The 72,089-nt window shown below is 44.2% G+C and overlaps 1 protein-coding gene across 1 annotated transcript; it reads left to right on the plus strand.

Annotated features, from left to right (window-relative positions):
• The first annotated feature begins 7,983 nt into the window (after window positions 1–7,983).
• Window positions 7,984–40,937, plus strand: LOC124959437 (receptor-type tyrosine-protein phosphatase eta-like). The gene is given in 20 exon segments (XM_047517896.1): window positions 7,984–8,065; window positions 8,276–8,524; window positions 10,879–11,136; window positions 12,041–12,322; window positions 14,150–14,440; window positions 18,859–18,990; window positions 22,440–22,492; window positions 22,494–22,651; window positions 22,761–22,885; window positions 23,929–24,016; window positions 25,248–25,289; window positions 25,780–25,788; window positions 25,890–25,977; window positions 27,471–27,561; window positions 29,323–29,396; window positions 29,498–29,632; window positions 33,139–33,258; window positions 37,851–38,011; window positions 38,591–38,726; window positions 40,779–40,937. Coding segments are annotated over 20 exon segments (2,733 nt in total).
• The last annotated feature ends 31,152 nt before the right edge of the window (window positions 40,938–72,089 follow it).

Here is a 72,089-nt window from a genome sequence, read left to right on the forward strand (position 1 = left end):
AGGGGTGTTTTGGTATATAGTGTTTTCATGTAGAGCTGGGGGAATTTAGAATTTTAAGGTAAATGTGACGAGTGAGATCCTGCCACTTAGTTGTGGAGTGAGAAGAATCCAGGGTTCAGAGTGGATCACTGATGTCACTACTGCAGCTTTGGCTGAATAGGGATGGCATGAGGAGCAGCGGTAACAGTTGCTTTTTCTTAAGGGCCTGGAGGAGATCCTTGTGACTGGAACCACAGTTCCTGGAGGGGTGGAGGTTCCCAGAGAGGGTTTGCCTCTTCAGCAGAAGGGAAGGGGGTTGTGGAACAGGAACCCATCTCTGAGGGAGGGAGCCAGCAGCAAGGCCGGAAGTCTCACAGCAGAAAGGAGAAGAGTCTCCCTGCTGTGTGGTGCTGGGTGTTCTTGGACACCTTGGCTGTGTGATGGACTTTCCCCCACACCTGGGGTGTCTGGGTGGTCAAAACCTTTGGCAGAACTGAGGATGCCACTGCGTTCTTCCCTGGGTGTCCTTGTTGGGGTTACCTTGTTCCTCAGTGATTGCTCCTGTTGTCCAGCTGTGGGGGTCAGCAGAAGCATTGACTGAGTGACTTTGCAGGGGAGAAGCAATAAAAGGGCAAGTTACTGGTGCTTGGCCAGATCTGCACCCCAGGAGAGGAGGGACTGGGGACACTTGGTGAGAGAGAGTGAGACTGAGACCTGGGCTTTGGTTCTGGTGCTGCCTCCTTGGCTGGGTGTCCTTGTACAAGTCCTTCGCTGTCCCTGGGTCTCAGTGATCTCCTCTGTATTTGAGTTGTTCTGTTTAATACTTGAGGAAAAGAATGCGTGGGAGAGTATGAATTTCAGTTATCCATTGTTTTTGTTAGTAGGATCTGAGCCTCAGCCATGCTGTCTGTAACGGTGGGGACAGAAGGACCTTTCAGGGTTGCTGTGAAGGGTTAAAGATGACGACGGTGATAGTGGCCGCTGGAATAGGTTGTTGGGTTTCATCCCCACTCCCAGGAGCCAGGCGGGATCATCATTTCCGTTCACAGATACAGACACTGAGGAACAGAGGTCAAACTTGCAGCCTGCCCATCACGCAGCCAGGGCTGGCGCATGAGGTCCTTCAGTGCGTCGGATTCTAGGTCCATCTCTTAGCCTGACTCCACAACTCCGCTGAGAAGAGGGATGCAGAGCTCCCAGCTCAGCAGCTGGCATGTGGCTGGTGCTTAGTAAACCTGGGGCACTTTATTACCCTCTGGCTGCCCCTGGCTCTGAGCTCCCTCAGAGCTTTGGGCAGGCTCTTCTGCTCAGCACGTGCTTTTCCAGTTCAGGGTGATTCTTCTCTTTCTTCTGTCTGCCCAGATCCACCTCGAAAGACTTCCTTATTTTTCAACGCCTCTTCCTCCTCCTCCTCCTCCTCCCTCACAGTGACTGAACTTGATTATACAGTCACCTACCGACCGTTATGTTTTTACAAAATTGAGGTGAAATGTACATAGCATAGGAGGAAACATTTGAACTCAGCAGCCTTTAGTACATCGGCAGTAGTGTGTGACCGCCGCTTCATCTAGTCCCACACACATCACCCACAGGAAAACCTGAACCCTAAACTCATGAGCAACCACTCATGTCCCTGTCCTCCTAGCCCAGGTGACCACCAGCCTGCTTTCCACGCCCGTGAAGCTCCCTGTTCTGGATGCTGCGTGTACGTGAACTGCAATGCTCCGGGCTTCCGCCGAGTCTTCCAGGTTCGTCCTGGTGCAGTGTGAGCCAGCCCTTCACTCCGTGGTGGTTGAATCATAGTCGGTTGTATGGATGTACCACATTTTATCCTCTGTTGATACCGGTTGGGTTGTTTCTGCCTTTTGACTCTTGCAAATTCTGCTGCCCTAACACCTGCAGTCTCTTACGTGAGCACTGCTCCCTGGTTCAGTCTGGGTTCCGGGACTGCTGGTGCCCCCTCAGCCCTAGCCAGAGGGCAGGCTGTTGATAACCCTCTGATCCGGGGGTCTGGGGCTGAGAGGCTCAGAGGGAGATATGCCCCTGGCATAGAGCTTGTCCCAGCACATTTTATCTGGTTTAATTTCCACCAGAGGGAAGTAGAGAGTGGGAAGGCATGGTCTTATCTCCAGCCTGAAGCCTCTCTTTCCCATTCTTCTCATCTGTTCCCTGGTCCTTGGGGCCGGTTCATGGCTGCTGTGTGATTTTGGGTTATGTACCCTGAACCCCAGCGTCCTTATCTCTAAAGCGGGGATTTATAACTGCTGCTGTACAGGAGTCCCAGGGAGGAGGCTGTGGAGTCCTCACTTATTTCTCTTCCAGGATTGGGAGAGGCTGGGGTGGAGAGCCATTGTGGAAGGTCATTCACAAGGGGAGTTATTTCTTTGGAGTCCTTCACTCGTGGGGAAGGAGCTGAGGTTGTTCTTGTCACCATGTCTAGCCGCCACTGGTAAAAAATTGTCCGGCAAAACTTTATTTTTCTGCTCAGCACGTGAATCTGTGGAAACTGGTCTCCTCCCATCTCATGCTGAGGCACAACAGGGCTTTGACTTAATTTGAGAAAAAGGAGCTCTCTAAAGTGGTCTTCATGAAGTACCCACCGTGCCAGGTGTCATGCAGGCGTCTTTCCAAGTGTCTTTTTACCTGTGGTTAATGGAAAAGACTGGGGGTCTGGCCGATGACTCGGATCCTGGCTCTGCCTCTCCCTGACCAGCTCTGTGGTCCTGGACAAGGGGCATGCTGAACTCTCTTTGTGGGATTAGTTTTTGGAGGGTGGAGGTTCACAAGGAGCACACTGATGTCATCTTTTGAAATGAGCTTTTAAGTTGTCCCAAACTCCTAGCATATTTACATGCACTTGGGAGGCACGTAGTTTGTGGCTAAGCCCAGGGGTTCTGGAGTTGTGTGCCTGGGTTCAGATCCAGGCCCTGCAGCTCTTCAGCTCATTAGTGACCTGTGCCTTACCTTTTGGCCTGTTTGGAGGATGAGATGGATATTTGGAAGCACTTATACAGTGCCCAGCATGTGGAACACATAGCAAGTACAGATTCAAAGCTGTGATTTTAATCTCCTGGAAACCTGCCTTTTCCTTCAAGGTGTAACAGGTGAGCTCTGCGCTCTCTTGACGGTTGTCCCATGTAGCGACCGCGACCATCAGCTTATTGATGTGAATCAGGCCTCTGACTTAAGGGCCAGATCACCGACACACGTGGACATTGCCTTCGTGCAGCCCTCCTTGGACTTCCCCTGTCAGATGGCGCCAACCCAGGAGGCACCATTCACCTGCTGTCCTCCCAGTGACACAGAGGCTGTCTGCTGTAGCTCTGGCACTTTAGCGGAGTACTTGGCCCATGCAGGTGCTTGAGAATTGCCAGTGGTTTTCTACGTGTGTTCCTTATTTTCAGATACGACTCGTTCCCCTGGAAACAGCTTGAGGGCAGGATCTAGATCCGTCATGATTTTAGGTGATACTCTCATGGGTGGATGGGTTCCAGGAGAGGCGATGCACGTAGACGCACATGCAGAAGAGGTGCCGCTGGGAGGGGCTGGCACGTGCCACCCTAGGGTGTTGAGGTTTTGTGGCTTCATACTTTACAACTCCTGGGCAGAGTATGTTTACCCCCCTGTGCTGCTTGCCCAGCCACGGACTCCTCATTTTCTCCCCCACTCCCGGGGTCCATGGCAGACTATTGGATGGGTGCGTTGTGTGGACTGCAGGGCAGGGGTGGAGGCCGGGAGACGGGCTGAGCAGGTTAGGCCTGAGAGGATGAGGTCGCAGCTGGAGTGGAGTGTCGGGGTGGGAGTTTGAGAATGGGGGACCGTGGGGGAAGCTTCCCCTGCCTGTTGGGCTCGTTCTTTCTTTGCAGTGGCACTCGTTGAGTGCCTACTGTGTGCCCCATAGTCTCTCATGAAGCATGCGTTGTAGTTGGAGGAGATGAGATATGCTGGGGCAGAGGGGCATTAATTTCTGTGACTGGTTGGAAAAGAACTTGCTGAAGAGGTGACAGTTTTGGCCATGCCTTGAGGAGGAAGGTCCGGGGCAGAAAGCTTGTGGAGGTAATAAATCCCTAAGGCGCTAAGGGGAAACCAGCTTCGAGAATATGAGGGACACTGAGACCAGAGGGGCTGGTGATTAAAAGGTGGAATTTTATTCTAAGTGTGGTGGGAAGTTAGAGGACTTTTTTCCCCTTTTGATTATTTTCTTTTTCCTGAGCACCATACTTTGAACAATGCAGTTCACCAAAAAGATATGTTTATGAAACAATGGGACAGACAGCCTTGAATTATTTTAGACTTTGAAAGGATGGAGAAATAATTAATGGATCACAATGAATATCCTTGAGGATCACCCCCCCCCCCCCCGCGCCCCAACCTGCTGGGGATCTGAAGATTGCGGATTTAGCAGCTAAATCTTTAAGGTCCTTTCTCTTTCAAATGTTCATTCTACCCAAAGCTGCTTGCCATATGATTAAAAAAAAATATTACTGCCACCTACTGATAGAAGGTGAATTTTTGTACAATGAACATCTCCAAACCAGTGAATTTCTTCTGGTACACCTGGCTTTGCACACTGCATTTTGTGACCTGGAAATGGTTCTGGGGATGTGCTGATCCTGGTTTCCTTTTTATCTGGTCCTAGCAAGTGCCTCAGTTCACCAAGAAGGGGCAAGAGAGAGGCGCTGGCTTGGTGAGCCGCTCCAGTGCTGACTGTGGGAGAAACACTGGGTAGCAACAGCTGCCCTGTTAATCTTTGTAATTAACCCCTGGTTTCTCCTAGTCCCCATATTTAATGTCCCAAGACACCAGAGCCCTGGTCAGCAAGCCTTAGCTTAATGCGTGTACCACCCCCACCCCATTATTAAATCCTCAACTGCTCTATTTCTGATTTGCATTTTCCATGTCTGAATGAATCTGCTGACTTCCGTTTTCTTTTTCTGTTACAGATTGTGTGTGCAGGTGATGGTGAGTACCATTTTCCTCTGTTCTTGTGTTGTTCGCTACTGCCCTCTAATGGACACAGAGCAACATTACCAGTAAGAGTGAAAAATCACAGAAAATATTAATTTGTTAAAACCCTCTAACTGCAGATTTTCTTTAGGAGTAGGGTAAGGGTGGAAAAGGCAAATAAAAGGAAAAAAAAATCAAACAGATCAAACAGTTGTACAGTCCTGACTATAGAAGTTTATATTTTCTAAGTTGGATGCTGTGGTATGTGCCTCTAGTCCCAGCTACTTGGGAGGCTGAGGCAGGAGGATCACTTGAGCTGAGGGGTTTAAGGCCAACTTGGGCAACATAGCAAGATTTTTGTCTTAAGAAAAATATATATCGTATGACTTCTTTTTGCCATCTTAATGCCCAGGGATGACTTAACTTACTTGAAATTATAATGCAGTATTTTTATGTTTTATGTGCCATTATTACATAAGTATTTTCTTTCGTTGATACCTTGCTATGTTTTAAAAAAAGCGATATTCTGGGATAACCTTCAAGAATCAGAGAGAGCTTCCTGTGTGTTTTGCTTTCACATGGAGGACTGTACTGGGCATGTGGTTCAGTGTAGTGAGTTAGTTACCATGTGCTCGATCCTGCATTTTATCCCCAGCACCTAAGAAAACCAAACAAAAAGCCAGTATCATGTGGAAGGCTGAGCTTCAGTTGCTGACCAATTGTTGATCATTCTTTGGTCATAGTTAAATGAGAAAAATTAGAATATAATGGTAAGGTGGTTTTTTTTTTTTTCTTTCTTTTTTCTTTTGACATTGGGGATTGAACCTAAGGGTACTTAACCACTGAGTCACATCCCCAGCCCATTTTATTTTTTATTTTGAGATAGGGTCTTGCTGAATTGCCTAGGGCCTTGCTAAATTTCTGAGGCTGGCCTTGAACTTGTGATCCTCCTGCCTCAGCTTCCTGAATACTGGGATTGCAGGTGTGTGCCACCATGCCTGACAATAACAAATTTTTTTTTTTTTTTTTTTTTTTATGGTGCTGGGGATTGAACTCAGGACCTTGTACTTGCAAGGCAAGCACTCTACCAACTGAGGTATCTCCCCAGCCCCAGTAACAAATTTTTAATGAAGATAAATATGTTTTGTTGAAAGTACTATTCATTCTGGGATCATGACCTTACTAATTTTTTGGTCATAAAACATTTCTATAAGAAATATGATAATACTTTAAAACAGGATATCTTTGGGGAAAAAACCAAAAATTGGTAACTTTTGTTTGCCCCTAAAATTTTCTTTTTCCTTAGGAAAGATCCCAAAGTCTGTGAGCCATAGAGATAAGATAATGAGGTTGTTCTCAGAGTGCTGTATAAAGGGGGCAGATCTTGCTGAAACCTTCTAATAAAGCAAATGTCCCGGCCCGCGGGACATCAACATGGGACCGCAAACCTGAGAGAGAAGGAATGAAGGGACAAGAGACGCAGGGAGAGGCAGCAAGACAGGAATTCTGATCAAGCTGCAAATTTTTATTGTTCACACAGGGGTATTTATACTGAGGGAAGGAGGGGTGTGACAAGGTGCAGGCTGGTTGGCTGTGTTCTTCTGCTGGGTTCCTGATAGGGTGCAAATTCGCGCCGGCCGGGAGGTGAGGTTCGCGCCGGCGGGAAGGTGAAGTTTGCGCCGGCGGGAAGGGAGGGGCGCTGCTGCTTATTGTAAAGATCAGAATGTTCTCAGAATAAGAACTTCTTGGTCCCTGACAAGCAAATCTCAGTTAATAACAGTGATTATGCAGAGCGTGTGCAAACAGTGGGGAGAGTTCTGAGCTTGGCATGTCTCCTGTTAATCATTTTGGTAAATAAGCTGGTAGGTCCCTTGTGCAGCCCTGAGCTGCTAGTGCAAGAGAAGACACCACGTGTAGACTCTTAACTCCACAACGGACAGTAGAGCATTAGCCAGGACTCAATTGCAGGACGCAGAAGCAATGAGCTATTTTAAGCCAAGAGAAATTTATGCTGGGGATTGAGGGTTTCCAGAATCACTGGAAGGGCTCCTCTGTTGGTTTGCTAGGGTTGCCGTAATGAGTACAACAGAAGTTAGTTTTCTTATCCTTCAAGATAAGTTTTCTTACCCTTCTTGATTTACAAGAAGTGGCTTTCTTCTGTAGCTTCTCAGCTTGCAGGTGATTATCTTCTCCCTGTGCCTTCCTGTGATGGTCCTTCAGACTGTGTGTCTGTGTGCTCATCTTGTCTTCTTATGAGGACGCCAGTCTTCCCAGGAGAGGCCCACCCTCATGACTTCTTTAACTTAACAACCTCTCAACAGAGTCTGTCTGCAAATACAGTACTGAGGTGCAGGAGAGGCACCTTCTGAAGTGCTGGGGTTAGGACTTACTGGGGGTCACAATTCAGACCATAGTAGCCCCCAGAACTGATTTCCAGGTTAAGGCTGCAGAACTGAGCCTCCTGGAGAGTCCCCCCTTAAAATGGAGAGCAGAGTGAGGATCCAGGAAGCCTCTGTGGCAGCAGCTGACTCCAGGAGTTGTGATCCTGGGATCAGGAGGCTGTAGTCACCACCCCAGAGCTGGTTCTAGAGTCAGGCAACCTGAGCGCCAGCCATCACACCCACATTCCAGCTATAGCAAGGATCCCCAGCAGAACATAGAACTTCACCCCTGAGGGTTTTACTTGCTGCTAGAAGTCACACAGTACTTCTCACATTGAATTGTCTGGAGCTTAGCTCCATTTGGCTGCAAGGGAGGCTGGGAACTGTAGTGTTTAATCCCTGTAGTCATGCACACAGCTAAAAATCTGGGGATGTGTTTCAAAGGAGAAGGTGAGGGCACGGGGGATGTATTCTGTGGGTCAGCAGCAGGCTCTGTAAACAGAGGTCCTGAGAGGCTTGGGAGCACGTTCATCATCAAGCAGGCAGCAGTGGCCAGGAGTCCCCCAGAGCTGGAGCCCGTGTTCCTGGGGGCTCTAGCCTCCTCTGGTTTCCTGGGAATGGCTTTGTGCAAGTTAACCACACAGCGCCTGCACCCGTGTGGCCAAGTGCTCGCTCCATGGCCAGAAACCTGGGTTTCTGTGGAGCTCGTGTTGTAGCTGATGGGCCAAAGAGGAGCCAACGGGAGATGGGGCGTCCGGGTATGCTTTTAACCTCAGTGCAAGTTATTTTGTGAGAGTTGCTCACCCCCGTTTTCTGGATGCAGATTCTTTTTTTTTTTTTTTTTTTTTTGCGGTACTGGGGATTTGAACCCAGGGCCTTGTGCTTGTGAGGCAAGCACTCTACCAACTGAGCTATATCCCCAACCCGGGTGCAGATTCTTAATCTGATCATTCTCTCTCTTCCCACAGCCCCTGGTCCAGTTTCTGACTTTCGAGTGACGAATGTCAGCACCAGGGAAATCGGCTTAGCCTGGAGCAGCAATGACTCAGAGTCCTTTAGGATTCTTACTAAAGGGGCTGGAGAACTTGGGAATGACACAACCAACCAAAGTATCACCATTGGTGGCTTACACCCTGGAACCAGTTATCATTTTGAAATATTTCCTCAAGGACCAAATGGGACTGAAGGGACACCCCAGACAGTTGATGGTAGAACTGGTAAGCAAGTGAGCCGTGCTTTCTGTCAAACAGTCATGTTTCTTAAAGGAAATGTGTATGATTTATAGATGTCATGTTTTCCACATATTGCTTTTCTTTTTATTAAGAAAAATCTTAAGTTTTCATGACACTTTTGCATATCTGTGATTTTTTTATTTTTTATTTTTGTGGTGCTGGGGATCGAACCCAGGGCCTTGAGCTATCTCCCCAGCCTGCATATCCATGATTTAAAAAGCAGACAAACAAACAAAAAACCCATATGTAATCTATCAAATGATACAACTGAGGTCATTTTATGCGTGTGATTTTGTAATCTGCCTTTTCCCACTTAACAGTTTGTCGTAAATATTTTCCTATCAGCGTAAGTGTTTCTACAGGATAATTTTGACAACTGCCTTGTATTCTGTTGTTTAAATGTTGGGACTGGTAGGTAATAATGGCTGATGGGTGTGTGTGTATGTGTGTGTGTGTGTGTGTGTGTGTGTGTGTGTTTTGGTACTGGGGATTGAACTCAGGGGCACTCAGCCACTGAGCCACATCCCCAGGCCTATTTCGTATTTTATTTAAAGACAGGGTCTCACTGAGGTGCTTAGCACCTCGCTATGTTGCTGAGGCTGGCTTTGAACTTGCAATCCTCCTGCCTCTGCCTCCTGAACCACTGGGATTACAGGCATGCACTACTGCGCCTGGCCCTTTGTGTATTTTGGTAACTACAATTTTATTGGAACACAACTATGCTCATTTGTTTGTGTACTCTCTACATCTTTTTTTATGCTAGAAGTAGTAATGACAGAGAATTTATGGCTTCTAAAACCTAAATTTTATGCTCTCAACCTGGCAGAGAAAGTTTTCTGAGTCTGGACTAGAAAAATATTCTCAAAGTGTGGTCCAGGAGTCTCTAACAGTGTTTTAGTTAGTTTTTTTTTTTTTTTTTTTTTTTTTTTTTTCCTGCTGTGACCAAAAGACCTGACAAGAACAATTTTAAGGCAGTAATGTTTATTTGGGGCTCATGGTTTCAGAGGTCCCGGTCCATAGATGGCCGACTCCATTCTTTGGGGCCTTAAGTGAGGCAGATGTCATGGCAGAAGGGTGAGACTGAGGAAATCAGCTCAGGATATCACAAGGATTCAGAGTTTAACTTTCAATATAAAACCCAATATAAACCTGTGACCTTCACCCCTCCTCTAGCCACATGCTACCCATGTGAGTCACCACCTAGTTAATTCCTGATAGGGGATTTTAATTCTGATGTCATTTTCATATGTATTCTTACAGTCAGAAAAATTCCTTACTTTAATTTATAATACAATAAATATTGGTAAATATAACCTATAGAAACAAAAATTCTCTGAGGCCCTTAATAACTCATAAGAAGGAAAGTGGTCTGGAGACCCACATGCTTTAAGAACTGTTGTTCTAGATGTGTTTGTTGTAAGTTAACCATTACCCCACTGTGGTTGGGCACCTCCACTGTTATTTCAGAAGGAACTTTGTGACATGGTTTTGTTAGTTTTGATATAATTGATATTGATGGAACAATTTTATGAAAGTAGTTTAAACAAATCGTTGAATTATTCCTAGGTTGTTTGGAGAAACTTTTGGGAATTCCTTGCTCATTCTTGTTTTTTTATTCTTTTTAGATAGGCTTGACAGAGTATATTTTGACATATTATACATACAAGTTCCACTGGTAGTGTAATCATATATGAACATAGAAAAGTTATGTCCAATTCATTCTTTTGTCTTTCCTGTTCCCATCCCCCATCCCTTCCCTTCATTCCCCTTTGTCTAATCCAATGAACCTCCACCTATCCCTCCCCCGTTTATCGAGTGTCAGTATCCACATGTCAGAGAGAACATTTGGCCTTTGGTTTTTGGGATTGGCTTATTTCACTTGGCGTGATAGCCTCCAGTTCTATCCCTTTACTGGCAAATGCCATAATTTCATTCTTCTTTATGGTTTCTTTATTGTGTATTTATACCACATTTCCTTTATCAATTCATCTGTTGTAGGGCACCTAGGTTGGTTCCATAGCTTAGCACACATAGGATTATCAGCTCAGCTTAAGGAACCAAACATAATTTCCACTCCAGAAGACCCCTTGAAGGGGTCATTTTATGACAAAATCAAAAGACCAGAGAGCTGGTAATAAGAACTGGTAAGTTCATCTGTGTCATGAAAGTGCCAGGATTTTTGAAGGAACTTTTTGTGTATTTCTTCCCCTGGTTTTGGAGTTTGCCCTTTGAAAACTAATTAGAGTTTGATGACAGAGGAGCGAGTTGAAAAGAAGTTGAAAGGAAGCAGGTCATCACGATGGTCCTGTTTTCTTCTTCTCTTCCTTTCCTCCGATCAGACCCTAGTGCCGTGTTTGGCATCCGCGTGGTCCACGTCACCACCACCGAGATGCGACTGGAGTGGCAGAATACAGATGGTGCTTCCGCGTATGTCTCCAACTTGGTGGTACAGTCTGAGAGCGGCTCCCGCGAGGTGAACAGCTCTGAGGAAGCAGCCACCCTGCAGGGCCTCATCCCGGGCACCTTATACAACATCACCATCTCTCCAGAAGCCAGCCAGGTCCGGGGACAGCCCAGCTCCGTTGTCCAGTACACACGTAAGTCTCTTAGGATGCCCTTCTGGGTGAGATTCTCCCTGCCTTTCACTTGGGGGCAGCACTGGTTGAATGATGGGATCAGGGTCCCTTGTGTTTCTGGGTTCCAGGGTGACCTTGAAGCGGAGTACATCAGCTTTGGCAGAGGTTCTGCTGTCCTTGTCGGGCACTGGTGTTGAAACCACGTGAACTTGGAATTGTCTTTGTTTATTTTGTGTGATACTGAGGATTGAACCCAGGGCCTCACACATGCTAGGCAAGCACTGAGCTGTATTCCCAACTCCTTTTATTTTGAGACAGGGTCTCTTTAAATTGCCCAGACTTGCCTCAAACTTGAGAGCCTCCTACTTCAGTCCCTGGGATTACAGGTGTGCGCCACCTCACCTGGCTTTAGAGACAAAGTGATTTATTCCATGGGAGTGGAGGACATAACTGTTCCATTCATTCCATGGGAATATATATACTGGAGGAGAGTCACCTTATCACGCTGGCACTGGAAGATCTTGCTCGGATGAGGAGCTTTGCTTGCAGAGAGGGAGGTGTTTTGCTAATATGCAAACCCAACAGACAGTAGCAGTGTTGGTTTATAATATACTTTCTGTATATTTTCCCTCTTTCATCAGTCAGATTTAAAAAACAGATTAGAAATCATACCTTAAAAATATATTTCCGATATGCCCTGAAGTATTAGAAGAAATCCGAAAAACTTTAACTCTTTTTAGATTTGATCTGTATAATTATTTCCTGAGAATCTTTCTGGGAAAGTCTTCTGTCCTTTGAGCCAGCAAATATTAGTTTTATTCATTCTTTTCAAAAGAAACCAGGCTATTTTTGCATGTAGTAAGTAAGATAGTCCTAGAATGCAAATTAGCCTCTGCTTTTCTCTAAATTTTTTTTTAAATTCCAGGGCCAAGCAGTGTGGCCAACATTGTCATAAACACCAGCACCACAGTGGCAACCTTAAGTTGGCAGAACCCTGATGCAGCCTCGCCCACATACTCCTACCGCCTTCTTATTGAGAAGGCTGAAAATTCCAGCAACGCAACTCAGGTGTTCAGGACGGATGTCGGGGTCACTAACGCCACAGTCATGGAGTTGATACCTGGTTCACTGTACAGAGTGGAGATCTTTACACAAGTGGGGAATGTCACCGAGTCTCTGATGCCCAGCTGGGAGTCTTTCTGTACAGGTGAGCAGCCCCAGGTGCCCGTGGACCCCCTCCTGTGTGGTGCTGATCTTGCAGGTGGTCCTCAGGTCGTCCTCTCCGCTCTGTAGTTCATTAGGTCATAGATTGCTGGCCAAGACATCCTTTTGTCATGGTGCCCTGGCCCTTTCTTCATTCAACAGATGTCTGCTGAGCACTTGTGTGCCAGATGGATAAGGCCCTGGAACTTGTGTTCTAGCTGGGAAGACAAATAATAAAGATAAAAAAGCACATTGTTTGGTGATAATTACTGCTAAGGAGAGGAGAAAAAAACAGAAGGGAAACATGAGACGTTTGTCTAGTGTGTCCAGGAAAGGCTCAATGAAAGGTGATTCTGAGCAGAGAGCCCAGAGAATCAAAGGAGCCAGCCACGTGGCTGTCAGGGTGTCTGAACATCACAGATGGAGGAGCAACTGGGCAAAGGCCATGAGGCTAGAGGGAGCCTCTGTCCTGGAGAAAGAGCAGGAGGCCAGTGGCAGGAGTGGACCCACAAGAGCGGCCAGGTGATTGGTCAGGGCACAGACCACATCCAGCGTTGCAGTTCCTGGTCTGGTTTTTCCACTGAAAAAGATGAAAAGGATATTGCTCAACATTTTCTCCCTTCTTGATCTTTACAACTCAGAAGGTGTGATAGAGAAGAGCCCATACTGAGCTGAGGTGTGTTGAGAGCCTCCCAGGGAAGGGGTTGAGGCAGTTTTGATGAGTGCTCCTGCTTACAGTTGATGGTGGTGCACCTGTCACCTCGGCACCTGAACCACCTCATTCCCTGTCCCCTTAGCTCCTGCATGCTCCCTTCCTTAGACCACACCATTCAAGAGGTTGGAATCTCATTGGACCAGCCGCTCCAGTGTGTGTTAGAGATGGACCTTTGGCCTCTGACCTTTCCTGTGGGGTGGTTACAGAAGCCCTTCAGCTTTGAGTTCCCTGCCAATGTGGGCACCATCCCATCTGGTTTGGTCTCTGATCTTTGGCATTTGGGTGGCTCCCATTGCTGATGCCTGTGGTAGCTATAATTATTGCAGCCTGTAGCAAGAGAAAAAGTTGATATGAGTATTTATGGCAGATGGGACATGAGCTGTTGAATTGGGTGCACTGGGTGGGTTACCTTTCAGGCCTCAGGTGGCAATGTGGGAACTGCACCAGGTGACTGGTGAGAGCTTTCCTTGCCTTAGAAATCTGTGGCGTTAGTGACAACAGTCTCCTCCAGTATGTGGGCAGTTTCCCGTTGATTTCAGTTCAGTGTTGCCCTCAGGAACTACTGGTCCTCAGACAGAGACAGATACCACTCCATTTTCAAGGCAAAGATGCTGATGCCATTTGGCCTGGATCACTCAGCATGCTGTGTGTGTGGAAAGTGCCCCAAGCTTCCATTTAGAAAACCTGGGATCCAGTTTTGGGTCTGCCAATCCCCAGCTGTGTCTTCTGCAGAGACTCACCTGGCTAAGCTGCAGCTGATTGAGTTGCTAAAGGGGACAGTATGAACCCTACCTTCCCCCTCAAGAATTGTCAGGAGGGCCCCTGATGGGGTGTAGAGGTGAAGAGGTTGCTGCCACTCACAGGCTGGCACTTCTCACGGAGCCTGCCTCCCTTCCAGGCGTCCTGCTCAGAGACCTACTCCCAGTGTTTCCTCTCATCCTAGGCAGTTCTGCAGTGGCGACTCAGAGCAGGCGGGGACTGACCCAAGGCTGCACAATCTTGTCTTGTCCAACTCAGGGTCAGGCCTGTCTGCTCATCGTGGCTGGGCCTTCTGCTCTGCATGTTTGCAAAAGCAAAAGTTCCAGAATCTCACAAGGCACTGTGCTTGCTTCGCAGAGCCTGCACCGGTGACCTCCTTCCACTGTGAGATGGTCTTCAAAGAGCCAGCCTTGGTTCTGAAATGGGCCTGCCCTCCTGGCACCAACGAAGGCTTCGAGCTAGGGGTCAGCAGTGGAGCCTGGGACAATGTGACACTGCTGGAGAGCTGCTCCCCCGAGAACGGCACTGAGTACAGGACGGAAGTCACGTATTTGAATTTTTCTACCTCGTACAACTTCAGCATCACCACGCTGTCCTGTGGAAAGATGGCTGTCCCCACCCAGAACACCTGCGTCACTGGCATCACAGGTGGGCTCCCTGGCAGGAGGTGGACCCAGTGGGTCTGCAAGTGTAACCTGGAAATCCATTTCTTAAAAATTTCCCCTAAATATGTATTTTTATTGGCATTGCCCATTCTATAGAAATCCGTCTGGAATAGCAGAAAAGAGGGTCTCCTTTTTTTATGTCCTAGGAGGTTCTGTTGCTTTGTAGAATAATACATGGCCATGTTTTCTTTTAAGTAGGGAGTTCTTTTCCTGCATTAAAAAGACATTTCTATAGAAATTCTCACAAAGTAGACAGTAGGATGAAATTCACGTGCCCAGCTGAACATGCGTCAGCTCTTGGCCAATCTCATTTACCTGTGGGGATCTCCCTCTCCCCCCAACTTCCTTGGGTAGGATTACTTTGAAACCAGTTCTGATTCTTATGTACTTTTATTTGTAAATATTTCACTAGGCATTACTTCAAGTTAGGAACTCCTCTTTTCTTTATTTCAGACACAGCTAACTTAATATTAAAAATGGAACAAGATCTTTAAAAGACCATTATCAGATATTTGGTCAAGATTTATATTTCCCTGGCATCTGTGTTAACAAACTCCAGAGCTGCTGTGGGAAACAGATTACTTCCTGTGCAGGGGATCCTCCTAGTTAATCTTTTCAGACCTGGTCTATTCTCTGTGTGTGGGTATATGTGCGTGGGGAAAAGTCGAGTTTTATAAATCTCTGCTTCATTTCATCTGTTCTTGTTTCTGCATGTCTTTGCCAGAGTTATGTCTTTGAATGACCTGGTAGGGCTCCTTCTTTGTGCTTTTCAACTCCTGGATATTTGTTCTTTAGGGCATAAGAATGTTCCTAACCATCTAAAGATTAGTGGTTGTAATAGCATGGGGGAGAAAAGGCTCTTACTTTGGAGAGCTGCCTTCTAAAGTGGTTGAGGAATTCTACGGACAGAGCCTTGGAGTTAGGCAGATCTGGGTTGGATCCCAAGTTCTGCCATTTATCAGTTGTGTGATCTCAGAAAAGCTATTTAACATCTCTGAGCCTTGTTTTTCTTTGTTGTGAAAGGGGAAATAATACTTATTTTCTAGGACTGTTGTACAAATCAGATGAGTACTGAAGACCACTTTAGAGTTGCCATGTGGGGCTGGTTAGGTTGTGCACTACACAATTCCTGGGAACACTATGTATGTAGACTGTGAATGCAGGGGGCTCTGAAGTTTTGTAGTACACACCTGCTCTGGACCCTAGGTCATGCCCCTTTGGGTTTCTGTGGCACTCTAGTACATAATAGAAGCCATGAACATTTTGATGGCTTTTTCATAGTTCTGTTTAGTGATATCATTTCAGTGTGTATAAACTACTAAAGATCAGCAGCCATGCCTGATTCAGTTTCCAGGGCTGAGCACAGTGCTTGTGTGGAGCACAGGAGAGCATCAGAATTAGTTGTTGAAACCGAACACAGTGGGACAGGGTGGATAATGACCGCGTATCATTTAGTCCAGCGATTCTCTCATTCTAATCTGCAGCTGCCTTGTTATAGATGAATTTTTATATATAAATGCAGCATGTGTTACATAAAGTGGAGTTGCATTTTCTCTGCGTTTGGAGGTGTTGGGTGGGGTAGATCCAGGAGAACTGGAGTGATAGTCTTTGCCAACATTCACTGGTTGCTTACTGTGTGCCAGGGTTGGGGAAGGGACTTGATGCAGTTAAGAAACACTGTGGTAAATAAGGTCGGCAGGGACCCTGCCGAGTTCAGAATTCAGGTAGAGACTGAGAGGAAAGGACTTCTGGGTTCAGTGGTGGGGGAGCTGGAGTCCTGTGCCAGTCTGAGGGCAGAGAGTTGGGGACCCTCTCTGGCCAATTGCTGATGGAAGGTATGGGGGTCTGTTTGGAAACTGCTGTTGGAACAGTTGACAGGCACGGGAACAGCGCCTCCAAGTGGTTGCTGCTGTCGGTTACATGAGAGGTTTCCAAAACTGGTAGCATAGAGCTGCTGGTCCACTAGAAGTACAATGGGAGCCTCATGTATCATTCAGAATTTTCTAGAAGCCACATCAAAAATTTAAAAAGGAAGAGCTAAAAGTAATAGCATTTAATTTAACTTGTATATTAAAAATATCTTGCCGGGCATCGTGGCACACGCCTGTAATCCCAGTGGCTCAGGAGGCTGAGACAAGAGGATTGCAGGTTCAAAGCCAGCCCCAGCAATTTAGTGAGACTGTAAGCAAACTAACAAGACCCTGTCTCAAAAAAAAAAAAAAAAATAAGGGCTGGGATGTGGCTCAGAGGTCGAGTGCCCTTGAGTTCAACCCCTGGTACCAAAATAAAAAATTAAAAAAAAAAAAAAGAAAAGAAAAATCATTTCAACATATAATCTGTTTACAGTATTAATGAGACATTTTGCCTTTGGGGTGCTAAGTCTGATATCCAGGCTCTTTTGTGCTTGTAGCACATCTGCATTCGCACTTGTCACATTTCTTGTGCTCCCATTGCTGTCTGTGGCCGGCGGCTGCCGTCTTGGGCAGTGCCAGTTTAGAGAATTATATTGTGGATTGTTTTGGAGTTCAGTTCTTTCAGTCTCCCTGAATCTTTGTATAATAATGAAAACAGCCCAAACCATATGTGGGAGACAAATTAAGTGGAGAGGGATCAACTTTAATTCAGCATTTCTTTTTCCTGAGCCAGTTTGGAGCCTGGCTTGGAAAGAGAAGGTGTGGAATTATGAAGGTCACCTGTGGGACGTTCCATTGTGGGCTTTTCTGCTTTCTGGAAAAAGGGTTGGTTCAGTTTTTCTAGGTGGCATTTCAGATCAACTCCACCAAAAATGGGGACTGTAGCGTGAAGGCCGTGGAGCAGGAGTGCAGCCAGGTCTCAGGAGAGCGTGTGTCCTCTCCCCGTCTCATCTTTGATTCTTCTCTGGGCGCCGGCCTGGTCTTTGTTCTGAGCTGGTGCTGATCCCGCCCCATCCCTGGGTGCGCAGATGTCTGTACAACCTCCTCATCCACACTTCAGCCTTGTACCCAGTGCTTTCTCTCACTGTCCGTCCACCTGTGTCTCTGGAAGAGGAACCTGGCCCAGCTCAAGTCAGAAGGTCTGTGTGTGGGGAGATGGGGAGGCAGGTTATCTTCAGAGGAGGGTGCTGGCTTCTCATGCCATTGCTTGTTGCCTTTGCTGCACGACTTTTCTGTCCATCTGTTGCCGTCCCGCTTGCCTGATTTTGCTTTGGTTATTGTCTGTGCTTTTGGTGTCGTATCTGAGGAACCATTGTCAAGACCAATATCAAGGAGCTTTTCCCTTATGTTTACTTGTAGGAATGTTGCATTTTCAGTTGTGAAGCTGAAGTCTAGAGCTCATGTACAGTTTATTTTGTGCATGGCATAAGATAGGAGTCCAGTTTCATTCTTTCCTATGTAGCTATCCAGTTTTCCCAACTATTTATGAAGAGACTCTCTTGTCCCCATGGTGTATCTCGGCACTCTTGTTGAAGACCAGTTGGTTGCATATGTGTGGGTTTAATTGTACATTCTCAATTCTGTTTCATGGAGCTATGTGTATCTTTATGCCTCTACTATACTAGTAATTGCTGTGGCTTTGTAGTATATTTTGAGGCCTCCAGTTTGGCTCTCCTTTCTCATGATTACTTTGGTTATTCTCTTATCTTTTATAGGCTTATATGAGTTTTGGTATTTTTTTTTCTATTTCTGTAAAAAAATGCCATTGGGATTTTGATAGGGATTATATCGAATCTGTAGACTTCTTTGAGTACTCTGGACATTTTAATAATATGAATTCTCCCATTCCATGAAGATGGGATGTCTTCCTATTTATCTGTGTCTTTCATTTCTTTTAGCAATGTTGGGTAGTTTTCAGTGTACCGTTCTCAGCCTCCTTGGTTGTATGCTAATTATACCTCAACAAATCTGTTTAAAAATAAAAGAAAATAAAAGTATATGTTGTTTAGATATAGCAACAAAACCAAATAAGGTTGCTGGGAGCCCGCCCTGGAAATGTGGTTAGACACACTGAAGGGTTATTGTGATTAAGGCAACTCCAGGATCCACAGTCTCTGCATGTCACTGATTTTCTTTCCTGCCTCTCTCTCCCTTCTGGATCTTATTTGCACCACCTGGCATACAGCTGCCAGAGCATGGATAGATCTTGGGGAGGGCATTCAAGCACATTCTTCACCTATTACTTTGGAACTGGAGATTGAACCCAGTGGTGTTTTACCATTGGGCTACATCTCCCCTTCTTTTTTAATTCTTTTTTTTTTTTTTTTTTTAATTTTGAGACAGGGTCTTGCTAAGTTGCTGAGACTGGCCTTGAACTTGTGATCCTTCTGCCTTAGGCTGCCCTGTTGCTGGGATTGTAGGCGTTTTGTTCGTTCTTTGGTTTTATGTGTCAGGTGATCATGTTTTGTTTTGATTTGTTTTCTTTCAGACCCCCCTCCTCCAGATGGATCCCCTAATATTACATCTGTCAGTCATAATTCAGTAAAGGTCAAGTTCAGTAGGTTTGAAGCCAGTCACGGACCCATCAAAGCCTACGCTGTCATTCTCACCACTGGGGAAGGTAAGGAGGAGCCGCCGCGGGTCAAATGGTGTGCGGGATCTGCCGCGACCACTGAGGCCTATTAGTGACACAGACACGTGCCTCACTTCACACTGCAGCCCCTTTTTTGGCCCTCAGAGAGGGGGAGTTGGCTCCTGGCCTGGTGATCTTGGTCTGGGGTCAACACATATCGCGTTCCCCTGCCCGCAGAGAAACACGAAACCGGATCGGGGCAAGTTCTTTATTTTCTGCTAGCAGTTACTTCTGGCTGGCCGGCGGCCGGCGGCTCTTGCAAGCACCTTACATTACATACAACAACCAATCAGCTTATAGATCACGAGGAGAAAGCATGGACAGTAATGGAGCATAATAGTGTGGATATAGCAAGCATGCAGTGTCCACGAGGACCCATGGCCAATCACATTAACTTCCTCAAATAACGCCACTTGTTGGACAGAGAATTAGTCTGCTGGAGGTACCTGGTTTTGTTCTCAGCACTTCCTTGGCACCTTGCCAGGCGCCATCTTGGCCACGCCGAAGGGCTGGGGGTCCGCGGTACCCCGACAGCTCCCCCTTTTTTATTTATTAAAAGAATGCTGGCTCGGGATTGTGCCTGTCTTAGGCGGAGTGGTCAACCATCGTCATTACCCGTCATCGGATAACTGCAGAGCATGCTACAGCTCCTGTCTTAGGTCGGTACGAAGTTACCTTCTTCCTTACCCGTCATTGACTACCGATCCAGCATGCTCAGCCAGACTTGAGGAGAGCTGCCAGCCTCTAAGGCCATCATGGCTTGATGGAAAATGATGCGATCTCTGGCATGAACTTGGCGTATACGCATGATAAAGCATGTGAGGAAGATAATTGCAATGATCATTAACACACACAATGCTCCCATTCCTGCCCATTGCTTTACAAAACTGAAGGAAGAGGATAACCAATTTTGCATTTCAGATATAGGGGCTATATTAACTCTAGTAGAATTGAGGCTAACAATTTGTGATCTAAGAATGGCAGTAAGATTATCAAATTTATAAGACCAATTGACACGTAGCTGAGTAGTTATGATTTTAGACAAATTTGCTGCATAACTAAGATTATGATAAGCTACAGGTGTAATGCACAGTCCCGGCAGATGATAAATACACCCCACGCTTAACAGTTCTTGTAAAAGGTCCATCTGTTCTTGAAGTAAGTCCACTCGCTGGTTTACAAGAAGAATCCCTGCTTTTAGGTGTTGATCCACTGCTTGCTGAGTGGATAAAGCAGTAGCAGTCTGTTGAACCACATTATTGAGTGTAGCTGCAGACTGTACTGACGCAGTTAAGGCTACAGCTGCTGCATGGGCTGCTGCCGCTGATGCAACTACGGCGGTAATGACTGCCGTGGTGATTCCAAAGTCCCTCTTATTTCTGGAAAGCAATACTGGCAATTCATCATCTGTAACAGAGACTGGGACTGGTAGGAAGGTAGGAACACACATTAAGTCTGCCAGCAGGAACCTAGAAGCATTTTAACATTGAGAGATAGCACGAATCTGAAGTACAATTGAGAGAAGCAGTTGTTTTGTTACATAGTTGAACTGTTCCTCCTAAGAGACTAAAAAGAGGTTGTAAGTTAGTTTATTCCGTGGAAACACACAAACTGAGCCGCAGCTCCAGTAAAGCACCGGGTTACCCTTATTACCCAGAGTTAAAAAACCCCAAACAAAGAGACAAAGAGAAAGTTTATCTTTAGGGGACCTGAAGGTCTCCTCTATTCCCCCTTTTTGTTTATCATGGATAGAATCTTATATCCATTTGTCCATCCTGCCTCGGTTATCAGTTTGCTTAATCATTTGGTACTGTTGAGTAAGGACCATAGTTTGGATTGTTTAAAGGGAATAATACAGACTTCTCCAGGCAGGGAGAAAGGGGCCATGGCTGATATTTCAAAAGTCCCGAGAAGTGAGCGCACCCTACATCCCCTATAGGTCAAAGTTTCCTTTGTTCTTCAGTTCTCTCGCCCCTTACCTTACTCTCCTTCCTGCCTTCGTGACTAGGCCTGGTTTTGCATTAAGTGAGAAACCATGGGCAGGGGGAGGGCCAAGGTGATTTAGGCAGGTAAGGGCCCAGGGGGCATTAATTAGCATCTCCTTGCTTGCAGTCCTTGATAAAGGCAGGTAAATTTGGTAATCAATGGGCTCCAGAGATCCCCGACATTTTCAAAGGCAGATGGCTTCATGGCTTCATTTCCTCAAATTGACCCGATTCCCTATTTCTACACTAACTACCTGTCCTTAATTCTGGCTTCATTCCCCGCTTTAGCTATAGGAACTCCCAACTGCTTTAAGGAAAAGGGGGCATCGGTCGTTCTGGCTGCTTCGAAGCTGAAAGGGGGCAGTGAGGGGCAAGCAGTTTGGAGTTCCTTTTTTAAAACTCGGGTCAATCGAGGGGTCCGAGGTAGAAGTCTGGTTGGGGAGGAGCAGGTTGTAAAGTCATCTGGGGGTGGGTGCTTCTATGATAGAAGAACAAAAAGACATGAGTACTGAAATGAAATTAGTACAAAGTAAATGTTGCAGCATCTGGAACATGCCACTGAGTATCATGAAAATGACAGAAGTCAATTTCTTTATTTAGGTCTTAACCAATATTGCCTTCCCTACTTTCTAAAGCATCCTAAGGAGGACTTTCTTTGCAAGCAAATAAAGAGGATTTCCATTTCACACAGGGCATCCCTGTGGAGGTATCAGGTTGCTTTTTTTCCTTAGGGGGCTCTGATACTTCCTTGGGGTCAGCAGGTAGGACTGAGTGTCCTCAGGTTGCTGCTGTGAGGCCTCTGCACAGGCCTGGGTTTAAATTGCTGATTTGTTGCTTTGGGCAGTTCATTCATGTGGAAAACCCAGGGCCACCTCTGCCCTGGTCTCAACCTGTGGTGCTGTTCTCATCTCCTTGAGGAAGTCGGGGACCAAACAGGGATCCGCGAACACAGAAATTTGCTGGTTCCAAAATTTCAAAAAGTGATGTAGAAACATCCCCCGTCCCCTCTGTCTTTATTTTGGGTCTGTTTCAAGTTCTTTTTCATTTTGCCGTGGTGTTTTTCAACAAATCCCAAGGCTCATACCTTTGCTGATATTGCCTAGTGGCCATCCTGACCAGTACTGGCCTGTGACCAGTGGGACCACAGGCCTTGGGCCAGATGGTCTGGCTTAGGAATCCAGGACGGCGTGGGCCCTGGGACCTTGGGCCAGGCCCTGTCAGTTACCTGTGCTTCCATTTTCTCGTCTGTAGAGTGGGGGTGATGAGCTTTGGTGATGAGATGGGGTGGGGTGTGTGTGAAGTGAGTTTATGTAAGCAAAGCCCCACGGCGAGAGGTCCTTGAGAGGTGGTAGCCGGGGTCATGGTCATGCACAGCAGGGTCATAATGTAGGAGAACGGGAGACCTCAGTCTCTCTCTGCTGTCTCTTAAGATTCGCCCTCTGTCTTCCTCAGCTGGTCACCCTTCTGCAGATGTTTTGAAGTATACGTATGAGGATTTTAAAAAGGGGGGCCTCGGACACTTACGTGACATACCTCATAAACACTGAAGAAAAGGGGCGCTCTCAGGGCTTGTCTGAAGTCTTGAAATACGAAATCGACGTTGGGAATGAGTCGACCACCCTCGGCTATTACAACGGGAAGCTGGAGCCTCTGGGCTCCTACCGGTGAGGTCTTTGTTCTTGATTGGGGGCCAGCCTCGTGCGTGCAGAGCTCTACGTGCCTGCAGTGGCAGACTTATCTCAGCAGCCTGATTTTGGTCCTTGTCATCCACAGGGCTTGTGTTGCTGGCTTCACCAATATTACCTTTAACCTTCAAAACGAGGGACTCATCAACGGAGCTGAGAGCTATGTGACCTTCAGTCGTTATTCAGAGGCCATTTTCTTGCCCCAGGATCCAGGTAGAGGAAAGACAGTGGTCCTGTCACCAGTTCAGGGGTCCACAGAAGCCCACTATCTGTGTGCCTCCTTTGGACCTGGGGAGGGGGGCGTTGGAGTGTCCGCCTCTCCCCTCTCAGAAGTTGAGATGTCACTTGGCCATGGGGCTCAGTTCAGTTTCCCCCTCTGAGGTCCCCGACGGCCCCGGTCCCACACACCCCCTTTTCTAAAACCCATCTGCATAGGTTATTTAGTGTTTGATTTTAGCGTGGCCATTTGTGAGCTCATGTGCAGGGCACACAATTCTTGAATATTTGCATCATAAGGAATCACAGAAATTACCTTGTTCAATGTCTGTGTTAGAAATAAGGCTTTTAAGACCCTTCCCCAGGGTTACACAGCCTTGGAGGCCTGCACTCTGGCCTTGGACTCCTTGTCAAGTGTTCCTGCCCACGATCAGAGAACTCAGTGGTATGGGAGCTTCAGGGACCTCAGGGGAGCCCCTCGCCCATCCATGCCACAGACAAATGGACTGGTTTGTTAGCTCATCTGTTTTTTCTACCTGGCAGTTGTTAGGCATGAGAAAGAATTCCCCAGAGGTGAAGTCTGGGGAGCCCCTGCTCCCCCCAGTCAACAGAGTGATTTTATGACACCTTAGCATGGTGCTGTGAAGTTTTTTTTTTTTTTTTTTTTTTTTTTTTTTTTGCTCACACATGGGTGTTAGGCTCAGAAAACCTGAAGTGGTTGGGTAATCACTGATCTAGCCCAGTTCCCTAAATTTATCATCGAGGCACTGAGACCTAGAGAGGAATTGGACCTTTCTCACTACCATCCATTTAGTGGTGGAATGGGGATAAAGAATGCAGCTCTCAAATGCCTGGACTAGTTTAAGGTCCAAGGATAGTTGACTGTCCTCCGTGTGCATGCGTGTGTGCATATGCGTGCACGCGTGCACTCTGAGCACACACAGGCCCCTGCCCTAGCCCTGTGCTGTGAGGCAGTTGTCTGCTCGTGAGGGTCCTGCAGGAACACCTCTCCAGGTACCTCCCGTTTGGACTCTGCCCAGGTGTCATCTTTGGAGCTGTGTTTGGATGTATCTTTGGTGCTCTGGTCATCGTGGCTGTGGGAGGCTTCATCTTCTGGAGGAAGAAAAGGTGAGGTTGCTTATGTTGATTAGAATACTCTCCCCCAGCAGGGGGATTTTCAGGCCCGTTGGCCCGTCCCGGCGGCCACATGGGGCCGTTGGAGAACACCACAGCGTAGGATGCTGTGCTCACATGGAGTGTTCTCGTCCACAAGGCCGTTCCACGTGGTGGTGGTCAGAGATTTCCTTTTAGAGTCAGCCAGGTCTCACACAGGCTCCCTCTCACTCGCTGTGGGGAAACTGGGCCTCAGCATCCTCCTTTGTGGCGTAGGGATAACAACAGTGCCCAGCTGGCGAGGCTGGAGCCTTGGTAGAGGAAGTGCTTTGCACACATCTCGTGCCTTGAGAGCTGCTATTTGATCTGTACTAGCACCTGTGGGCGGTTAAACGGGGATGGGAAGTAGCAGCCCTGTTTGGATGCTTTTCATGTGCTTGTGTGTGTGCTTTCCATGAATTATTTCCTTCCTGAGGATCTGGAGAGGCAGATCTTGTGAGCCCCAACCCAGGATGCAGAGGTGACATATTATAAGCGTTGGTGTCTAGCCTGCTGTATCCACTTCAGACGGAGTGAACAGCTTCACTTCACCATCATTTTAAGTGGCTACTTAATATTTAACTGTGGCTACAGAATATTTAACTGTGTGGATGTACCATCTATTTAACCAATTTATTGGATGTTTCTAATTTTTGACCACAGTTACATATACTTGTGCACACTCATGATTATTTCCTTGATTAAATTCCAAACTAGACAAATATTGGGTTAGTGGGTATGCATGTTTTCAATTTTTGGTACATGGCTGCCAAACTGCCTTCCAGTATGGAGTTGAGTGGACAGCGGGGGAGAATGCAGGTGCCCACCAGCGTGGTAGCACTAGAACCAACGTGTTTTTTTCGTTGATTGCATTAACTTTCCAAATAGGCTTTCACACAAATGGAGTATGAAATAATAAGTCTTGATTTTCAGTAAGGAAATGCTGCTGATACATATTTGCAAGGAAATTCCTAACAGTTGCTTGAGTAAGATTTCCTCATACTTACCTGTAGTATAAAAGAGAATAGCTTTACAGATTTGTAACCAGAATTTGCTGCTTGGACTGCTGAGTTTGGTAGTAGTGAGCAGGGTTTAGTGTCTGATATGAACCCACATGTCCAGGGAAAGGCATTCGGTATAGGTGTGGAAGGGGTAGGTGCAGGATGAGCCTGTTTTGTCTGATGGGTCTCTTTTTCTTTCTAAACAGGAAAGATGCAAAGAACAATGAAGTGTCCTTTTCTCAAATTAAGTAAGTCTCTAGAGTTATGAGCTTTACTTTGAGATACACACAAAAAATCCCCCAATCTGTTCAGTGACAAAAGAATTTCCCATGGAACTTGCTGTCATTTCTCCTGATTGACAGAGTTGACTGTGATCGTCTGGAAGTTCTTGATAGCTGTTTTCTACCAGAAATCTGAAGCTGTGTTCTATTGTTTATCAATAAACACATATTTTGTGATTTTTTTCTTTAAAAAAAAAAACTTAAGTGAGTTATTGAGATCTAGGGGGAGAGGACAACTTATGTAAAGTCACAAATATGATCAGTTATACAAGAGAGTTGGATTCCCTGATTCACAGTTCATCATTTTGTAAATAATATTATTTTAATCTCCAGCCCTCATCCCATCCTTCCCCCCACAAATTATGTTCTGTGTTTTGTTCTTTTGAGGTGAGGTTTACTTCCCAAATGAGCAGGTTTTTCTAATTGCTTATTTTTTTCTTCCCCTTCTATGACGAAGACCTAAAAAGTGAGTAACACTTTTTTTTTTTGTAACTTACATTTTTCTACTTTTAGCACGAACTTCAGCGAATGTAAACCAAATACTAATAAGTTGTTTTGTTTTCTTAGATCCAAGTTAATCAGAGTGGAAAATTTTGAGACTTACTTTAAGAAACAGCAAGCCAACTCGAACTGTGGGTTCGCAGAGGAATATGAGGTATGTGGTTGCAAAGTTTGTTTTCCATTGCTTTGCGTTTTCTCCCGAGTGTCGGGAAGCCACCTGTTTTGGGGTTACGGTGAAGCTCTGGGTAAGAGGTGACTGACTGTGTTAGAGGGATGAAACTTGTGCCTGTTCCTTGGGGATCCCATTGTTGACCCTGAGTGCTTGGATGACCTGTCACTTTAGTAGATGATGTGTTTAGTCTTGATATCTGAGGATCGCCCAGAGAGGTAGAGAAACTGGGCATATGAGTTGGGAGACTGTTGAACAGAATAACCAACACCCTGCATGAGCTAGAGGTAAACCAGATGGGGCATTAAGAGGTCTCCAAGTTTGACTGGAGGGTTATGTGCAGCCCTGCGGAAGGAGTTGCACCCCCAGTATCTGAGTTCCAGTCCTCCCACGCTCTGTCTCCCAAACCAGCCCAGGGACTGCCCTGCTCAGGATGTCCCTGCATGCTGGTCCTCCATGTGCTGCCCTTTGCGGGGCTCCACGTCTACACCCTGAGATCCTGCTTACCACCCGGCACGGCTCAGACCTGCCTCCTCCATGGCCTTTCCTCAGACCCCCCTGGGGGCACTTGAAGTCTCTGCCTGTCCTTTGCAGTGTCTGTCCCTAGACTGCCCTGTTCCATTTGTGACGTGCTGCTGTTTTCCACCTGCAGCATTGGTTTAATTCTGCCTTGTCATCTTGGCGATTTCTGTCTACCCCTCTCCTCTAGGTTGCAAGCCCCTGGAAGGCAGGAATTGGCCTTTTTATCTTCTTCAAGCTCTGTGTTGGTTTTCTGGGACTAAAGCACACAGAAATGTATTTATTTAATTTTTTTTTTGTACTATGGGTGCTATACCACTGAGTCAAGTTCCCTAACCCTTTTTATTTTTTATTTTGAGTCAGGGTCTTGCTCAGTTGCTGAGGCTGGCCTCAACCTTTCAGTCCTCCTGCTTCAGCCTCCTGTGTCACTGGAATTACAGGCATGCACCACTGCAATTGGCTAAAATGACAGAAATTTGTTATCTTGTGGTTCTAGAGGCCAGAAGTCCAAAATCAAGGTGTTGGCTGGGCCTGCTCCAGCCTTTAGGGGGAGGGTCCTTCCTTCCCACCCATAGCTTCTGGTGGTCCCGGTTATTCCTTGGTTTTGTGGTAGCATCACTCTAATCTCTAGCTCCATCTTTACATGGCCTCTCCTTGGGGTATCTGTGTCTCTTTGCCTCTTTTTCCTCTTACATTGACACCACCCACATTAAGGGACCACAGGTTAAGGGACCACCCTCTTCTAGCATGACCTTATTTTGATTTGATGACATCTACAATTACAGAATTTTCCAGTAAGATCCCACTTATCATTGGTACTGAGAGTTAGACCTTCAGCCTATCTTTTGGGGGACACATGATAAATCATCACCTCTGCATTCCCCCTTTTGTCCTGATACACTCTGTGCTCAGGGTAAATAAAAGGTGAGGACTAAACAACGCATTCATTTTGCTTTCAGGATCTGAAGCTTGTTGGAATTAGTCTACCCAAATACGCAGCTGAGCTGGCTGAGAACAGAGGAAAGAATCGCTACAATAACGTTCTGCCCTGTAAGACTTCGCCCACGTCCTCTTTCTTCCCTTTTTTCTTTTGCTGGCCAGCACATCTCTACCAGGGGTGGGGAATAGTGGCTCTAACTAATATCCACCCTTCTAGAACTATTCGGTGGTCCCCTCCTGTATGTTAAATGCTGATGTCGCTTATAATTAGTCCTCAGGATCACCTTACGGAGTGGGTAGTAGGATATTTTCATTGCAGATGAAAAACACGCAGCACCTAGCATAGGCGATTTGTTCAGGGTCACACGGGCTGGAATGGCAGAACCTGGCTCTGGACCAGGCCTGCGCGTCTCCTCAGTGTGTGCTCTTAACCCTGCTGTCTGCCTCTCAGCCCTTTTATTTCAGTTTGTAGAGTTTCGGGATGAAGGTGGGCAGAGGCATGCAGGACGTCACACTTTCTGCTCGTCCAGACGCTCTTCTGATTGGCTGAGCACGTTCTCTCGCTAAATATGGGTTACATTTGGGTTCCTTCCTAGTTTTAAGAATTACCAGTCTTTGCCTCACAACCAGCAGGGATAATAGCAAATTGAGTTTAAAAGGAGAATCATTTATTACATTGGCAGTTGGATGAAAGTTTGTTGTGGTCTCTCTTTGGGGTGCGGGTTAGGGCCCAGAGAGAGGTGCAAGTGCGTTGCAGCCATGTTCTGATTTAGCTGACCCAGACCTTGCAGGTGATTTGTACATCAGGATGTCCAGAGACATTGTCTTTTCAATTTGAAGCCATGTTTTTTCTTTCCTGGACTAACACATTTAATTTCTCAGTTTAGTCTCAGCATTTTTCTGGAGCTCCTGGGTTCTTTGTTTTTCATTTCCTCCCCTTACACTTGACAAGGAGTATTGACCCCTGTTCTGAGAGAAATCTTTTTGGAGTAGGCTGGGGGAGCTGCCTTAGTGCTGCTTCTGAGGTCACCTCAGATTATCAGCCCGCTTTCATGAACATCTGTGGAGTTTCAGATCTGAAGAGAGTGCTGGAATTGGTGTCTGGGTATTGTTTCTCCTGGAAGACTTTTGGCTGAGACTCACTCTGGTAACTAGGTTTAGCTTTGCTGAGTTATTTTGTCCCAGAGAAGGTGAGGTGGGTGTGGGCAGAGATAGGGAAGCACGGGTGGTACCACATAAGGCCCATCCTGACACTTGGAATTCTAAGGTTATTTCACTGCTGGGAAATCAGGCAAGTTTGTGTGTCTTGTTTTTGAAAACGATAATATTTAGAAAACACGAGTACTTTAGACACTTATGCTCATAGTAGTCTTATACATTCAGTTTATTCTTGAACTTAGTGCTTTTTCTATAAGGATAGAGGCAGGGTAGAAAAGGTTCTCTACCTTGCTGTGGTGGAACAGGCATTAACTTTGCATTATCTGCTGCTCACCAGATGTAAAGATTTGGATACGTCACTTCATCTCCGTAAGCCCTGGTTTCCTCATCTGTAAAACAGGGTAAAAGCTTGTCACATCTCCATCTCCTGCTCCTGCTCTTGGCAGACGCCTGGGGCTGCTTGCTGTGTCTGAGCAGGGGGACTGATGTGGTTAGGAGCTGGCTGCCTGGGGTCTAACCCGTCTCTGCCACTTAGGAGCTCTACTTGGGTGGCCTCTGTGCTGCAGTCACATAGGGTGACTGTGGGATTAAATGAGCTTGTGTATAGGAAGCCAAGCTGCCCGTCTTCCCAGAGACATGTCCTGGGTCTTGTCCTTCTGTTCTCTTCCATGCATGCAACTTCCTTAACCTCGATTTCTCCTTTTAATGTCACAGATGATATTTCTCATGTCAAACTTTCGGTCCAGACCCATTCCACTGATGACTATGTTAATGCCAACTACATGCCGGTAAGTGGACAGATGACTCGTAGTACTGGGTTGTTACATCAGAAACATCAGTGCTCCTTTCTGGTTTGTTTTGACACCGAGTATGTATTCCCTGTCTTTAGGGCTATCATTCCAAGAAAGATTTTATTGCCACACAAGGACCTTTACCCAACACTTTGAAGGATTTTTGGCGTATGGTTTGGGAGAAAAATGTCTATGCCATTGTTATGTTGACCAAATGTGTTGAACAGGGAAGGGTAAGTATCTAAAAATTTTAAAATAAAATTAAATTAATTTTTTTTTATTGTGGTACAGGTATCTTAGAAACTGGCTTTTTAAAAAACCTCCTCCTAGACATTACCATCTTTGTTCTTAGAACTTTATTTTCTTTTTATTCCTTAAAAGTGTTTTCTTCTTTTTTTTAACCTTTTATTAATTTTCATTAATGTTTTAATTATGCAGAATAATGGGTTTGTGTTTATTTGTACATGCAGATAACATATTTTGATTATGTTCACTTTCCCATTATCCTCCCTTTCCCCTCCCCCAGATTCCCTGCCTCTTCTTTAAAAGTCTCTCTGTTACTTTGCACGTCATATTTTTTTTTAATCTTGAAAAAATTTGATTTTGTCATTCTGTTCATTTGTGTACAAATAGCAACATCCTCAATTTCAGTGAGTCACTGCTGCTGGAGTTAGTAAGTAGCAGGAGTTGGGTTAGTGCCGTACAGTCTCCAGTGAGATCATTTTAGTTAACTTTTCTGTCACTATGACCCAAAGACCTGACAGGAACAACCTAGAGGAGAAAAGGTTTACCTTGACTCATAGTTTTGTGGGTTCAGTTTGTGGCCAGCTGACTCCATAGTGTGGGCTGGAAGTGAGGGTCATCATCTTGGCTTAAGGGCGCAGCAGAGGAAAGCATCTCAGGACCTGACAGTCAGAAGGCTGAGCGAGAGCTCTGCTCATCAGGGATAAAACGTAAACCCTAAGGCACATCCTGGTGACCTGCTTCCTCCAGCCACACCCTACCTGCCTACAGTTACTGCTCAGTTAATCCACATTAGTGGATTAACCCATTGATTAGCTTACACCTCATAATCTAATCATTTCACCTCTGAAAATTCTGGCATTGTCTCACACACGAGGTTTTGGTGGACACTGCATATCTAAACTAACAGAGATGTGTAGCTCTGTCCACAATCAGTTATGTGCATGTGAGCAAGCCCACCCTGTCAGTAAGTAGACGGCTTCTTCATCTCTGAGCTTAGAGATTCCACCGACTCGGTGATTTTCAAACTTAGTTTTTAGCACTGACGCCCTTTCTTGAAGCAAAATCTCAGTCTTATCCCCAGATAAGTTTCAGTAGCAACTCTTCCCGTGGCTGGAATCCTCCTATTGTTTCCATCAACAATAAGATTTCTTCTAGTAATAAGATTCTATATTTCCATAAATGGATAAGAGGAAGATAGAAAAACGTGCTAAATTCAAAACTTCTGTGCCGGATGTTACTCAATGAATTTTTGCTATTGTTGCTGGGAATTGAACCCAGGGCCTCGCAGATGCTAAACACATGCTGTACTGCTGAGCTGCATTCTTGATTTTTAAAAAATGTAGACTTATTTCTTGAGGAATAGGAATTGATTCCCTAAGCCAGCGGTTCTCACACTTGCATGTCCTTCAGAATCACCTGGAGGGTGGTTCTGCCCCGTTTCTCATTGAGAACAGCATTTCTGGCAGGTGCCAGGTGATGCAACTGATGTCCACGGTACTCACTTCAAGTTGGTCCTGTCCTGGGTGATAGTGGAAACTCATCAGGTGTCATTTAAGAAAAAGTTCTTAAAAAAAGTTTTGGATGGCAAGTAAAACTCTTATTTTGCTCACTGTTCTTTTTTTCTGTTTTTTTTTTTTTTAAAAACTAAAATTTCTGTGAATGTGTATAAATGCATACACACACACACATATGACTATTATTTCATAGTAGAAATTATACAGAGGCTTTTTAAACCTCTTCTTTTAACCTAGTATTGTGTCTTAGGAATGTGGCTAAATCATCAAGTAGTTCTTTAAAACATAAAGTTACCAGATGTTACCAGCTCCAAGAGTGGGTAAACTCCTGTGCTAGCGGGTGGGGATGGAGGAGGGAGGGTCACAAGGTCGGCAGGTGATGGTGGCCTGCACTGGGTTGCTTGTGGTAGACAGGCTGGGTTCTGCAGTCCTTGTCGCATTAGGACAATAGACTATCAAGGACACGGAAGAAGATTCATTTAATGAATGCAGATAAACTTTATAGTACTGCTGAGCCCAGGGCCTTGTACGTGGAACATTATCATAACTGTTAGACAAGCTAAAATGACAGTTAAATGTATGGAGAACATGAAGATGAATTTAGATGGGCCATTGTTCATCTTAGGTTAGGGTAGAAGTGGGTGTTACTGGTTGGGTCAAAGGGGAAGGAAGCCAGTGTATTTTTTGCATTAGAATTGCATGATCCCCCCACCCCCCCATCAGGGAATGAATCCAGGGGTGCTTGACCACTGAGCCACCCCAGCTTTAAAAATTTTTAAATTTTTATTTTAGTTTTTATTTTAAGACAGGATCTCACTAAGTTGCTTAGGGCCTAAGTTACTGCCATATTTGTTACTCTTTTCCTATATCAACCCTGGGAAGTATTATCATTAGTTTATATAGGGAGAAATGGAGGCTCAAAGAACCTTATAACTTGCTCACAGAGTAGCCACAGAATCTGGCTGGAAAGGGACCGAGCTGGGAATCAAATCCATGTCAGAATGTGTCCCAGTCCTCAGTTCTTTCTTGGAATAGTGGTGCCAACACCAGGATCTTAAAAAAAGCAGATTCCCCAGCCAGAGTCAGCGTCTCTGGAGGGGAAACCCAGGCATTTGTTTTTAAAAGAAAACAAACCTCCCCAATAAGTCAGATATTATCAGTCAAGTTTGAAACCACGAGCAATGGAACACACCTTGGGAAGTTGTGTGCGTGCACACGTGTGTGTAAGATATTTGCCAAATGGAAATTCAGATGTTCTTGAATAGGAGTTGTTTCTTGGTTTTGATTTCTGTTCACATCTGCTCACAAACTTTTTTGAAATTGAAGATCTCAAAGTGATTTATCCATGATCCCCTTTCTTGGTGTCTGTATTTGGACTACAAATGGGGTATATTAGCACGCGCTGGGAGCAGTTCTCACTTCTTGGGGCTGCTTGGGGTTATGGGCCAACCTGAGTTTAGCTCAGTGAGCAGTCGTGGAGTGCCCAAAGGGGACTGTGTCCCGAGTCAGGAGACAGCTGGTGCTTGGCTCCAAATCAGTTTTCATGCAGAAACGATGGTCGCACGGGACACAGTGGTGCACATCTCTAATCTCAGCTATTTGTGAGGCTGAGGCAGGAGGAGCACAAGTTCTAGGCCAGCCCGGACAACTTAGCAAGATACTGTCTCAAAATATAAAATGAAAAGGACTGGGGGTGTTCCTCAGTGGTAAAACTTAAAAGGGAAGGAAAGAAATGGGGTGATGACCCAGTGTTGGCAGATTTTTAAAAAGTCTGGATTTTTATGAGAAAGTTCCTAATTTTAAAGGAGTTAGCAAGAATACTACATTAAAAGCCAGAAAGGGTCAACCCAGAGCCCTGCTAAGGGACCGTCCCTGATGCTGGTTTCTGTTACCTGGTCTTCCTTATGAAGCTTTAGTGATGGTAGTTGGTGTGATCTGAGTCTTTTCATAAAAAGTGCAATTTTGCGATTTTATTCCAGACCAAATGTGAGGAGTACTGGCCTTCCAAGCAGGCTCAGGACTATGGGGATATCACTGTGGCAATGACATCCGAAGTTGTTCTTCCGGAATGGACCATCAGAGATTTCACAGTGAAAAATGTAAGTAAGAGGTGAAAATAGATAGACCTTAAAAAAATCACCAGTTACTAATTTCGGGGTGTACTTTTTAGGTTGATGTTAACTAGTAGGTTATTTTTTATTTTTTGCCTTGGTAAAAACATTTTTGCTTTCTTTTTCAGAATAAAACAATCCTTATGTAAATATACTCAAAGGCAACTCCTTGTATTTATTTTCTGGAGAGAAATTTCCTAATTTTTTCCTGAATAAAATGAGTCTTAGTAGCATGGCCCTGCATCAGTAATTCTTTCCTCACTCTTCCAGGTGATTTGTTGAGGGAGTTTTTGTCACAGGCTGAGGCCTTTTGGGTTTTTGGGATATGTCACCAGGGGTGCTGATTGCTGTTAGGAGTGGCTGATAAGAGTTACATTAACAGGATTCCAGGGCCTGTTCACATTGCATCTCTTCCCCTCCAAAGTTGCAAACACAAATCCAATTAAATTGTGCTGGCACTCTAGGAAGTCAAGTTTATATGTTCTTCTTCTTCTTCTTTTTTTAAAATAGTGTTTGAAATAGAGGCAGTGCCACGAAATGACACTGATCCCTCCTGATGGCTGGGTAAATGGGTTTAACTGTTTGCAGTTTATTCTGTTTGATCATCTGGTTCCAAGTTTACGTCTCTGCCCTAAAGAAATAATACAGGCTCGTTAGTCTGAAAGGTGAATCTCAGCATTATTTATAATGGATGAAAAATTTGGAAACTGTGCTCATGCCTAGCCTTTGGAGAAAGGCTAACTAAACTGTGGCTGAGCTGCTTACTCTATTGTTCCTCAGTTATTTGTAATGATGGCTGCATACTATATATACAGCTGGCCCTCTGTATCTCCGGGTTCTAAATCCATGACTTTGACCAATTTGGGTTCGAAAAATATGTAGAAAAAAAGTTATATCTGTACTGAAGATGCATAAACGTCTTTTTCTGGTCATTCTTAAACAATACAGTATAACAACTGTTTATGTAGCGTGTACTTTGTTTTTTTTTAAATTTTTTGTTGGTAATTTTTTTATAACCGTATTTTATTTTTTGATTCATTGTACAAAAATGGGGTACAACTTTTCATTTCTCTGGTTGTGTACAATGTAGAGTCACACCGTTTGTGTAATCATACATGTACATAGTTGTAATGATGTTTGTCTCATTCCATTATCTTTCCTTCCCCCTGCCCCTCCCCACCCCTCAGTTCCCTCTACACAATCCAATGTTCCTCCATTCTTCCCTTACCCCCCCATTATGTATCATCATTTACTTATCAGAGATACATTCAGCCTTTTTAAAAAAATTATTTTGATTCATTGTACACAAATGGGGTACAACTGTTCTCTGGTAGTACAAAGTAGAGTCGCACCATTTGTGTAATCATACATGTACATAGGGTAGTGATGTTTGTCTCATTCTGTTATTTTTCCTTCCCTCACTCCATCCCCACCCCTCTTTTTCCTCTGTGCAATCCATCTTTCCTCCATTCTTGCCTCCCTCCCCCTGCCCCCCATTATGTGTCATCATCTGCTTATCAGAGAGATCATTTGGCCTTTAGTTTTTTGGGATTGGCTTATCTCACTTAGCATGATATTCTCCAACTGTATCCATTTACCTGCAAATGCCATAATTTTATTCTTCTTTATGGCTGAGTAATATTCCACTGTGTATATGTACAACAGTTTCTTTATCCATTCATCAGTTGAAGGGCATCTAGGTTGGTTCCACAATCTAGCTATTGTGAATTGAGCAGCTGTGAACATTGATGTGGCTGCACCACTGTAGTATGCTGATTTTAAGTCCTTTGGGTATAGGCCAAGGAGTGGGATAGCTGGGTCAAATGGTGGTTCTATTCCAAGTTTTCTGAGGATTCTCCACTCTGCTTTCCAGAGTGGCTGCACCAATTTGCAACCCCACCAGCAATGTATGAGCATGCCTTTTTATAAGTAATTTAGAGGTGATTTAAAGTACAGTCATTGTGTTGTTTAATGATCGGTAGGTTCTGAGAAGTGTGTCAGCATGTGAACATGATGGAAGGTACTTACACAAACCTGATGGTACAAACTGTTGCACACCAAGGTCATGCAGTAGGCACTATCCTGTGTGTGGTCTGTCATTGAAACTTTGTGCATGACTGTGTTCAGGAGGTTGTGTGTAGGTCTTGGCAGACACTTTGTCATGTTATTTAAGGGACTTGAGCATCCACAGGTTTTCATATCCATGGGGTCCAGGAACACCCATGGTTGCTGAGGGCTGACAGTAATTACCACGAGATGTCAGAACAGAATGTGAGTGAGACACACGAGGAGACGAAATTAATACATGTTATGAACAGTGTGTGAAAGAAAAGCCTGGCAGTAGATTCAGTGGTGCCAACTCTCATGGGCATTGGGGGGTTTACATTCTAGTTTGCAAGGAGTATCATCCTCGAAGGTTCTGTAAGTCACAGGTAAAGCGCTGTATGAGAAATACTGATTCTTGGGGCTGGGGTTGTAGCTCAGTGGTAAGGCACGTGCCTCGCATGTGAGAGGCATTGGGTTCAATTCTCAGCACCACACGTAAATAAAAAAAGACATAAAACATGTCCGTCAACAACTTAAAAAATATTAGAAAAAAAGCAGTACTACTTCTTTGCTTATTGCTGTGTCTCAGAGATTCTAGCCTTAATTAATATTTCACTTCCTCCCCTGGAGATGTCATCAAAGCTGTTACCAACTTTGAAATATTTCATGCTTATTTCTGTATGTTTTGCTCATTTAAATTGAGTGGCTTATCCCTGGTTGTTTCTACTGCTGGGAGTTTGCCTTTGTGGAGGAGAACTGTGGGTCAAATTGTCCACATCATTTAAAATGATTGCAATTGCTGTTATTGTTTCATTCATTAAACTCCAGATTTATTCAGATTTCATGTATTTTCACTAAAGCCTTCTTTATTCTAGGATCCAATCCAGGATACCACATGGCATTTACTACAATATTATTTTTTGATTACACAAAATGCACTAATACATTCTCCTTTTAAAAATTGAGAATATTAATAGAGCTAACAATTTCCTTTTACCAACACCCCTAACCTGAGCCCCTCTGCAGAAATAACAGTCAGAAGTATTCCTTTCTGGGATTTCTTCTTCTCTCCCTCTCTCTCTTCTTCTACTTCTCCCCTTTCCTTGGATGAATACTTTTGGTGAAATTTGGGGATGTTAAGTTTATTTGTGATGAGGCTTCTGGGTATCCTGTCACTTCACTCTGTCCTTTCTTCCAGCTATTTTCCAAATTTTGATTAATGTAAAGCCATTGCTTTTAAAATAAATACATAGTAAAAAATTAGCCTGAAAGGATAGCATTCGTAAGAGAGATGGAGATGCCTGTGTCCATCTGTGGGTACAGGTGGTGAGGCCAGGACTCAGTTGGGGGCCCTAGCTGGGGCAGTTCTGATCCTTAAAAGTACATGTTTGGCCAGAGGTAGGAAATCAGTAGGCGTAGTAACTAGTTCTGTTGTAACAACCCGCTTTCTACTACCTGTTAGATGTTGGCATGGACTGGTTTTTTTTTGGGGGGGGGCTGGATCCATTCTCAAAACCCTACAATTGTAAATATTTGCTTGGTGTTTTAGTCAGCGTCTTCACTGCTGTGACTAAAGGACCCAACCAGAACAACTGTAGAGGAGGAAAGGTTTATTTAGGGCTCACCGTTTCAGGGGTCTTAATCCATAGAAGGCTGCTGCACTCCTGGGGCTCCAGGTGAGGCAGAACATCCTGGCGGAAGAGTGTGGCGGAGGAAGCAGCTCGCATCATGATCAGGAAGCAGAGAGCGTGAATCCTACTCTCCAGATACAAAATATGTACCCCAAAGGCACGTCCCTAGTCCCACCCCCTCCAGCCACACCCTGCTACTTCAGTTACCACTCAGTTAATCGCTGTGGGGATTAATTCACAGTTGGGTTAAGGCTCCCTTACCCAGTCATTTCTCCTCTGAACTTCCTTGCGCTCTCGCACACGTGTGCTTTCGGGGAACACTCATGTCCAAACCATAACACTTGGTGCTTGCTAATTGCCTGTCCCTATGTTGGACTCTCTGGAGGACCTGATCAATTAGGAGATGTGGATCCTCGTGGTTTTATTTGGGCAAATTACTTTTGGTTTTGTGGTCAGTGACGTCCCCAGGTGGGCTTAGGAGTGGGGTTTTGAAGCTCTCAGGAGGCGCAGGTTCAAGGATGCAAGTCCTTCATTGGCCAGGAACCGGCAGGGGAAGAAAAGATCTGACCTCGAGGCAGGAGGAGTAGATACTCGGCCGCATCTGAGGTGCATGTCGGGGAAGCCACTCACTTTCCTCTGACCTGTCTTCCCTCGTCTGGAAGGAGGGCTGTTAAACCCTCCCTCTTGCACACGTTGTGAGGATTTGACGAGCAAGATGAAGGATGTCCTAGAACCGCAGCAGCTGTCGTACTCTGCCAAGTCCTTTTCTAGTCACAGCCACTCCTGCTGCGGTGCCTGTCGGTCTGTCCCTGGCATGCGGCGAGCCAGCTCTGCTCCCCTTGACTGGCCTTCGTGATGTCAATCAGCCTTCTCTCTGACTCTGAGCCCTCTGTTGGCTTGTAGATCCAGACCAGCGAGAGTCACCCGCTGCATCAGTTCCATTTCACCTCCTGGCCGGACCATGGCGTACCCGACACCACCGACCTGCTCATCAACTTCCGATACCTTGTTTGTGACTACATGAAGCAGAGTCCTCCCGAGTCACCCATTCTGGTGCACTGCAGGTATGCAAATGGCACTTCACATGTGACCGTTTCACACGTAAGGATATATTTATGAGCAGCTCACAAAAACAGCGCGTAAGAGGGATTGCAACAGCCATTTATAAATTCAAGAAAGATCTGGACTTATTCCCAAAGCTCCAAGGTGCTTGAGTAGTCGTTGGCAAACTGTGGCCTGTTTTTACTAATAAAATGTCGTTGGAACACAGCTGGGCCCACTGGTTTACATACCGATTTATGGTTGCTTTGATGCTCCAGTGGTATTACAGCCTGCAAAGCTGAAGATCTTTATTCATATGAGGGAATAAAAACTTGTTCTCCTAGGTTAGGGTAGTAACTGGAGTCGGGTAAGTCAGGACCCTGGCAGGTTGTTTTATTTAAGATGTTTAACTCAAAAGCGAGTTTGGGTCTCAGGCCCCAGGCTCCAGCTAGGGCAGCCTGACTTGCTGAGGTTTCAGTTGGGCCCGTGTTTGCTGATCCTGGCCATGGCCCTCCAACGGTGACGGTGGAGAAGAGCAAGAAATAAGCACAGACAGGGGCACGCGGTGACCCCGGTGATGGGCTTCTTTCCCTTTCTTTCAGTGCTGGGGTTGGAAGGACGGGCACTGTCATTGCCATCGACCGTCTTATCTATCAGATAGAGAACGAGAGCACGGTGGACGTGTACGGCGTTGTGTACGACCTTCGGATGCACAGGCCTCTCATGGTGCAGACAGAGGTGAGGCCAGGGTCCGTGGTGGGCGCCGCACCCCGCCCTTCCCGCTTCTGGAAGGTCACATTGTGTCAGGTGCTCATGTTAAAATATTTCACCCTTCCAGATCTTTCTGGCCCTTGGGGGTAGAGTAACCCTGAATTTCTTTGCAAATCCTAAACTGAGTTGGAATTAAGCATCCTGATACAGGTGATGTAGTGGTACTGATCCTAGTCCTGGAACTACCTGGAGTCTTCACTGTGCTGCCTCTGACTGATCAAGTGATCTTTGTCAAGTCTCCAAACTTCCAGGTCCAGGTGTTAATCTCGTGAAACTGGTCCTTTCGCTCTTTGTTTCTAAGAAGATCTGACCATCTTTAAAGTAAGCTGACACAGCAGGCTTCTCGAACATGGAGGCTAGGGACTAGCATGAAGCTGTTTAGGCCTCAGTGCAGCAGTTTGTCCCCACCCAGCCTCGTAACTGTTAGAGAACACAAGTTCGTTGTCAGGGCTACAGAGGTGACTGGCCAGTGGAACAACATGAATGCTGAGTCTACTGGGGAATGTGTGCAGGACTGTTGGATTTGTTTTTCCTGAAATGTTCCTGATAAACTATTTTCAGGGCACATTCTCATCAGAATATAGTGGAGACTACCCTTCCTCGGAGGGGCGAAGCACCTTGACCAAGATGAGAGCAGAATATTAATTTTGTGTCAGGTTGTTGCCCACTATCGATTTAGAATCCTATGAATATGCACCGTGTTTTTGAGTGTAGCAGGGAATGTTCTGGAAGCCTGGTACATCATGTGCTTCAAGGTGAACTATTGTGGTTGAGTGAAAAGAGTGAAATTTACCTTCCATTTTAGAGATTTTTCATTTTTCTGCTATAATTATATAGAGTCGCCTCTCAGTCTTTTATGTTCTTTTGAGAAATACATAAATCTTGTGCCTGTGGATTTTTTTGGGGGGGTCCCTTTTTTTATGTTTTGAAAACAATACTTAGTCATATTAAAAAAATTTAGCAGTATAGGAGTTTGTAGAACATAGTTTTCTTTTACCTTTTCTTTGTAAACCTGCTTCCTGGAAGCCGTCAATGTGTCTAGTCTGGAATCTGACTTTATAGGCTGCTTCCTGTACGTCAGTATGCATACAGCCTCACTCACATGGAATAAAGTCTTTGGATCCTGTTTTCTGCATAATGCTTCCTCATGATTTTTTTTTCTTAAACGATTATGGTTATCTTTCTGTGTTGGCATACACCTCTTTCTTTTTTTGGTACTGGGGATTGAATCCAGAGGTGCTTAACCACTGAGCTACACCCCCAGCCCCTTGTATTTTTTTTTTTTAAATTTTCAGACAGAGTTTTGCTAAGGTACTTAGCCTCTCTAAGTTACTAAGACTGGCCTTGAACTTATGATCCTCCTGCCTCAGCCTCCCAAGCCACTGGGATTGTAGGCATGTGCCACAGTGCCAGGCTGCCTCCTTCTCCTCCTCATCTTCTTCTTTTTTAAAATAAATTTTTAGTTGTAGATAGCCACAATACTTTTATTTATTTATTTTTATGTGGTGCTGAGGATCGAACCCAGTGCCTCACACATGCTAGGCAAGCGCTCTACCAATGAGCCACAACCCCAACCCGTCCTCTTCTTTTTGAATGGCTACCTGCAGATCCTGATGTGGTTCTCACTGCTTTTCACCTGATCACCCCTTTATCCCACCTTCTCTCTTGAGAATTAGATTTACTTCTTCTGTGCAGCTTCCCTAGCCCAGGAAATCTTGCTGGGCTTGTTAGTTTTTGGATGTCTGTGTATCATCTTCTCCACACCTTTCCTTTGCCCTTCCCCAAGATTCTGATATGTCCCCGTGGGGAGTGCGGGAGAGGGTGTGCCTCTTGGGTTGAGAAACACTGATGCAGAAATCTTGCTCTCTGTGATTTCAGATTTTACCAGAATGTTGTTAACCTCTTAAAACATGCTTGCTGTTTGCCCTTGTGTGGGATGGAGTTTGGGTGGTTGGTGATGGGGATGATCTGTTTGAAGGTCCTTTGGGTGCTCATCGACTCTCTCCTTTTTTCTCTAAGGACCAGTATGTTTTCCTCAATCAGTGTGTTTTGGATATTATCAGATCCCAGAAAGACTCCAAAGTCGATCTCATCTACCAGAATACAACTGCAATGACAATCTATGAAAACCTTGAGCCAGTGAGCATGTTTGGGAAGACCAATGGTTACATCACCTAATTCCAAAGCAAATCCTTTCTGAAGCTAACCAGACTGTCACACCCACAGCAAAGGAAAACGCCCCGATGTTGACATGTCTTCATGCATCTCTTATCTCAATTCCGTGTTCTGTTCTGTTAGAACTACTTTGGAGGGTGTGAAGCTGCGCATGTCAAACATGACAGAGGAGAAGCTGGGGCTTTCAGGGCTGTGGATGGGTGGAGCAAATCACCTGCATTCCTGTTACCAATGGGATGAATTCACCCCCCGCCCCCCTTGGAGAATTGTGGAAAGCCAGGAAAAGTGAGCTATGACTTTTTTTTTTTTTTTTTCTTTTTCAAAACAGGTTCCTATTTTTTTTTTTTTTTAAGAGACTATTTTCTATGATTCACATGCTAAAGCCAGGATTGTGTTGGGTTGAATATATTTTAAGTATCAGAGGTCTATTTTTACCTACTGTATCTTGGAATCTAGCTGATGGAAAATACATAATTGTGGGTGATTCTTGTGTAGGGAGGGGGATGCGGTGCCTCTTCCGCATAAGTTTTCTATTTGAACATGTGCCTTTTCTGAATTATGCTTCCACAGGCAAAACTCAGTAGATGTCTCTATTTTTGTATCGAATCTCATAATTGGAATACGTGGAATATTTAAACAATAGTTTAGCATCGGAGGTTCGCCTTCTCACTAACATTCCTGCTGTCATTGACTTGAGGAGGCCTCTCTCTTTGCTCCCTCCCTCCCCACGTACATCTGTGCTCCATTTCTTTCTTCCTTTTTTTTCCCTCCCAGTTTTCTCCAAAGACTTCTTTCTGTTGGCAACATTTTCAGCCCATTGGTTGGGTGAGAATGGAAACTAAAATATCACAGTGAGAATTTCTGCGGGTGGGGATGGGAGAAGCAGAGGAATCTTATGGTGACATAAATCCTTTTCTTGTCCCTGTCTCAACCCTTTTCTCATTTCTGTCTTTGGTAAGAAGGATTATTTAAAGGTGCAATATGTGACTTAGTGATTCATGATGCTCTGGGTTTTTAGTAATGTTTTACTCAGGTTGGCATGTAATGTGTGTCTGTGTGTCTGTGTATATGTGTGCGTGTGTGTTTTTAAAAGTGTGGCAATCTGTGAACACTTCAGTGTGAATTCAGTATCAGATTAACTCCTCTCCCCCAAATCCACTGGCTTTAGTCTCTATCTGCAGTGACACATATCGGTATCTACTGTATATATAAATACTAAACTCTTACAACAGTCATTCCTATGATTTGAGGTGTACAGAGTCTGATTTGTATCAAAGATGTAATTATTATTTTTAAAACCTCTTTTCACTATACTGCTGCTGTAATTACTTTGATTTTTTTAAATGTAGATTTAATTTTTTTTTTTTTTTTTGCTTCAGGTGTGTATTCACCAAGGATTTCAGAATTTATGTGGATTTATTTTATTGGTACATAATCTGTAAACTTCTCAAGGCATTAACATGAAAGGATTTGTTTCTTTTACATTGTGGCTCAGGTTATATTTTGAAGAAGTTTCGAGTTTGTTTTCCAATAGGCAATGAAGTATACAAGGTCTTATGAAGGAATCACCGAGTCCCTGGAGTCCTGTGGCTGCTTCCCACAGTAACACATCCTGCTGCACACTCAGGACTGTGTCCTGTTGTGAATGGGAGCGGGGCCGTCTCTGCCTCCCTGGTCACTGTGGGCCCGAGGGAGCCCGCCTCCTGATGCTGCCATGTTCCTCACCTAACCGGCACTTTGAGAACTGACTGGACATGTTAGTGGGTATTTTGGGGTTATAAAGGATGACCCTCAATGTACTGAAAGCCCTCGATGTGGTTCAGAGGTTTCATGCTGTATGTCTTTTGTCCCCCTTTCCCTTTGAGGTACTGAAAGGATTCAAAGGAGAGGTCATGGTGGTGTCATGATTTGGGGAGAATTTTGCTTCTCAAATGGAAATTGCACTTTTTGCTGAATCCTTGGCATTCTTTGGTAGGAAGCAGTTCATTCAGTGTCAGGCCCTCCAGGGCATGGGGTGGACAGGCTAGGTTGGCCCCTCCTGGCTCCACGTCACAGAGGGCTGTGGCTCTGTAGGTGGGGACCAGGGAAGCCACACTGTCCTGGGTGTGGGGTGGAGCTGGGTTTGGGTGTGTTGCTCCTGCACCTTCGCACTGCTCTGCCCCAACTCACGCAGGCCATGGAGAGTCCCAGGCTCCGCTCAGCTCCCTGTCCCAGCAGCCGCTCTCGGGCCACACTCCTCCATTCGTGCCTGAGGTGTCAAGTCCCATGCAGTTTCTGAGCCCTGCTGTGTCTGCACTGCTGCCACGGAGATAGATCAGAGGAAAGGACTTGCCTCTAAAAAAGGTCCTTTAAAATATCAGAGTCCCCCAGAAGATTAAGGCAACGCAATTGTAAACATCTCGTATGAAAATGCAAAGCACAGAAGCCCTCCTCCTCCCCACCCGGCTCGGCTCGGGCTTGGGAAATAGTTGGGCAGCAGCCCCAGCAAGCCACTCTCCAACGTCCCTCCCAATCCCTGGAGGAAGGCTTGTGGCAGAGCGGTCTGGAATTCCAAATGGGCAGGTCACACGAAGGTCATGATGCTGCTCTGCAGCCTGCAGAGGACTGGGGACGAGGTCACTGGGGGTGGCCAGGGTATTTCTAGCACAGTCATTGGAAAGGGAAGATGAATGTGTAAATAGTGATGACAGGCGGGGGGCGGGTGCTCCGAGCTTCTGCCCGAGGCCCTCCCAGGAAGATGAACCAGAACTGGGAGAGTCCCGTGGAGCCGTGGGGGTGGTTCGAGCTCCCTGCTCAGGATTTGCAGTTGCACATAGAAAAGCAGCCAGTGTGGGATTCACTGTCCATGAAAGGGCTAAAGATTGGGGCCAGCTGGTCCGGGGGATTTGGGCCATCACTGTCTTCTCCCAAGAGAAAAACTTTCCGCCTCCAAAGTTGAATCTCGTGATGACTGGCACCCGTGGGAAGTGACATTTGGTGTCTGTTCCCCGCGGCCACATTGTGACCTCCAGCCAGACTTCGGCATAATTTCTTTCTTTTTTTTTTTTTTTTCCCCCAGCATAATTGACTCCACTGGATTTGTACTTTGTAAAGTCAGAGGCTCTGGGGGGTGGGGGTGGGGTGGGGTCAACTATGCAGCTGATTCATATTTGTGTTTCATTGGGGATGAAAAAGTCTGGTTTTTATTTTATTATTTGAAATGCTTGATTGTGCTTGTTGAGCTAAACAAAGTCTTGGTGACTGATGTTGATTTGCCTCAAAAGTCCAAGTTCCTGAGTTTTCCGACTACTGTGTAGCAGCTGTGTGTTTAACATACTGTAGCTTTTTCTCCCTTGGGGGCACATATGAATAGGACATGTTGATGTGGACTCTAAACTGTAATTTTCTTGTAACTATTTTGGAATGATGCATATTTCTAATGTTTGTTATACTTGTACAGAGTATTGCTGTTGGTTGCTTTTTTTTTTTTTAAAGGAAAAAAATATGGCCTGAAAAAATTTTTTAAAGACTTACAAATACCAAATATACAAAATGTCAACATATTATGCCTTTGTTTCTTTCTTTCCTTTTATTTCCCCCTCTCTCCTTACTTTACATCAACACCATTGACCAAGCAGTTGATTGGCTTATATTTGGCTGGGGTATCCTTAAAACAACAAAATAAAACAACCCTTTTCCCCCTCAAAACATGAATCCCTTTGGGTTTTTCCACAGAGAGTTAGTTTTCTAGGGCTGCCATGACTGGGTAGTTTAAGGAGCAAGAATTCATTTTCTCACAGTTCTGGAGGTCAGAGGTCAGAGGTCAAGAGGTCGCAGGCCTCTCTCCTTGGCTGGCCTCTCCCCGTGTCCTGACATGGTTGTTCCTCTGTGCACATCTGGTTTAGTCGCTTCTTTTAAGGACTCCATTCACACTGGATCAGGGCCTCCCCCATATGACCTCATTTTACTTTAATTACCTCCTTAAAGATCCCATCTCCAAATGCAGTCAACTCCAAGGAACTGGAGGTTAGGACTTCAGTGTAGGAATTTTAGGGGGACACAGTTCAGTCCGTAGCACACCTGCAGGGTGATTTAGTGAAGAGGAGGCTCTGAAGACACGGCCACGGGCAGATGGGCAGTTACCCGCTGGGTGGAGGCGTGCAGGCCCTGGGCGAGTCCCCAGGGTTTCTGTTTATTTTTATTTTGTGATGGGGTCTTGCTCAGTCACCAAGGCCGTCCTTGAAATCATGATCCTCCCAAGTCAGCCTCCCAAGTGGTTGGGACTGCAGGCATGCGCCACCATAACTGGCTCCCAGGATTCTTATTTTTATTTTTTGCTCTCAGGATTTTTACAGTTATTTTTGATGGATTTGGGGAATCTCAGACTTGCCGGCATATTAAAAGATGCCTGTGTTGTGAGACAGATTGACACAGCAGTGACTTACAGAGGGCTTGCTGTGTAGCAGGCACCACGCCTCAGAGAGGAGGTGAGGGTTCAGCAGAAACTAAGCATACTAGGATCTCTGCCCTTGGGAGTTGCATTTTGATAAAGAGACACGAAGGAGAAACCACACGCGTAAACCAGACCTTTAGTAGGTTGGAGTGAGAAAGCGTGGAGAGACATGGCGTTTCACGTCTCCACGCACCAGCTCTCCATTTTCATTCAGCAGCTGTGAGGGGAGAGATTCTGACACCCTCCACACCACCCCTGCTCTGGGGGAAGAGAGGAGAGGAGAGGTGTTTGGACCGCAGTGTGCATGAGCAGGAGCCCTTACAGGGGAGACAGCCTGGGGGAGGGGCCTGGGCTGTGACACAGATGCCAGGTGGACCCCAGACTCCACCTGCCGGACGAGGTGGAAAGGAAGGGGTACCAGGACGCGGAGGAGTTACGAGTACTGAGATATTTAAGAGGAGGCTAAAGAAATAGGATTTTAGCAGGGGGTTAAAAGGGAGAGGTGGAGGGCTGACAGTGCAGGCTTTACTCGGGGAATGGGAAGGTTTTGGGGGTGGCTGGGATAGGAGCATGGCACAGGCAGAGGCCTGGTGCTGTGATGGAGATAGGTAAGTGATTTAGGATGGCAGGTATGGTTGGTTTGAATGATCCTTGCCTCTGAACCACTGCAAGGGTGTGTGTGTGTGTAAGTGGAGAAGGGGGCATGTGCGCACACACACACACACACGGTACTTATTTATTTGGTACAGGTGGTTGAGCTACATCCCCAATCTTTTTTGCTTTTTATGTTGAGTCTTGCTAAGTTGCTGAGGCTGTCCTTGAACTTGCGATCTTCTTGCCTCAGGTTCCCCAGTGACTGGGATTACAGGTGTGCATCACCATGCCCAGCTGCCTTCACTGTTTTCTTGTGATGGGAAGTGCATGGTGATCACAGGGGTGACCGTAACCATGGAGGCAGGACACATCAGGCACAGGCAGAAAGTACAGTCCTGTTAATGTGAGTATGGGACAACACTGAGCAGGGCATGCTGTTGCACTCTCAGTGGGTGACGTTTCCCTGGCCTTAGGTCCCTCCAGAGTCTCAGGCATTGGTGGGGGCAGGTCAGGAGCTTGCCTGCCCACTCACACCCACTCTCTCCCACCTCTGTCCCTCCACTTGGTCTCTCCTCCAGCCTTGCTGGAAGCTATGCCTAAGTGTGGTCCTGTTTGCTAAGTGCAAATTAACTAGACTCCTAAGTCATTTATGTGAAATAGTGGGTGAAATAAGGTCAGTTTTCATGCACATGGTCCCGTAGTATGTCCAGGTTGGTTCAAGGACTATTTAACCATTTTTCTGATTAGGCATAATTTATTCCAAACATAATTACACTGGTTGAGGGTAGAAATTATTTTGCTTTTAAAGAAGATCCGCCTGGATGTGTGGGATACACAGAATGGTGCAAAGTAGGGAGTCCCGAGCTTTCCCTTCACCTCAAGGGGTGGAGTGGAAGCCACAGACCATTTCTCCTTGTGATCAGCACTAGGTGGCTGAGAACTGAAGTGTTCCCTGAGTGTTGGGAGTGCAGAAGCTGTTGCTTGTCCAGGACGTGGCCCTAAATGGTGGTGGGAGTGGCTTGGCTTCTTGTTAAGGCCAAACCCATTTACCCTCAGCCTTCTGAAGGGCAGCTTCCCATGGGCAAGTTTGGCCCTGATATCATCTGACCATCACACCTTCAAGGAGGACATTTCCAGGCACCTGCTCTCAGGTCTCAGACACGGCTACTCGCTTAAGGGTACTTTGACTAGGAAAGAATAGATGCTGAGTCTCCAACACATATGAGTGTGGTTAAAATCTTGATGCTGTCGCATGCCGAGACATTTGGGATGTTGCTGGAGCGTGGTAAACAGTGGCAGCTATTCACTCTTCACCTTAAGTTCCTACTGATGATCTGTTTTGGGCTGGTGGTGAATTCTGGGTATGTTTATGTGGGAACAAAACAGGCATGATCCTTACCCTTGTGGGTTTAAGAATCTGTGGGAGAGACAGGGAGTTAAAAAGGAATCAAGTCTGTATCTATGTACATGTTGTGGCTAGAATGAGTGGGTAGCCCTGGAGGGAGGGAGCAGAAGGGCCAGGCAGAACAGAAGGACCAGAGTGTGCCAAGACCCCAAGGCAAGACTGAATTTGGCACTAATGAAGAATAGTCAAGGGGGCTCCGGGCGGCTGCCTGGGGAGGAGCTGCGTGGCGAGCTGTTTGGACCCAAAACAACCGTTTCTGAACACCGGGGGGTTGCCCGGAGGAAGAGGAGGAGCGCGGCGGGACGCTTGGTCTAGGAGTGACTGCATCAGAACCACAGGCAGTTGCCAGAGGAGGAGCTGCGTGGTGAACTGTTTGAACTCAGAGCGAGCCCTCCTGAGTGCCGGGAGGTTGCACGGAGGAGGAGGAGGAGCGCAGCGTGTTGCTTGACCTGGGAGTGACTGCATCAGAGCCGCGGGCGGTTGCTGGAGAAGGAGCTGCGTGACGAGCTGTTTGAACTCAGAGCAGCTGCTCCAGAACACTGGTGGCCTGCCTGGAGGAGGAGAGCGGTGGGACGCTTAGTCTGGGAGTGACTGCATCAGAACCACAGGCGGTTGCCAGAGGAGGAGGCGAGTGGTGAGTTGATTGGACTAAAAGCGACCACTCCTGAACACCGGTGGCCTGCCTGGAGGAGGAGCGTGGTGAGTCACCTGGTCTCGGAGCCACTGCTCCTGAACACCCGGGGGGCTACCCCAAGGAGGAGGAGGAGGAACAGGGCGGGTCACTTGGACTTGGAGTGACTGCCTAGGGCTACGGGTGGTTGGCGGGAGGAGGAGACCCAAAGTGAGTTGCTTGGACTCCTAGTGACTGCGTCAGAAACCGGGCGGCTGTCCGGAGAAGGAGGTGTGTGGCGGGTCTCTGGGTCTCAGAGCTATTGTACGGGGCTCCAGGTGGTGGCTCAGGGGAGGGGCTGCATAGCCAGGCGATTGGTGCAGAGCAGGGTCCCAGGAGCTAGGTGGTTTCTTGCTGGAAGAGCCGCACAGAGACACGCCTAGGGGCGGAGCGAAGTTTCCAGGGCGGCGGGCAGATTCTCTGGGAGAGGCAGCCTAAGGAGACTCGCCTGCGAAGGGTGAGGCTCCCAGGCCCAGGACGTAGGTCCGGGCCCCTGGGATCATTGCAGAGGAAGACAGCCCAGCCCAGGTGGTAGTTGTAGATTGAGGGGAACCTCTAGGAGGGCAACTACCAGCGAGACGTCCCCACTGAGTGTCTCTTCCCGGCCGGGGGAGGTTTTCCCACAGGGACGGTAAAGCCAGAGACATAGGCACAAACAGGCCTTGCCTCAGCCCACAGTCTAGTTCCCCATTGGAGGACCATTGGTCAACAAGTAGAGGCACCTCTGACGACTAGCAGGAAATATACGCCACATGAGGGTTACCACACCTAGAGAGGCAGCTTCTTCGTGGAACTCTGCATTATCAACCTCCTCCAAGACTTCAGGCTACTGAAGGATAAGAGGGGATATACTAGCAATCTTCAGGGACATTATAAGTTGATAGAGGAAATCTGCAACATCTTAATGACCCACTGATCCCTGAACAATATGAGAAAACAAGGGAAGAAAATGCCCCAAACAAATCTAGATGTTACATCAATAAAATCCAACGACAGCATGGCAGAAGAAATGACAGAAAGGGAGTTCAGAATGTACATAATTAAAATGATTAGGGAAGCAAATGATGAGATGAAAGAGCAAATGCAGGCATTGAACGATCGCACCAATCGACAGTTAACAGAGCAAATTCAGGAAGCAAAAGAACATTTCAATAAAGAGTTAGAGATATTGAAAAAAAACCAAACAGAAATCCTTGAAATGAAGGAAACAATAAACCAAATTAAGAACTCCATAGAAAGCATAACCAATAGGATAGAACAGCTGGAAGACAGAACTTCAGATATCGAAGACAAAATATTTAACCTGGAAAACAAAGTTGAACAAACAGAGAAGATGGTGAGAAATCATGAACAGAATCTGCAAGAACTATGGAATATCATGAAAAGGCCAAATTTGAGAATTATTGGGATTGAGGAAGGCTTAGAGAAACAAACCAAAGGAATGAACAATCTATTTGAAGAAATAATATCAGAAAATTTCCCAAATCTGAAGAATGAAATGGAAGATCAAGTCCAAGAGGCTTATAGGACCCCAAATACACAAAATTACAACAGACCCACACCAAGGCACATTATAATGAAAATACCTAGCATACAAAATAAAGACAGAATTTTAAAGGCTGTGAGAGAAAAGAACCAAATTACATTCAGGGGGAAGCCAATACGGATATCAGCAGATTTTTCAATCCAGACCCTAAAGGCTAGAAGGGCCTGGAACAACATTTTTCAAGCTCTGAAAGAAAATGGATGCCAACCAAGAATGTTATACCCAGCAAAACTTACCTTCAAATTTGACGATGAAATAAGATCATTCCATGATAAACAAAAGCTAAAAGAATTTACAAAAAGAAAGCCAGCATTACAGAACATTCTCAGCAAAATATTTCATGAGGAAGAGATAAAAAACAAGGAAGCAAATCAGCAAAGGGAGGAATTATCCTAAAGGAACTGTCAAATAAAGGAGGAACCAAGATGTGTCAAAAATTTTAAATATGAACCAAATGACAGGGAATACAAATCATAGCTCAATAATAACCCTGAATGTTAATGGCCTGAATTCATCAATCAAAAGACATAGACTGGCAGATTGGATTAAAAAGAAAGATCCAACAATATGTTGCCTGCAAGAGACTCACCTCATAGAAAGAGATACCCATAGACTAAAGGTGAAAGGATGGGGAAAAACATACCATGCACATGGGCTCAGCAAAAAGGCTGGAGTATCCATCCTCATTTCAGATAATGTGGACTTCAAGCCAATGTTAGTTAGAAGGGATAAAGAAGGACATTTCATACTGCTTAAGGGAAGCATAAATCAGCAAGATATAACAATCATAAACATCTATGCCCCAAACAGTGGCTCATCCATGTATGTTAAACAAATCCTTCTCAATTTTAGAAACCAAATAGACCATAACACAATAATACTAGGTGATTTTAACACGCCTCTCTCACCACTGGACAGATCTTCCAAACAAAAATTGAACAAAGAAACCATAGATCTCAATAACACAATCAATAATTTAGACTTAACAGACATTTATAGAATATACCATCCAACCAAGAGCGAATACACTTTCTTCTCAGCAGCACATGGATCCTTCTCTAAAATAGACCATATATTATGCCACAAAGCTAATGTCAGCAAATACAAGAAGATAGAGACACTACCTTGTCTTCTATCAGATCATAATGGATTGAAGTTAGAAATAAATGAAAGAGTAAAAAACAGAAACTACTCCAACACCTGGAGATTAAGCAATATGCTATTATATGATGAATGGATAAAAGAAGATATTAGGAAGGAAATTAAAAAATTCTTAGAGGTAAACGAGAACAAAGAAACATCATATCAAAATCTCTGGGACACTATGAAAGCGGTACTTAGAGGAAGATTTATTTCATGGAGCGCATTTAATAAAAGAAGTAAAACTCAAAAAATAAATGACCTAACACTAAAGCTCAAAGCCCTAGAAAAAGAAGAACAGACCAACACCAAAAGTAGTAGAAGACAGGAAATAGTTAAACTGAGAGCTGAAATCAACGAAATTGAAACGAAAGAAACAATACAAAAAATTGACAAAATAAATAGTTGGTTCTTCGAAAAAATAAACAAAATTGATAAACCTTTAGCCACACTAACAAAGAGAAGACGAGAGAAAACCCAAATCACTAAAATTCGGAATGAACAAGGAAATATCACAACAGACACGACTGAAATACAAAACATAATTAGAAGCTATTTTGAAAATCTATACTCCAACAAAATAGAAAATTTCGAAGACATCAACAGGTTTCTAGAGACATATGAATTGCCTAAACTGAACGAGGAGGACATACACAATTTAAATAGACCAATTTCAAGTAATGAAATAGAAGAAGTCATCAAAAGCCTTCCAACAAAGAAAAGTCCAGGACCAGATGGGTTTTCAGCCGAGTTCTACAAAACTTTTAAAGAAGAACTCATTCCAATACTTCTCAAAGTATTCCAGAAAATAGAAGAGGAGGGATGTCGGGGTGCCGCGGACCCCCAGCCCTTCGGCATGGCCAAGATGGCGCCTGGCAAGGTGCCAAGGAAGTGCTGAGAACAAAACCAGGTACCTCCAGCAGACTAATACTCTCTGCCAACAAGTGGCGTATTTTGAGGAAGTTAATGTGATTGGCCATGGGTCCTCGTGGACACTGCATGATTGCTATATCCACACTATTGTGCTCCATTACTGTCCATGCTTTCCCCTCGTGATCTATAAGCTGATTGGTTGTTGTATGTAATGTAAGGCGCTTGCAAGAGCGGCCCGCCGCTGCTGGCCAGCCAGAAGAAGCAGACTGCAGAAAATAAAGAACTTGCCCTGATCCGGTTTCGTGTTTCTCTGCGGGCAGGGAACGCGATAGATGGTGCCGAAACACCCGGGAACGAGAAAAAATATAAGGGTAAGTTCACATAAGTTTTCAAATCAAGAAAAATTAGTTTGAGAGTTCAAAAGGTGAGACGTCTCGAGGTTCGCGGAGCAGCGACAATTCATTACAGGAGGTTCCCCAGCAGAGGGACAATTCATTACAGGAGGTTCCCCAGCAGAGGGACAATTCATTACAGGAGGTTCCCCAGCAGAGGGACAATTCATTACAGGAGGTTCCCCAGCAGAGGGACAATTCATTACAGGAGGTTCCCCAGCAGAGGGACAATTCATTACAGGAGGTTCCCCAGCAGAGGGACAATTCATTACAGGAGGTTCCCCAGCAGAGGGACAATTCATTACAGGAGGTTCCCCAGCAGAGGGACAATTCATCACAGGAGGTTCCCCAGCGGAGGGACAATTCATCATAAGAGGTTCCCCAGAGGAGGGACGATTCATCATAAAAGGTTCCCCGTGGGAGGGACGATTCAAGTGGTACCAAACTGTGTGCGTGTGTGAGTGAGCGTGTGTGCGTGCGCGCGCCTGTCTTTTGTTTGTGTGTTTAAACTAGTAAACTACCTAGACAGAACGGATCTGTCTAAGATTAGAATGCAGCGGCCTCTTAGAGAACTTTTAAAAAATCACGGAACACCATTGAAGGCAAACACGGCCTTCAAGTTCCTAGATACTGTAGAGAAAGTCTCTCCGTGGTTTTTAGACGAGGGATTATTAAATCTTCCTCAGTGGGAACAGCTAGGAGAGGATTTGCGCGACGCGGAGAGACGCGAGCCTTTGCCAATGGGAACTCTGGCAATATGGTCACTTGTTAAATCTTGTTTGATGCAGCAAGGTAAATCAAAAAACCCTTTTAGGGATTTAAAGGGGCCTTTAGAAGAAGGAAGTCAGATCTTAGAAGAAATTAAAGAGGAACGATCATGTTCTCAGACTTCAGAGAGAGTGGGAACATAATATAGTAGCCATAGTCCCCACAAGTATTGGGAGATAATTGTTTCATGATTTTCTGCATTCAAACCTAATCTGATTTCTCAACCAGGTAAAAAAAAGGGTTAAAAAGTCCTGGGTGATCCTCCCTCCCCCCTGCCTGGCCTTGTCAAAGCCTACAATGGAATATAAATTACAGCAGTCTCAGCGGGAAGGAGGAGGGGTAACCTGAAGAAAAGAAAAAAAAAAAAAAGGTGTCCGTTTTAAACTTAACTAACTTATTTTCTAGGATTCTTTGTTTGTTTTGTTTTTCTTTAATGCTGTATTTTTGAGCTCATAATTTTGATCCTACATACCTAGGTTAATGATTTTTTTCTTTTTGATCAGTTCTATTTTTTATTCAACTGAAGTTTTTAAACATCTGTTTCATTGCAATGAACATTTACCTATAAAGTTACAAGGCCTTTGATTTTATGTTATCTGTATGTCGTGCTGTCTAATGTCATGTTTTGTCAAAACTGAGCGCTCTTAAAGTTAAAATTTAAAAATGGATCCAAATACTTTTATTCACGTGATTTAAAAAGGTTCAATTTAAATTGGGTAAACTAATAAAAGTAAAATATCTTTGAAAATAACTTGCAAGTCTCCAGGTGGTCAAACTAATGAAATGTTAATGTTAAACAAAATGTCTAATATCAATTGCTTCTAGGACTTTTCTTCAGCAGGAAAGAGGCAACGGATCCTGTTCAGGACACTTGTCTGATATCTTGGTTTTTATAAAATAAATAAATTGGAGTTAACATGTATGGGATTACTCAAATGTGTTTGTAGAGACGTCTGGTTAATTTACAAAGTTAAAATGCTAATTGTTAAATAACATCAAGTACTTTTAACTTTTTAAATTACATGGGGTATCATACTTAAACATTATTGGTGTTTTCATAGGTTGGTAAATAAAAAGGATTTAAACTTGCTTTGTGTCATCACTAAACTAAAAACAAGGTTATTAGAAGTTATGTCCTAACAAGTGGAATTCTATATATAAAGGGTCCCAAAAGTTTCACCTGTGTTTCAATTAAGAGTACTATAAACAACAAAATATTTAATCTTATTAAAATAGAGTGATTTATCTAAATTCAAAAATTTCATAAGAGTTGTATCAGAATGTGAACAAAAAGGGGTCAACAGATAGGAAAGAAAAAATAAAAGGTTCCGGGTTTAAAAATATATTTAATAAAAAAAAAAATGTTTCTGGGTAAGAAAGTCTGTGTGTAAGTAAAGGGCAAGTTTCAACAAGTCTGTGTATAACTAAGTTGGTTGTATGTATGTAAAACAGCTAAAGCTATTTAAGGTTTTTCCTAAGGTAAAATACTAATGTTCTAATATAAGCCAAAGTTTAATCTATATGGTAAAATGACATGGTAACATGGCAAGGATTTCTTAGAAACACTAATTTACTCTTAACTTTGTGTCTCTTAAGTTTTATTCATTAGAACAATTAGTCTTAAAAATTGGGGTATATACAATTATGGTTAAACAACTGTTAAAGTATTGTACTGTGTTACAGAGTCTAAATTTTTCTTTAAAAACTAAATTTGGTAAGAAAAAAGGTGTCAAGGTAATTGTGAAATGGTTTCTAGTTGTATATTAAATGTGTTCATATTTTTCAGGTATACAAGTTTTAAAGCAGGAAATTTATCAAGCTGCTATTCTCCAGATAAACTTGTCTGTAATGGTAATTTTAAGCTTATAAAGAGTAAATTTCATTGGGGATTAATTTCTATCATTTAGTGTTCTATTAGAGGACCTGTTATCAATAGGATATATGTAAAATTGGTTATACTTTACATTGAGATAAAAAAATTTCAAATGTAAATGTATTTCTAAACATTAGAGCCTGACTTGTTCAAAGGTTAATTTTGTGAAACATGAAAATATTTTGCCACTTTGACACACAAAAGGAAAGTTAAAAGCTCTCTCAGCCTTTCTTTGATTCATGTTTTAGATACAATGTTAAATTGTGTTAATTATAAAGTTTGTATAGACTCAGGAAACAGTATATGTAAACTACTTAATGATATTTAAGGAAGAAGCAAAGATCAACATCAGAATTAGAACACTTAAGATCTATAAAGAGTCACGCCTTACCTGAGATAAGGCTCTGCCTCCCACCTTACTACATGTTAGAGTGACTCCAAAATAAGTAAGACTTCAGCTTATTTAAAGTTATAATCAAAAGATTGGTTTTTGTTGTAAAATTACTATGATCTCAAATAGGAAATATAATGTGATTCTCAGTCAAAATTCAAGATAGCTATTATACAAACAAAATATATCTTTACTCTTGCTAATTTCATTTTGTAAAACTGTTACCTGTTAATGTTTTGCAGAAGTAGCTGCTTCAAAAACACACAACTTAGGTAACTTATGATAATAAGCCATCACCTATAGAACAGATAGTAGTAACTTCCAGAACTAATACAGACTCCAGTTAGATAAAAGGGTAAATAACTGTAAAGTTATGAACATTAAAGTTAAAGCCCAGTACTCTCACTTTATGACTGGTGAAACTGGCTTGCTAGATGATTAAGATCAAACTTAGAGATTAAAATTATGAGACTAGAGGATAAAAAATCACTCAGTGCATCTGCTGCAGAGGAGGGTCATAAAAAAAGGGAGACATCCCTTAATGCTTCCTAAAGAAGTCACCTCATCAAGGAGACCCTGCCTAACCAATGGTACTGGAGGAGCTAAGAAGCTGCTCTTCAGTTCTCTACAAGTGGCCCCTGTGGGAATTCAGCTGACTCCTTTACAAGACAGGAACCAGGTCAATTTGACCAGCTTGATCCTAGACACCCAGCAAAACAGTAAAAACCAAAATATAGCCATTCTTGGGCATTTAAGAAAAATAATAATTAAATGTAACTTACGATGTACACTTATGTTAGTCCACTAGTATGAAGATTAGAAGCTACAAATAAAAGAAAGATTCTTCAACAAATGTGCCTGATAACTATCAAGAGAAACAGCCAGAGTCAGAAGTTTTTAGTCAGTTTAAGGCCTGCAGATCTTCCTAAGCTACACAGGTAGACTTAATCTATGTTTGCTCGTATGATTACCTAGCCCTAAGTAACAGAAATATAGAGCTCTCTACTAAACACAGGTTATACCAATAAAGGGATATTTTACACAATCAGATGACTTAAGTAGCTTAACTATATTTTTTGGGATATCTATGACATTAAGAGTTAAATGTTGTGTTTACATTCCTGATAACCTGGACAATGTTAAAGTTCCCAAATAAAGGCCTTGTCCTTTCCAGCCTTTGCTAGGTCTAGTTATGGGAACAATTTCTCAGTTCTTCCACCTCCTGGTGAAAGATTGACTTCTGTCATTTTCATGATACTCAATGGCATGTTCCAGATGCTGCAACATTTACTTTGTACTAATTTCATTTCAGTACTCATGTCTTTTTGTTCTTCTATCATAGAAGCACCCACCCCCAGATGACTTTACAACCTGCTCCTCTCCCAACCAGACTTCTACCTCGGACCCCTCGATTGACCCGATTTTTAAAAAAGGAACTCCAAACTGCTTGCCCCTCACTGCCCCCTTTCAGCTTCGAAGCAGCCAGAACGACCGACGCCCCCTTTTCCTTAAAGCAGTTGGGAGTTCCTCTAGCTAAAGCGGAGAATAAAGCCAGAATTAAGGACAGGTAGTTAGTGTAGAAATAGGGAATCGGGTCAATTCGAGAAAATGAGGCCATGAAGCCATCTGCCTTTACAAATGTCAAGGATCTCCGGAGCCCATTGATTACCAAATTTACCTGCCTATAGGGGATGTAGGGTGCGCTCACTTCTCGGGACTTTCAAAATATCAGTTTTCTCCCTGCCGGGAGAAGTCTGTATTATTCCCTTTAAACAATCCAAACTATGGTCCTTACTCAACAGTACCAAATGATTAAACAAACTGATAACCGAGGCAGGATAGACAAATGGGTATAAGATTCTATCCATGATAAACAAAAAGGGGGAATAGAGGAGACCTTCAGGTCCCCTAAAGATAAACTTTCTCTTTGTCTCTTTGTTTGGGTTTTTTTTTTTTTTTAACTGTGGGTAATAAGGGTAACCCGGTGCTTTACTGGAGCTGCGACTCAGTTTGTGTGTTTCCACGGAATAAACTAACTTACAACCTCTTTTTAGTCTCTTAGGAGGAACAGTTCAACTATGTAACAAAACAACTGCTTCTCTCAATTGTACTTCAGATTTGTGCTATCTCTCAATGTTAAAATGCTTCTAGGTTCCTGCTGGCAGACTTAATGTGTGTTCCTACCTTCCTACCAGTCCCAGTCTCTGTTACAGATGATGAATTGCCAGTATTGCTTTCCAGAAATAAGAGGGACTTTGGAATCACCGTAGCAGTCATTACCACCATAGTTGCATCATCAGCAGCAGCAGCTGCAGCAGCTGTAGCCTTGACGACATCAGTACAGTCAGCAACTAAGCTTAATGAAGTGGTCCAGCAGACAGCTACTGCTCTGTCTACTCAACAAACAGTGGATCAACACCTAAAAGCAGGACTACTTTTGGTGAACCAGCGTGTGGACTTACTTCAAGAACAAATGGACCTTTTACAAGAACTGTTAAGCGTGGGGTGTATTTATCATCTGCCGGGACTGTGCATTACACCTGTAGCTTATCATAATCTTAGTTATGCAGCAAATTTGTCTAAAATCATATCTACTCAGCTACGTGCCAATTGGTCTTATAAATTTGATAATCTTACTACCATTCTTAGATCACAAATTGTTAGCCTTAATTCTACTAGAGTTAATGTAGCCCCTATATCTGAAATACAAAATTGGTTATCTTCTTCCTTCGGTTTTGTAAAGCAATGGGCAGGAATGGGAGCATTGTGTGTGTTTATGATCATTGCAATTATCTTCCTCACACGCTTTATCATGCGTATACGCCAAGTTCATGCCAGAGATCGCATCATTTTCCATCAAGCCATGATGGCCTTAGAGGCTGGCAGCTCTCCTCAAGTCTGGCTGAGCATGCTGGATCGGTAGTCAACGATGGGTAAGGAAGGAGGTAACCGCGTACCGACCTAAGACAGGAGCTGTAGCATGCTCTGCAGTTATCCGATGACGGGTAAGGACGATGGTTGACCACTCCGCCTAAGACAGGCACGATCCCAAGCCAGCATTCTTTTAATAAATAAAAAAGGGGGAGCTGTCGGGGTGCCGCGGACCCCCAGCCCTTCGGCGTGGCCAAGATGGCGCCTGGCAAGGTGCCAAGGAAGTGCTGAGAACAAAACCAGGTACCTCCAGCAGACTAATACTCTCTGCCAACAAGTGGCGTATTTTGAGGAAGTTAATGTGATTGGCCATGGGTCCTCGTGGACACTGCATGATTGCTATATCCACACTATTGTGCTCCATTACTGTCCATGCTTTCCCCTCGTGATCTATAAGCTGATTGGTTGTTGTATGTAATGTAAGGCGCTTGCAAGAGCGGCCCGCCGCTGCTGGCCAGCCAGAAGAAGCAGACTGCAGAAAATAAAGAACTTGCCCTGATCCGGTTTCGTGTTTCTCTGCGGGCAGGGAACGCGATAGAGGGAACTCTCCCAAACTCATTCTATGAAGCCAATATTACCCTGATTCCTAAACCAGACAGAGACACATCGAGGAAAGAAAATTTCAGACCAATATCATTAATGAACATCGACGCAAAAATTCTCAACAAAATTTTACAAATCGCATACAAAAACATATTAAAAAGATAGTGCACCATGACCAAGTGGGTTTCATCCCAGGGATGCAAGGTTGGTTCAACATCAGGAAATCAATAAATGTCATTCACCATATCAATAGACTTGAAGTCAAGAATCACATGATTATTTCGATAGATGCAGAAAAAGCATTTGATAAAATACAGCACCCCTTCATGCTCAAAACACTAGAAAAAATAGGGATAGTGGGAACATTCCTTAACATTGTAAAGGCCATCTATGCTAAACCCATGGCTAATATCATTCTAAATGGTGAAAAACTGAAAGCATTCCCTCTAAAAACTGGAACAAGGCAGGGATGCCCTCTTTCACCACTTCTATTCAATATCGTCCTTGAAAATCTAGCCAGAGCAATTAGACAGACCAAAGAAATTAAAGGGAAACGAATAGGAAAAGAAGAACTCAAACTATCCCTATTTGCTGATGATATGATGGTATACTTAGAGGAACCAGGTAATTCCACCAGAAAACTTTTAGATCTCATAAGTGAATTCAGTAAAGTAGCGGGATAGAAGATCAATGCACATAAATCTAAGGCATTTTTATATATAAGCGATGAATCTTCAGAAAGAGAAATTAGGAAAACTACCCCATTCACAATAGCTTCGAAAAAAATAAAATATTTGGGAATCAATCTCACAAAAGAGGTGAAAGACCTCTACAATGAGAACTACAGAACACTAAAGAAAGAAATTCAAGAAAACCTTAGAAGATGGAAAGATCTCCCATGTTCTTGGATAGGCAGAATTAATATTGTCAAAATGACCATACTACCAAAAGTGCTATACAGATTCAATGCAATTCCAATTAAAATCCCAATGATGTACCTTGCAGAAATAGAGCAAGCAATTATGAAATTCATCTGGAAGAATAAAAAACCTAGAATAGCTAAAGCAATCCTTGGCAGAAAGAGTGAAGCAGGGGGTATCGCAATACCAGATCTTCAACTCTACTACAAAGCAATAGTAACAAAAACTGCATGGTATTGGTACCAAAATAGAAAGGTGGATCAATGGTACAGAATAGAGGACACGGACACAAACCCAAATAAATCCAATTTTCTCATACTAGACAAAGGGGCCAAAAATATGCAATGGAGAAAAGATAGCCTCTTCAACAAATGGTGCTGGGAGAATTGGAAATCCATATGCAACAGAATGAAACTAAACCCATATCTCTCACCATGCACGAAACTAAACTCAAAATGGATTAAGGATCTCGGAATCAGACCAGAGACCTTGCATCTTATAGAAGAAAAAGTAGGTCCAGAGCTTCAACATGTCGGCTTAGGACCAGACTTCCTCAACAGGACTCCCATAGCACAAGAAATAAAAGCAAGAATTAATGACTGGGATAGATTCAAACTAAAAAGCTTTCTCTCAGCAAAGGAAACTATCAGCAATGCAAAGAAAGAGCCTACAGAGTGGGAGAAAATCTTTGCCAATCATACTTCAGATAGAGCGCTAATCTCCAGAATCTATAAAGAACTCAAAATACTCTACACCAAGAATACAAATAATCCAATCAACAAATGGGCTAAGGAAATGAATAGACACTTCACAGAAGAAGATATACAAGCAATCAACAAACATATGGAAAAATGTTCAACATCTCTAGTAATAAGAGAAATGCAAATCAAAATCACCCTAAGATTCCATCTCACCCCAATTAGAATGGCAATTATCAATAATACAAGCAACAACAGGTGTTGGCGAGGATGCGGGGAGAAAGATACACTCTTACATTGCTGGTGGGGCTGCAAATTAGTGCAGCCACTCTGGAAAGCAGTGTGGAGATTCCTTAGAAAACTTGGAAAGGACCCACCATTTGACCCAGCTATCCCACTCCTTGGCTTATACCCAAAGGACTTAAAATCAGCATATTACAGAGATACAGCCACATCAATGTTCATAGCTGCTCAGTTCACAATAGCCAGATTGTGGAACCAACCTAGATGTCCTTCAATTGATGAATGGATAAAGAAAATGTGGTGTATATATACAATGGAATATTACGCAGCCATAAAGAACGATAAAATTATGGCATTTGCAGGCAAATGGATGAAACTGGAGAATATCATGCTAAGTGAGATAAGCCAATCTCAAAAAACCAAAGGAAGAATGATATCGCTAATAAGTGGATGATGACACATAATGGGGGGTGGGAAGGGTTAGTGTTGGGGTTGGAGTTGGGTTTAGGGAGGGGGGCAGGAATGGAGGAAGGAAGGACTGTATAGATGGAGGGGAAGGGTGGGAGGGGAGGGGGGGAAGGGAAAAAAATGGCAGAATGAATCAAACAACATTACCCTATGTAAATTTATGATTACACAAATGGTATGCCTTTACGCCATGTACAGAACAGAGAAAAAACATGTATCCCATTTGTTTACAATAAAAAAAAAAAAAGAATAGTCAAAAGACTGAGATCTCTGGAGCAAAGCTGGGGAGGGAGCTAGGCGCATGATAGGAAGCTGGAGAGGTAGAAGGCATGTGATCGAGTTGGGCTTCATAAGCCAGGGTAAGGAGGTGGGATGTTAGTCTGTGAGCAATGGAAAGTCATCAGAGTTTCAGACCAGGGAGTGTCATGACTGTGTCACTCACTGTATGGACAGTGGATTATGGAGGGAAGATGAAAGGCTGTCGTGTTTCTAGTTTAGCAATGGTCTAGGAATGCTCTGAACATCTGTGTCCCCCCAGACCCTCCATTCCTATAATGAAACTCTAATTCTCAAAGTGGTGGTATTAGGAGGTGGGGCTTTTTCGGAGGTGATTAGGTCGGGAGGGTGGAGCCCTTAGGATAGGCCTCAGGGAACTCCGCCTCCCACCATGAGGACCCAGCAAGATGGCGCCATTTGTGAACCAGAAGGTGGCCCTCACCAGATGCTGAATCTGCTGATGCCTTGATTGTAGACTTTCCTGCTTTCAGGACTGTGAAAAATAAATTGCAGTTGTTCATCAGCCACCTGGTTTATGGTATCTTCTACTGCAGCTGAACAAAGACAGCGATGGTTAGGCCCCAAAGATGGAGAGAAGCCGGTGGGTGTGGGATATGTACTGGGATTTGAATCAATTCTAAAGCTTGGTTCTTAGCCGTTTCTTTAAACAGAGTTTAAAACAATCTATTTCTTGACACAGACGACTATGAACAGAACCTGAAAATGTCTATCAGTAGACAAAACAGTCAGAAGCTTTCCTACACCTCTATCCCAGAGGCCTTTGCTAAGGATTTTGTTGTAGTTGATGCACTGGGCTTCCTGCATAGACGACGCTTGGGCTGCTGGTGGAGGCAGTGTCTGTACCCTTCCTGTGGTTCCAGAGTTGTTCCAGAGCTCCTCCACATACACGGTTGGCATGAGGATGCAAGGAATTTTCAGAGTCTCACTGACATGTTATCTGTGTATTTTGTATAGAACCAGGCTGCCCTGCACAGAATACACAGCATTCAAGTGTCTTCTGAACACTTGCACTTAGTGTAATAAAGATGACCTGAGTATAACGTAGAGATGGAGCTATCATGGGAAGGAACAATCATATGATCACCTGTAAGGCTCAAAGTGAGGAAAGCAACTTACAGAATAATCTCATTAAAACTTAAATGCATAGGAGGAAAGGGAGACAACTCTAGAGTAACGTAACAATGTGATTGAGAGTGACTTTTACTGTTTTTACTTGCCTATGTTTTCTAGTTTCTCCAAATAAGCACAGAGTATCATCATCATCATCATCATCAGTAGTTAAACATTAAGCTGGGTGTAGTGGCACTCATCTGTAATCCCAGCAACTTGGGAGGCTGGGGTAGGAGGATCACAAGTTCAAGGCCAGCCTCAGCAGCTTAAACTCTCAGCAATTTAGTGAGACCCTATCTCAAAAAAAAAAAAAAAAAAAGGACTGGAGATGTAGCTGAGTCGTAAAGTGGTAAAGCTGGTAAAGCTGCTGGGTTCAATCCTTAGTACCCAAATCAAACCAAAACATAAATAACAACAAAAAACTTAGTATAATATATTTCCCCCTTTGCCTCAAAAAACAAAGCTACAACAAGTCTTTTTTTTTTTTTTTTTTTTTTTGAGTGCTGGGGAATCGAACTCAGGGCCTTGTGCCTACAAAGCAAGCACTCTACCGACTGAGCTATCTCCCCAGCCCCAACAAATCTTAAAATAGTGAAGTGTTGCCAAATTCTTTGGATGCATGTGAGCTGTTCTTTTGAGCACCCCCTATTGCTAACAGCTTGCTGCAAATGACAACTTTGATACTAGATTCTGAGCTGGAAGGTGGTAGGAAACAAGGGACTGCTTTTCTGCTTCTGGCTGAGTGTGGTCTGCGAGTGTTTAGGGCCTGCTTGGCGTCTGGGGAGCGAGAGGAGTGAGCAGGTAGGACAGAGTAGCTTTAGGTTCTATTCCCCAAACTTCTGACAGCCAGCCCTCCCATCCACTCTGGGATTCCACAAGTCCTTCTGGAGCTGAATGTGGAGAATCTCTGTGGCCTGTGTGGGAAAATAGGAGATCCTGATCCACTTTACCTGTTACATCCTGTCAAAGTCATCCTCCCGCATGCAGGTGAGGCCTGATCCCCAAGTTGGGCTGTTGTGAGCAGAAGGCAGCAGTTTTGGATGCTGCCACTAGATGGTGCCAGAGGTCTGGGCTAAGAAGCAACTCTTGGCCAGGCTGCAAGAAGGCAATGGAGTTAAATAGGACTGGGAAAGGAACAGGAGGTAGATAAGAGAAGCTCAGAGAGCAACAAAGGGGCTGAGCAAGTGCCCTTGTCAGCAGTTGGTAGCTTTTCTCTTATAATTTTATACATAGAATATGTGCATGGTGAAAACTTCAGGAAATTTGGAAAAACAAATTAGACAAATAGAAATAGAAATAAACAAATAGAAATAGAAATAAACAAATAGAAACAAACAAAACAAAACAAAACAAAACAAAACAACAACTGTGTAGTCACCAGCCAGTGAGAGGGCCCCCCCTCCCGACCCTGCCACTTGATATGCACCCTCTTGTGAAGCACCCTCCCCCATTGTAGCTGACGTGGTCTGCGTGAACACAGAAGACAGCAGCAGTGATGGTATTCACTTCTGGGATCAGACTATAACATTCTGCAGTGTCTCTCTTGGTTTCTCTCTCTTCCCTGTGCCCTCTCTCTCAGATCTCTTGCTCCTGGGGAAGCCGGGTGACATGTTCTCAGCAGTCCAATGGGAGGCCAGTCTGGGCCGGGGGGTCTCGCCTCCTACCAGCAGCCACATGAGGGGGCTTAGAAGTAGCTCCCCAACCCCAGTTAAACCCTTGGATGGCTGCAGCCTCCTGGGAGACCTTGAGCTAGAAGCAGCCAGATAACCATTCCCAGATTCCTGATCCATGGACACTGAGGTGATATTTGCTATCTCGAGCTGCTATGTTTTGGAATCATTCATTCCATGGTGAGAGATAACCAATATCTAAGGGGGACATTCCACCAGACAGTTAATATCACTGTTAACATGCTGGTTTAATTCTAAGAGCTTTCCATGCTTCTATTCATCCTCCCAAACTCTCTCTCTACAGAGCACACACAACACACACACGCACACACACACAAACACACACACACACACAAGCATACACAATCCTGTGTTTTTCTTTTTACTTTACTTGCAACACTGGAGTCAAATATATTGATATCTCTTTTTAAGATTAACATGTCTGTGAGCAGTGTCTTTTGAAGCATGATATACAGACAGAAAAATGGATCAATCATAGGTCGGTAGTTTGAGGAATTTTCAAACACTGAGCACATCTGTATAATTGGCACTCAAATCAAGAAATAGGACCAGCACTCCAGAGCACCTCAGGGCCTCCTTCAGGCACACCCTGGCTCCGCTTCCCACTGTCCTGACCATTGACATAGTAAGTTGATTTTGTATTTTTCGAATTAATACATTGAGGTGTCAAGAACTTTTCTTCTATGCCAATAGTCATTCATCTTATTCACCATTTAGTGACTGCATAATATTCCACAGGACAGCTACATGTCACTCTAGCTAAACTAGTCTTTTCTTGATTGACATTAGATCATTCCTAATTTTACTCCCTCATAAATAAGGTGATGACATCTGTTGCAGTAACCTGATCTTGAACATTCACAATTAATCCACAATTAACATTCACAATTAATTTTTTTCTTTCTAAAAAATTTTTACAAACTGCATTTTGATTCATTGTACACAAATGGGGTATAGTATTTTCATTTCTATGGTTGTACACAATGTGGATTCACATCATTCATGTTATCATAGGGTAATCATGTCTGTCTCAGTCCACTATCTTTCCTTCCCCCACCTCCTCCAAAAGTCCACCTCCTCTACACTATCCAAAGTTCCTCCATTCTTCTCTTGCCACCCTCCCCATTATGTATATTCATCCACTTATCAGAGAAAACATTCAACCTTTGGTTTTTTGGGCTTGGCTTATTTCACTTAGCATGATATTCTCCAACTCCATCCATTTACCTGCAAATGCCATAATTTTATTCTTCTTTATGACTGAGTAATATTCTATTGTGTATATATACCACAGTTTCTTTATTCATTCATCTGTTGAAGAGCATTTAGGTTGGTTCCATAATCTAGTTATTGTGAATTGAGCAGCAATAAACAATTAATTTTTTTATTAGTGCGTTATAGTTACATATAATATTGTTCATTTTGACCTAATCATACATGCATGGAATATAATTTGCTCTACTTTAGTCCCCAGTACTTCTTCTTTCAATTGCCTCTTCCCTCCCCCATTCTCCTTCCTCTACTGGTCTTCATTGTATTTGTTGTTACTTAAATTAGTGCTTTGTAGCTATACATAAAGGTGAAATTCACTCTCATGTATTCATATATGTACACAGCATAATTTGGTCAATTTCATTCCACTGTTCCTCCTTTTCCTCCTCCCTCCCCAGCAATCCTCTTTCTGTACTCCATTGTTCTCCCTTCTATTTTCATGGGATTACATCCCTTTTTTTCTCCCTTATTTTTGATCTAACTTCTACATATGAGAAACATTTGACTCTTGATTCTCTAGTTCCATCCATTTATCAGCAAATGCCATAATTTCATTCTTCTTTATAGCTGAGTAATACTTCACTGTTGGGGGCTGTGCTATGCTCACATCGGCAGTGAGGAGGTTAATTAACATAAGCACACTCAGGTGATTTATCACTGGCCGTATTCAGTTAAGTCCACGCGCACAATGCGTGCACAGGTGTTCCTGAGCGCGCCTGCTCAGGCCTGCTCGTTTTAACCCTTGCCGTGATGGGGCAGCTGGCAACTGGCGTGGCCCTGCCCTCCGCCTCCTGGAGGGAATATAAGCGGGCAGTAGGCAGGAGCGCGACAGTAAGAGCAGCAGCTAGCAGAAAGAAGTGGAGTAGAAGCCACTAGCAGAAAGGAAGAAGAAAAGGCAGCAAGCAGATAGAAGCAGCTCACAGAGAGAAGCAGCAGGCAGTGAGGAAAGGCAGATCACAGAGCGTAGAATTGAGAACACACCTCTAGATCACAGATAGGTAGATTGCAGTACGTGGGATGCATCACTAAGAAGCACCTCAGATAGACGCACCCTTAGTTCACAGGATGCAGGATGCACCTTTAAGAAGAAGCAGCAGAACTAAAGAAGAAATAGATCTCTGATAAGCGTAGAAGCCTCTCTTTCTCTAAAACTTTCTCTCTAAGCAAAGTTTATCTTCCTCTAAGCAATTCTCTTCCGCTAAGCAGTTTCTCTTCCTCTAAGCAAAGCCTATCTTTCTCTCAAAGTCTCTCTTCCTCTATAAATTAGTGAATATAGGAAAATTAGTTTATTTCCAGGCCCCTCAGATAAATACCTGTGCAATTGTTGCCGCAGGCGGCGACACTTCACCATGTATACATACCACAGTTTCTTTATCCGTTCATCTGTCAATGGGCACTTGTCTGGTTCCATAACTTGGCTATTGTAAATTGAGCTGCAATGAACACTGATGTTGCTGTGTAAGTGTAGTCATAGAGCAGAATTTAGTTTATTTGAATAAATACTGAGGAGTGGGATAGCTGGGTCATGTGGTGGTTCCATTCCTAGTTTTCTGAGGACTCTCCACACTGCTCTCCGGAGTTGTACTAGTTTTCAGTCCCACCATCAAGGTAGGAGTGTACCTTTCCCGCACATCCTCACCAGCATTTATCATCATTTGTATTCTTGATGCTTGCTGTTCTAACTGGAGTGGGATGAAATCTCAATGTGGTTTTGATTGGCAGTTCTTTGATTTCTAAGGCTATTGAACATTTTTTTCATATTGTTATTAGCCATTTGTATTTCTTCTTTTGAGAAATGTCTAGCTGTTTTTCCCATTGAGCCTATGTTTTCTTCTGTTAGTTGCAAAGTTTCTGGTCTAATTCCTAGTGTTTACTCTTTTGGTAAATCTTTATATTTATAAAATTAGTGAATCAAAAATGTATATAAAAAGTTAAGGGTTGAGATAAAATGCTGTTGAATTTCCTTCTGGATAGCTGTTTCCTTCTCATCAGTGTTTGAGAATGGTTCCTTTGACAACATGAGTATTGTAGTAAACAAATCCCCCTTATTATTATTATTATTTTGGAGCACAATTTTTCATTTCTCTAGTTGTACACCACACAGAGTCACACTATTTGTACAATCATACAAGTACATGGGGGTAATAATGTCTATTTCATTCCACCATCTTTTCCACCTCCATATCCCCTCCCCTCCCTTCACTCCCCTCTGCCCAATCCAAAGTTCCTCCTTTCTTCCCTTGCCCCCACACCTCCATTATGGATCAGCATCCACATATCAGAGAAAACATTTGACCTGTGGTTTTTTGGGTTTGATTTATTTCACTTAGCATGATATTCTCCAACTCCATCCATTTACTGGCAAATGCCATAATTTCATTCTTCTTTAAAGCTGAGTAATAGTATATTGTATTTATATGCCACAGTTTCTTTATCCACTCATCTATTGAAGGGCATCTAGGTTGGTTCCACAATCTAGCTATTGTGAATTGAGCAGCTATAAACATGGATGTGGCTGCATCACTGTAATATGCTGATTTTAAGTCCTTTGGGTATAAATCAAGGAGTGGGATAGCTGGGTCAAATGGTGGGTCCATTCCAAGTTTTCTGAAGAATCTCCATACTGTTTTCCAGAGTGTTCACACCAATCTGCAGTCCCACCAGCAATGCATGAGTGTACATCTTCCCCCACATCCTCTCCAACACTTATTGTTGCTTGTATTCTTGATAATTGCCATTCTGACTAGAGTGAGATGAAATCTTAGAGTAGTTTTGATTTGCAATTCTCTAATTGCTAGAGATGTTGAACATTTTTTCATATATTTGTTGATTGATTGTGTATCTTCTTCTGTGATGTGTCTGTTCAGTTCCTTAGCCCCTTTATTGATTGGGTTATTTGTTAAGTTTTTTGAATTCTTTATATGTCCTGGAGGTTAGTGCTTTATCTGATATATACATGGTACATATTTTCTCCCATTCTGTAGGTTCTCTCTTCACACTATTAATTGTTTCCTTTGTTGAGAAGAAACTTTTTAGTTTGAATCCATCCCACTTATTGATTCTTGATTTTGTTTTGTGCACTTTAGGAGTCTTGTTAAGGAAGTCAGGTCCTAAGCTGACATGATGAAGATTTGGGCCTACTTTTTCTTCTATTAGGCGCAAGGTCTCTGATCTAAATTCCTAGGGCATTGATTCACTTTGAGTTGATTTTTGTGCAGGGCGAGAGATAGAGGTTTAATTTAAATTTGCTGCATATGAATTTCCAGTCTTCCCAGCACCATTTGTTGAAGAGGCTATCTTTTCTCCAATGAATATTTTTGGTACTTTTGTCTAGTATGAGGTATTTGTGTGGGTTTGTCTCTGTGTCTTCTATTCTGTACCAGTGGTCTACATTGTACTATTTTGGTGCCAATACCATGTCATACTCTGTAGGACAGCTTAAGGGCTGGTATCGTGATGCCTCCTGCTTCATTCTTGCTAAGGATTGCTTTGGCTATTCTGGCTCTCTTATTTTTCCAAATGAATTTCATGATTGCTTTTTCTAGTTCTATAAAGAATGTCATTGGGAGTTTAATGGGAATTGCATTCAGTCTGTACAGCACTTTTGGTAGTATGGCCATTTTGACAATATTAATTCTGCCTATACAAGAACATGGGAGATCTTTCCATTGTTTAAGGTTTTCTTCAATTTCTTTCTTTAGTGTTCTGTAGTTTTCATTGTAGAGGTCTTTCACATCTTTTGTTAGATTGATTCCCAAGTATTTTATTTTGTTTTGAGGGTATTATGAATGGGGTAGTTTTCCTTATTTCTCTTTTGGAGGATTCATCACTGATACATAGAAATGCGTTTGATTTATGGGTATTGATTTTATGTCCTGCTACTTTGCTGAATACATTTATTAGTTCTAGAATTTTTCTGGTGGATTTTTTTTGAGTTCTCTGAATACAGAATCATGCTGTTGGCAAATAGTGATAGTCTGAATTCTTCCTTTCCTATTTGTATTCCTTTAATTTCTTTCCCCCCTTATTTTTATTTGTGATTTTTGTTTTGTGGTCCTAGTTATTGAGCCTAGCACCTTGCACTTAAGAAGCACATGGCTTGTGGAGCTGGGTGCTTACCTGTAATCTTAGCGGTTCAGGAGACTGAGGCAGGAGGATCACAAGTTCAAAGTCAGCCTCAGCCTAAGCAAGGCCCTAAGCAACTCAACAAGATCCTGCCACTAAATAAAATATAAAAAAGGGCTGAGGATGTGGCTCAGTGGTTAAGGGCCTTGGGTTTAATCCCTCCCTCCAAAAAATGCTTTGTGACTTTAACAGACAAATTAAAAAGAAAGAAAATCCTCTGGGGACCTTTATATGGAGTTGGGAGTCCCAATTCTCCCACTTAGCCAGCACCACACTTTGAAGGTCTAAGGAATTTTGTGCTGTGTTCCCATGGCTGCAGCCCTGGGGTGAGACTGGGTGTCATGGTGGTGTCCGGGGCAACCCAATCCACTGCAGATCCTGACCTCAGCAGCCTTGGCAGTGAGGTCCGTCTGAGGCACTTCCTGTTTTCTGACATGGGTCATGGGTTCCTAAGATGGGAAGGATCCCTAAAGACCTTTTCAGTCAGTCTTTTGTCTGTGCATCGGTCCTGCTGACCCCACCTCCTGAAAGCTCACACCAGTGCCAGAACCTCTGGAGGCAGGGAGAAGGCGGAGCGGTTTCTTGGAATGTTTGGAAGGTCACCGTGGGTAAGAAGGAGCAGAGGTGTCTCATGACACCCTGCAGGCTGATCGAGGACCTGCAAGCAGTAGTGACAGGAAGACAAGTTTGCTTAATAGGAGACAAAGCCCCCTGAGGAGTCAAGTCCCCCAGAGTCGGGTGTCCTCAGCACAGCTCGGGTGGAGAAGGCCTGGCCAGCAGCCTGGAGCGTGACCGCGAGTCTCTGCCTCCCAGCCTCTTCATCCTGGCGCCGTCTTCAGCTCTGGGAGCAGGGAAGGTGGAATGAAGTCTTCAGAGAACAAGACAGATCAGCCCTTGGAATTGACGTCTGATGGCAGGGTCTTATCTCAGTCACTTCACTGGTACCCAGCTGAGGAAGGAGGGCCGACTCGGACAGACTTGTGGGCTCCCTCAGTTATTCCTGGAGCTTTCACGATAAGATCCAATTATCAGCTGCCTCTGCATCTGCTCAGAATCCACCCTCCAGCTATAACAAACCTCTTACACCTGGTTCTCCGCATATGCTCTTATCTTCCTTTTGATTAGATGCTTCTGTCTCTTCTTTGCTTAGCTGCAGAGACATGTTTGGGTAATCCTAGGATGGCCGCTGGCATTGAGCCAAGAGATGGCGCATAGCTAGTGTTAACACAGCGTGATCTACTTTTGCCTGATTAGTTAATGTCTCCTCTGTGCTAGTGGTCAACAGATATTCCTCATTCTTTCTTGATTGGTACCGAGGGGCGTGCTTCAATTGTGCTAATCCTAAGCTGATTGACTGCCTTACGTATAAAAGACACACACCTATAGGAAGCACCTTGGATAAGTAGCACCTCTGATAGATCGCAGAACGCAGATCGGCAGATCGCAGAACGCTGGGGTCGCTCGTTGTAGGACATAGGCTGCACGCTGCAGGCTGTACCTCCAAGAAGCGACCCACCTTTAAGAACCAGTAGACCTTTGATAAGTGTAGCCTCTCTGAAAGAGTAGCATTCTCTAAAATTAAGCAAAGTCTCTTTTCCTCTAAGCAAAGTCTCTTTTCCTCTAAGCAAAGTCTTTCTTCCTCTCAAAGCCTCTCTTCCTCTAAAACTAAAAGTAAGCAAAGCTTCTCTTCCTCTATAAACTAGCGAACAAGCAAATAAGCAAGGAAGCAGCCCAGATAAAGAAAATAGAAGTAGTTCAGTTCCAGTCCACCTCCAATAAATTACCGCGAGATTGTTGCTGTGGGCGGCAACACTTAGCCCAAATTACCATTGGGGCATTCCCTACCTCAGAAAGTCTCCTCTTATTCCTCTTATTTTATTTAGATTTGCAGTACCATAGAGTCTCTCATGTGACCTTGGGGCCCAGGGACCTCATCTGAAAAATTAGGGATACAGAGTTGTTCTGTGACCTTTCGCACAGTGCCTGCTACTCACTAAGTGATCCAAAACTCTTTGCTGCAGTGTCTGTGCTAGCTCCAGCAGGGCATTTGCAACCTCAATTGTCACTGTGGCTTTACCTCACTCTGTGTAGCAGGAACCCTTTTTGATTCTTCACTGTATCCCAGAGGTTGTATCGGGCCTGGCATCTGGTCAGCACGCAGTGAGTCTGCTAAATGAATGAATTAATGCTTGCATGAATACGTATTAGAGCATGCCACCAAAACACAGTTAAAGGACACCAGGAAATGCTCCCACCCAAATCCTTCCATTGCTTGAAGTTCCGTCCTTGAAGGAGAGAATGACCTAATACTCATGGAGTGACTGTTGCAGGCTGGGCCTGAGGCTGCCAAGCACTTTATAAATGTTCGGTTAATCCTAGGAGATGGGCACTGCTGTGGGGTTCAAATTGTACACCACAGCTCAGCTGAGTCAAGTTCTTTGTAGTCTAGCTGATCTTGCCTCCCTCTGAAGTCCATCTTGCTGATGGTGAAGGGCCAGGGATTTCAGTTAGAGGTGATCCAGTATCTTCTGGTTAAAAACAGTTTTTTAGGATAACTCAGATTCTTTTGCATAAATACTCAGTCATCAAGTTTCTCCACCATCCTCTGTGTCCTCCTATGATGGAGGCCGGTTGTGGGGGTGGCCTGTGGTTTTCCAGGCTGATGGGCGAAGGCCCTTCTCCTGATACATCCTGCCTGCTTCTGATCATTGCTTTGAATCTTGAGGAGGTGAATTTGGCTCCTGGTCATCATGTTTGCTCCTGCTGGCCAAGG

The sequence above is a fragment of the Sciurus carolinensis genome, chromosome 11, assembly GCF_902686445.1.
Source record: "Sciurus carolinensis chromosome 11, mSciCar1.2, whole genome shotgun sequence".
Classification (NCBI taxonomy): Eukaryota; Metazoa; Chordata; class Mammalia; order Rodentia; family Sciuridae; genus Sciurus; species Sciurus carolinensis.